This window comes from Heteronotia binoei, chromosome 4, assembly GCF_032191835.1.
Source record: "Heteronotia binoei isolate CCM8104 ecotype False Entrance Well chromosome 4, APGP_CSIRO_Hbin_v1, whole genome shotgun sequence".
Lineage (NCBI taxonomy): Eukaryota > Metazoa > Chordata > Lepidosauria > Squamata > Gekkonidae > Heteronotia > Heteronotia binoei.
The window spans coordinates 34,303,610-34,374,943 of NC_083226.1; the positions used below are offsets into that span (position 1 = coordinate 34,303,610).

Sequence of the window (71,334 nt, forward strand, 5' to 3'; positions counted from 1 at the left end):
GCTGTAGCATCTAATTCTAACCATGTTTACTCAGAAACAATTCAAGTTGCTTTTGTATTTCCTGTTCTCAGGGCTGCTTTCTCCCAAGTAAACTTGTGTAGAACTGCAATCCCAATTCAGTAAATACTTAGTCAGAAGCACATGGAATTCAACAAGGCTTGCTCTCTGCTAAGAATGCTTCTGTCTCCAACCTTAACTGCATCCCTCACTTTCACACATGATGGCTGTTAACAGCACACTTGGAGCCCAGTCCTGGACATAATTGCTCTATTCAGAATAGAAATGTCAGCCTCCAGGTGGGATCTGAGGATCCCCCAGAATTACAGCTCCTCTCCAGACTACAGAAATCAGTTCTCTTGAAGCAAATGGATGCTCTGGAGGGTGGACTCCATGGCATTTTACCTCACTGAAGTCCCTCTCATCCCCAGGCTCCATCCCCAAATCTCCAGTTTACCAACCTGGAACTGGCAACCCTACTACTCATCCCCCATAGGTGGCCGGGGGGGGGGGGGGCGTCTGGCAACTCTAACTTAGAAGCCCCACCAGCAGGGTTGCCAGCTCTGGGTTTAGAAACACCTGAAGAATTTGGGAGTGGTCTGAGGGGGGCATATTTTGGAGAGGGAAGAGACTTCAATGTGGTACAATGCCATAAAGTCCACCTTCCAAAGTGGCTGTTTTCTCCAAAGGAACTGATCTGTCACCTGGAGATCAATTGTAATCCCAGGAGATCTCCAGTCACCACCTGGGGGTTGGCACCTCTAGGACAGATGGATTTTTCATCTTTCAGAAGACTTCTGCATCTGTTTAGAGAAGAGGTTAAGGCCTGGCTTGCTCCCAGTATCAACACTGAATTGTAAGGAGAGGCTGATAACAAAGATTTCAGGTTTTCACGGCTGGTAACATCATTGGCCCACTCAATGCACAGCAGCCAAGAAGGTCAGAGCGCCTGCTCCGGCTGCAACGCCACTGAGGATGTTCTCCGCAGCTGAGAACGAAACGTCTGGAAGGAAAACTTTCTCCAGTAGAACACGGCACTTGAGCCCGAAAGATTCTACAAACCCTAAAGAGGCTGATAACGTTGAAGAAAATAGGAATACTCCTGAGGAAGACTTTTGACTAAATGAACCTATGTCCGGGAGCTTATTGGATGGATTTTTCTTTGCAATATTGTGAAGTTGTACTTCTTTATAATGTGTACCAAAGGTTTATATGGCTCTTTTAAAAGTTTTACTAATTGTTGTTAGCCAGTATATCAGATGGTTTGGTTTTTTCATAAGCAGGTCTGGGTCTGACTCTTGTAACTGTTCATAAGATTGTTGCCTTTATTGGGTGCAGATGGGATCCAGTGGGATTTTTTTCAATTTTTTCAAACACTGTTGTGATACTTACACAGGATTGCTATCTCCAGATTGGAAAATTCTCAGAGATTTGGCGAGAGAGCCTCAATAGGCAATAATGCCATAGAGTCCACCTTCCAAAGCAGCTATTTTCTCCAGGGGAACTGTTGTCTCTAGATGAGGTGTAATTCTAGAAGAACGCCAGATCCCAACTGGAGACGGGAAACTCCCAGTTTTAAGTAAAAAAAACCCCTACCATCCCCACCCCATATACATTCTTCCTCCAGGACTATGTTTAACCAGAAGCAAAGAGAAATTCATGCTGCTTCCTCTTTAACCAAGGAGGCTGGATCGAGACCAGATAATTGGCCAGGTGGGAGGGGCACAGGGTAGAAGTGTCACAGTAAACGAAACAGCTGCGGGTACTCTACAGGCCACCTCATTTGTCTTGATCACTCTGTGTGATAACTATTGACAGGGCTTTTTTAAAAGCAGGAATACACAGGAACACAGTTCCGGCTGGCTTGGCGTCAGGGGCTGTGGTCTAATATGCGAATGAATTCCTGCTGGCTTTTTCTACAAAAAAAAAGCCCTTTGTGAAACAATGGCGATGTCAGGGGCTGTAGTTTAATATGCAAATGAGTTCCTGCTGGCTTTTTCTACAAAAAAGTCGATTATTAATACATTTTACATTCTATCTGAAACCTGTTTATTAACACCCTGCAATAAAATTCCAATAGGATAGCCATGTTGCAAGAAAAAAATAATAAAAATAAAACCTGAACAAAGAAACCTCACAACAACTTAAAAGTTTTAATTGGGGGGGGGGGTTAAGATATTTATATCCCACTCTTAAATATTACTTTTTTATTCCCAAGAATAGGGGAGGGGGGTTGAATTGGTGTTTATGCCACAGTTCCAAATGAATAGCCGCGTTAGCCTGCAGCAGCAAAATAAAACAACCGTGCAAGGGCCCTTAGGAGACGAACCACATTTTCTGGAGCATTCACGGTCCCATCGGCTTCTGCCCACGAGACAGCTGGCTGAGTCCCGCTGCAACATCATCGCCAGCCGCAGGGCGGCCGTAGCCAGCCTGGATCACCGCGAGGGGAGGGGGCGCGCGCACACACACGAGGAAGGTGGTGTTCTAGGGCGGTAGGCGTGGCTTCCTGACGTATACTTACGGTCTCCTCGGGCCGCCGCCGCGGCTTAGTGGCTAGTGCGGCGTCTCCCAAGCGTTAACCGTTAGGCGGACGGAGTAGGCGCGGTGCTCCGTCCTGCCCGTTGTTGCCTCCTCCGGGGGCGCGCGCGCACGCTCGTTGTCTCGCCCTCTTTCTCTCTTTTTGTCCTTACCTGTCTCGGGCCGGTCTCGTCATGGAAGCGCAGAAAGTAAGTCAGGTGGGGGGGGGGCGGTGAAGGGAACGGAGGGGCTGGCGTGTGCCCCTTTGTGGGACCTCTTTTCTCTCGGGCGGAGGAATAAAAGAGGGGAAAGGTGAGCGTCTGAGAGAGGAGCCGGGCCTTTCCCTTGCAGGAGGAGAAAGCGAAAGGCGTCTCCGAGTGCATGGCTGAAGAAGACGGTCGCTGTGTGAAGCAGTGTCTCCTATTTGCGGCCCTCTTTTTTGGGGATGTGTGTGCCTGTTACTCATTCCAGAATTGTTGTTTTAGCTGGGAACCTCCCTGTGGAGCACCGAGAGAGCCCTACAAAGCTTCTGGGGGGGGGTGCATCTTCCGCAGCTTCATTGTGGCCTTTAAGCTGCTGGTGTGGTGTTTGAGGGGCGGGGCTGCTGTATAACACAGGAATCTGTTTTATACTAAGTCAGACCTGTGGCCATTGTTCAATACCCAGTCAGACCACTGGTTTCCTTGCAGGCAGATGTGGCCGGCCAGCATCCCAAGGAGAGCTCTTTTTAATTAATATCACCTGCTCCCAGTGTTCCTCTAGGCTGAGTTAGTGAGCTAGCTCACAAATTTTTAACCTCTAGCTCACACATTTTTGTCTTGGGTCTGGAAGGATGACCCCAAAGCACAATAATTTATGCAGTAGCTCACAACTTTAATGCCAGTAGCTCACAAAATAGATTTTTTGCTCACAAGACTCTGCAGCTTAGAGGGAACATTGCCTGCTACCAATCCTCCTAAGTTGTGGAGTCTTGTGAACAAAAATTGTACTTCGTGAACCACTGGCATTAAAATTATGAGCTATTGCATAAATTAGTCCGTTCTGGGACCATTTTTCCTGAGCCAGATTGTGTCAGCTAAAGGCTAAAAAAGGTGTGAGCTAGCTCACAATAACTCACCGTAGAGAGAGCACTGCCTGCTACCTGGCCTTTTTCAACCTGAGACCTGCTACCTACAAAGCAAATGTTTAGCTACGGCCCCTCCCTTTGGGAGCACATGAAGTTGCCTTGTGCCAAGTCAGGCTATTGGTTTCTCAGGACAGTTTTGTGTGCTCTCGCTATCAGTTGCTTTCTAGGGCTTTAGAGAGAGGTCTTTCACATCACCTGCTCCCTGGTCCCTTTTATGGGACATGCCAGGAGCAGAACTTGGGACCTTCTGTGGACAAGCAGATGTTGTGCTGTTGAGCTACAGCCTCCAGTCTTCTCTGACTGGCAACTGGGTTGCCAGACCTCTGGTAGAGTTTTTTCTCATCTCTGAGTGGCTGAACCATGGGATCTTTTGCGTGCAAAGCAGATGGTCTGCTGTTGAGCCATTGTCTCTTATTGTATTATGTCCTAAGCAAATTGTGACTAGTGTGCTGCCCCAAACCATGATTTGAAACCAAGGTTTGAAAGGTGTTTGCAAACCATGGTTTTGAGGCAATGCTAACTATAGTTTACATAGTTGGATGTCACAGAAAACAAAGGAAAGGAAAATGAGCACATGAATTTATACTTAGTCATGCCCTTGTCTCCTCTGGTGATGGCTTTCTAGTGTCTCAGCAAGATATATTTCACATTACCTGTTATCTGATCTTTTCACTGAAGATAGTAGGTGATTGAACCTAGGGCTTTCTGCATGCACAGCAGATGCTCTGCCACTGAACCCTCCCCCCCCCCCCCCCCAGGAATCTGCTCTTTTCTGGTGTTTCCTTCTTTGGTTTGTTGGCTCTATAGTTTGTGCCTCCTTTTCCTTGACTCACAACAGTAGTTGTGTTGTCACTTTCAGACCTAGGACTAGGGTTGCCATCTCCAGTTTGGAAAATTCTTGGAGATTTGTGGGCAGACCCTGGGGAGTTGGGAGAGGAGAGAGAACTCAATGGGGCTGTGATGTTATACAGTTCACCCTCTGAAATTGCCAGTTTCTCCAGGGGAACTGATCTTTTTAGAAGAAGAGGAGGAGATTAGTTATATAGCCTGCCCTTCACTACCCAAAAGAGTCTCAGAGCAGCTTACAATCTTTCCTTTCTCCTTCCCACAAGAGACACCCTGTGAGGTAGAGAGCAGGCCTGTAGCCACGGGGGTTGGGGGGCATGGCCCCTTCACCCCCCCCCCCCCTTGGACCTTTATGGCCCCTCCTTTCCCCGGCCCCTGCACTCTCCGCAACCACTTTTCTGTCTGTGGCTCTGGTGGCCCCGCCCCCTCCCTCCTTTCCACTCAGCCACTGGGTGAAACTGTAAAGACCAGGCTCCTGGGGCTCTTGCAAGGTGGCCCCCGCTGATCACGTGATCAGCTGGAAAAGCCGTGCTGAAGCTGCCAGTTCCTACGACCACTTTCCGGTGTGATCAGCAAGTTCAGTGCTGGCTGCCCCAGCGCTGAACTTGCTGATCAGGCCAGGAAGCCAGTGTAGATACCATCGGCTTCAAAGCGACTTTTCCAGCTGATCATGTGATCGGTGGGGGGGGTGCCTTGCAAGAGCCCCAGGAGCCTGCTCTTTACAGTTTCGTCTAGTGGCTGAGTAGGAGGGGGCGGGGCCACCAGAGCTGCGGGGAGAAAAGTGGCGGCGGAGAAATTTTTTCCTGCAGGCCCGCCTAACTGGAATTTTCTGGCTACGGCCTGGTAGAGAAAGAGCTCTAACAGAAACTGCTCTGAGAACTTGTGACTGACTCAAGGTCACATCAGCCAGTGCATGTAGAGGAGTGAGGAATCAAACCCGGTTCACCCAAATAAGAGTCCATGCACTTAACCACTCCATCATACTGGCTTTTAGTTTGCAGAACAGCTGTAATTCTGGGAGAACTTCAGCCCCCACCCCAGGATGTTGGCAACCCTACCTGGGACTTGCCTTGACTCCAGTGAAAAGGGATAGGAAGTTTAAATGTATATTAAATCTCACTTTCACATACTCAGCATAGCTGTTTTTGAATAAAGGCCTTTAGTAGTTGGAGAGATGGAGTGGGGACTTCTGGAGTGAAGGGAAAGGCTTGAGCTGGTGATAATATCTATTATCTTTCCTTGGTGATAATAGTTTGCGTAGAGTTGAATTATTTTTGTTATGTTTTTAGCTAATCTGAGCATTCATCAAAGGGTGGGATGCAAAAAATTCCTTATAATTTGAAATGTCTTTTCTATTGTATGGTTTTAAAGTATTGCGTTGTGAAAGACCTTGTTTGGATTTCATTGCTTGCATGGTTTGAGGTTTTATTGTGGTATGAGAACCATTGCTCCTGTGTACACCAGCAAGTTCATGTTTTGCAGTAATAAGCAAAACAAGCTATGATATTTTTAACCTGTAAAACGAAAACAAAATTGATTCAGGTTCTGAGAGTCTAAATTTTAGCTGTCTCCAAGTGAAGTGAAAAGATATGTGTGGTGAGGGAGAGAATAGGAATCATTACACACATTGGCAACTTCTTAAGGACATTTATTAGTTGATACTGCCTCCTGCCATACTGCTATTCAACCAGCTAAGATCTTTCTCCCTGCTGTCTGTGTGCTCACCTTCAAAGGTTAGGCAGGTGACAATCAGGACTAATATCTCGTATCTCGCCTCCCCTACTCTCTTAGACTTTGGGCCAAAACATGTTTCTACTCAGAGTTTTAATTAAAGGGTTGACGTTTCACCATGATTTCTATATTCTGCTCATAGCCTGAACTGTTTTGAGACTTCTTTTAAGCTGCTCTGTGTTTTATTTTTTTATGTCCTTGCTGGATTTTTAATGTTGGGTTTTCTTAAATTGTTGAGTTCTATAGCATTTTATGGTTGTTGGGGTTTTTTTAGTTTTAGTTTGAAAGCATGCACCCTCAAGCAAATTCTCTGGAGAGGCAGCATAGAATTTTTCTGAATAAATCTCTCCAGAATAGCTCCTGCAGTGGACTGTTCACTTGAAGCATTTAATAATGCACATACACACAACTATGTAACTTTGGTTTATTTCTTAATCAAGTGTGTGCTTTCAGAAGAGTAAATGAGAAGTTAATTCTGCCTGCTGCACATCAGTAACTACTACAGTTTATTAGTGGCTACCAGAAGCATTAATTGTAAACATTCTCTTGCAGGAACTACTATTAAAGGCTATTGCACAAGTGGTGTTTGTCTGTGTAAATGGTGATATTTCCTTTCTATCAATAGTACATCACATTTCCATACAAAAAATGATAAGAAAACATACTTCACCTCTTAAATAAAATGTGCTTTGTAGTGTTATCTTGTTAGAAGGAGAGAGCGTTGCTTGGTTATACAGAAAGATCAAACTTGTAATTTTGTGTTGATTCAAGAAAATAACAGCTGAAACTTCAGGATGAATACTGGTAATCTACTAATCCATTTGTATTTGTCAAAGTGTAATTTACAAATGAATAGATTACCTTACTATTCTGTCTCATACTGCAGCTTTTGCTGATGTTTCACTTTCTAGTAAGGCTTAAATGGCATCTCAGAGACTGTGTAGAAAGATAACTAATACACATGGCACTGTTATGTAGACGCTGTGAGTTGAATTGTACAGTGAGAGACTTAGAGGCCTGCTTCTGCAAAATGCTGTTAGTTGGTGCTTGCATATGAAAATAGTAGCTAGATAAAGTAGGACAGCACGTTAGGCTGTAGAAGAGACGTATCAATAATTAAGTGCATGGTGAATTGAGCGGGTTTAAGTGTCTGCATCTAAAAGGGGAAATATGTTACCATCAGTCAATGGAAGAGATATTGTTCAGGAATTGTACAGAGAAAAGTGTAATCTCTTACTCAATTCAGATAGCAATTTAAAAAGGTAAAGGTAGTTCCCCTGTGCAAGCACCGAGTCCTCACCAACCTATGGTGTGATGTCACATCACAACATTTTTTGGCAGACTTTTGACAGGGTGGTCTTCTCTATTTCTAATCTCCATTATACATCTGAAGTTCTTAGTGGCACCTAAACATCTGAATTGTGTACAAGGTGTCTGATCACAGGGCTACAGGTTGTAATCAACCTTGAGGCCCAGTGAAAAAGATGGACCATAAATGAAGTAAATAAAATAAATGCATTTAGGCTGTGTTCAGAACATCAGATAAACACATGGAGGTTAGAAGTGGAGAAACAGGCATTCAATCCTCCCACCATTCATTTGCTGGGCTTTTGAGAGGTGTTATTAAATGCTGGTATTATGTAAGAAATCAAATATATAAGAAAGTGTTTCTGAAAACAAAATAGCCAGCTTTTAATAAACATTGCATATAATCATGGATTTCATCAGATTAAGACTACAGTTTTAAAAGCACATGTAGGAACTGATTATCCCAAGGTATCAAGGATCTAGGTAGATTCTGGTAATTTTTACAGCAGTTACAAAAGACCATTATTGGCACACCATTCTCCTTCCCTTCCCTCAAACAATGTCTTTTATAGGTTCCAGCTTGTGCATCCCAAAGTAGGTGAGGATACACTGTTTTAATGTTAATTAAGTTGAGCAAGGAGGTTTGTGTTTATTAAGAAGTCATATGTAGCCGGAACTGGCTTAAGAAAACTCAGATGTACGTAATCCATTTTCATACCTTTATATTTTCTACACATATTTGAGACAAGTTATGACATTCAAGTTCAGTGTGGCATAAAATTTGCATTTGTAGTCTGATAAATCTACATTTGAATATGTGATGCATTTTGACTTGTATGTGAAGTTCAGCTCTATTCTAATACTTTTGTTTATGGTGAGATAGTTGGTAAGGAAAATAACATAGGGTAGTTTGTTTATTTTGGGAGTGGCTGTAATAAGGAACTGTCTTGGCACTTTTCTAATAGAAACCTTTGCTCTCAAATTAGTATGTGTTCTCTATAAATGGATATAAAATAATTTTTATGTGGTAAGAATAAATGAAAACTAGTAAATTCAAGAAAGAAGAGATTTGAGAGTTATACTGACAGTTATACCTGTAGGCTTTTCTCTAGTCTAGGCTATCAGATGCGCACTGCTCATCTGTAGTCTGGTGGTAAAAAACAGCTTGTCAACTCAGCTCTGGACTTTTTAAAAAAGCTATAACGCTGGTCATATAGAATATAGAGCCTGAAAGTGTGAAGTGGTTTTGATCACAGTGAATTTAGCATGAACATTCTCCATGAAGTTTAAGAATGCAATATTGGGCGGCGGGGGGTGGGTGGGGACTTCAGAGGTGATACATTTTACTTACACATACATGGATGGTTGCTATAAAATGTAACTGGTCACTGACACAATCTTAGCCTGAGTTTTTGATCAGTGAAATTTGGTAAGAGTATAGAAACCTAGAGTTCAGGAATCTGGCATTGCTGGGTTTACAAATAATCAGCACAATTCTAATTTGTGGGATTCTTAGGATATGCATACCTGTAAAATGGGACTAATGGCAGACCAGTGTAGGGTTATGCCAGTAGCTCAGAAACTGGATACATGCAGGGAAACTCCAAATACTTGTCTCAGTTCAGAATTATGAGGGCATAGGAAGGTGGTCTAGAGATAAGCAGTATGCTTAGCCCTTGAAGCCTATAATAGGTTGGTTTCCCAAATCTAATAAATACTTGTTTTTGTCTAGGTTTCCCCCTGACGCCCATGTCCTTTTCAGGGCTGATACCTGCGAATATTGTTCCTCATTAAGCATGACCCAGCCAGCTAGATTGGGAATGGAAGGTAGCGGTGATACAGTATGTGTAAACCTACAGGATTTCTTGTCTTCAGCTTTTTTACTTTCATGTAAAAGCCACAGCATTGATATTTGTTTTAAAATATTTGCTTGACACACAAAGGCAATTGAAAATTTAGGTAGATGCATATCTTCCAGTTGTGATACTACTGCACATTTTCCATGAAGATGGATTCAGGCAGGTAGTCACGTTGATCTGAAACAATAGAACAATGTTTGAGTCCTGTGGCACCTTTAAGACAAACAAAGTTTAATGCTGGTTATAAGTTTTTAAACTGTGCTTTAATCCATACTTGTTTAACTTACAAGAGAAAATCTTGCTGTCTCCCATACTCCCTCCAATTCTGGTTGTAAAGGTCAGTCAAATCTCAGACAGCTTTTGGATTTGCTCAAGGGAAGAAGGAAAAGGAAAAGATGCATTTGTGAACTTGTTTAGAATTGGAGCCAGTGAATAGAATATTTTCCTAAAATATTGCCATTGTCTCTATAATAGATTTTCTTACATATCATAGGTATTTTATTTGTGACACCAGTCCTCCTGTGTTTTCACTCCAGACTCTTTTGTCAGTTCACACTTTATCAAGTCAAGTCAAGTTAGCCTTTATTGGCATAAAAGTTCACACTTTATGATATTGCTCAGAATCTAGAAAGCCCTTCTTGCACATCCAGGGAGAGGTTCCTCTTATTTCTACCAGTTTCTCATAACAGCTGCTGTTCCCTGGGCAATATTCCATACTATCTGGGAGGGTGTTCTGACCTGTAGAAGCAGTTTTCATAGAGGCATAGAAGGCTACTGTAAAAGTGGGGAGATCGTATTTTGAGTGCAAATCTTTCTGCAGCATTCTGAATCACTTCTGGACAACAAAAGAAAGTCCATCTTGATTTTGATATAAATCCCCATTTCACCTAAGCTTGGTCATTAAGCCACAAAATGACATTCAGTATATTGCAGTCCTGTAGCTGATAAAATACAAACTCTTACCAGCTTGATTATCTGCATGCATCTATGTAGCTATGTAGGAAGGGAATTGAAAACAAATCAGCCAGTATCATAATGCCCCTGTATAAATCGATGGTGCGGTCTCATTTGGAGTACTGTGTGCAGTTCTGGTCGCCACACCTCAAAAAGGATATTATTGGAGAAAGTCCAGAAAAGGGCAACTAGAATGATTAAAGGGCTGGAACACTTTCCCTATGAAGAAAGGTTGAAAACGCTTGGGGCTCTTTAGCTTGGAGAAACGTCGACTGCGGGGTGGCATGATAGAGGTTTACAAGATAATGCATGGGATGGAGAAAGTAGAGAAAGAAGTACTTTTCTCCCTTTCTCACAATACAAGAACTCGTGGGCATTCGATGAAATTGCTGAGCAGACAGGTTAAAACAGATAAAAGGAAGTACTTCTTCACCCAAAGGGTGATTAACATGTGGAATTCACTGCCACAGGAGGTGGTGGCGGCCACAAGCATAGCCACCTTCAAGAGGGGGTTAGATAAAAATATGGAGCAGAGGTCCATCAGTGGCTATTAGCCACAGTGTGTGTGTGTGTGTGTGTGTGTATATATATATATATAATTTTTTTTGGCCACTGTGTGACACAGAGTGTTGGACTGGATGGGCCATTGGCCTGATCTAACATGGCTTCTCTTATGTTCTTGTGTTCTTAATAGTTGATCAGTCAAGTGGTTTGTAATAAAGGAATTGATTGTCTAAGAATTACTGACTGAAATCCACATGTTGTATTTAAATAACCAAAAACTTCATTAATTTTCCTGATTCTAGGAAGCTCTGCAGAGGATTATTTCCACCCTGGCACACAAAAATGATGAAATCCAAAATTTCATTGAAACACTAAATCACACATTGAAAGGTGTCCAGGTACGTAGTAAAGCTTGCCAAAATTGATGTGTACATTGCAAGGAGCTTGTCTAAACTTGTTCCACTTCCTTTATTTTTTAAGTAATAAGGTTTGCATATAAAAGGTGTGAGTTTTGTTTAACATTAAGAAGGGCAGGTGGGTGAAAAGATGAGCGCTCCCCCAGCAGTTGATCTTTTCGAGTACTTCAGAAGTCGGGTATGTCAGTTGAGTAGTGAGTGGCTCAATTCCCATCATTCATGAATACCTTCCGTTCTAAATACAGACTCCATACTCTGTTTCATTCATATATCAGCCCTACTCATGCATAATGTGCCTTAAATTGTTATGAAGTGTCGTTATGACTTTGAACCATGTTATCGTTCCTCTAGAATAACTGATTTGCCATTGGTGAGACAGGATGCTGGGTTAGATGGACCACTTCTCTGATCCAGCAAGACTCTTTCCACATTCTTAACATTCATGCAATCATAGAAACCAGAGCTGTAGCCAGGATTTCAGAGGAATAGCTTCAGTTTTCTGTGCAGTATTGCCTAGCTACTGTTTCACCCTAAAGCTCCTAATCTGGCTATAAAACTTTTCAGTTGCCCAGGCTTTTGGTGACACTGTCTGTAAACTGGCAGTTTCTGTCATGAGATACAGGGAGTACAGCAGAGAATTCTTCTGTTTTGAATGAAGTTTCTCATTTGGAGAGAGCGGGCTGCTAATCCCAAATTGGTGTTCTCATGCTTTTAGGGAAGTGACTATGCTAGACTCGAATTTGGCAGCTTGGATCCAGGTATCTGCTCAATGGTTCTTTGTATCAAAACCTGTCTCACAGAATGGTTGTGAGAAAGAAGTACAATGTCTAGAGGTTCTTGGAGGAATGCTAGGGTAGAAATCCAAATGTGAGACAAATTAAAATGTGTTTTGTCTTTTAGGCATTCTCTGTGTGCTAACTTCGTATGTCTATATTATCTTGTTATAACTAATTTCTGCAATTATGTGGGAGAGTGATGTCAAAACCAGTAATCTTGTTATCCTGCTTCGCTGACAATTACTGTTTTATGAACTTTTTTTGGTAATTTTTTTTCTTGTGCATGTCTGCACCTGGAAGTCATGTTGACCTCTGGTGACTGACTGCTACTGGGGGCCTGGAGGATATTCAGGAAGGTGGTTGAATAAGCTTCCCCCTGCCTCCTGCCTGGATATTTCAAGGACAGTCTCCCATCCAGTACTAACCACAGTCAACACTGCTTAGCTTCTGAGATCTGACGAGATCATGGTTGCCTGGGCTATCCAGGTCAGAGTGTTTTGATGGCCTTTATATTTGACTAGTTCTAACTGAAGCAGCAAAGTATTTTATTTCTATCTGAAGAAGTTCTAACTGAAGCAGCAAAGTATTATATTTGACTAGTTCTAACTGAAGCAGCAAAGTAAATCATATTTATAATTTCTTAATCTGTGGTGACCTATGATAAATGTCTTATAATATTCCAATTATGTTTAGTGAACTCAGTGTGATACAGAGTTGAAATCATGCCCGTTTGATGGTTATAGTTAAGTTGGGATTGTTGGTGAGCAAATCAATACATAAAATTAACTCACGCAACTAAAATTCTGTTCACAGGCTAATGCTTCTAGTGTAATCTGTGAACTGGATGAGGAGTTTGATGGATTGTATTCAATACTAGATGAGATGAAGGAGAGCATGACTACCAGTATCAAACAAGCGGAAGCTCATAAAACTCAAGAACTTCAGGTGATTAGGCATATGGCAATTCAGTAATAATACACTAGAGTTCTTGTAGAATAAGAAAATCTGGAATGGATTAAATAACTATGAATTCCTATGCAGTGTAAAATTGTTAAAATATCTGGATTTCTGCAAGTTTAAACAAGTATGGCATTTTTTTTGCCTATGCATTATTTGTTGTATTTCTGGAACTTTTATGTTTGGAATGGCAGTGATCTAGCATCCACTGCGTAAATAGCAAAAGTAAAATATTTCTGAACTGTACAATAGTGTATGTGTATCAGATCTCTGGAAGAAACCTATCTAAAATATTCATTCAAAATACCTCCAGTGACTCTACAATATAGTGTATCAAAATTTAAGAAATGAAAACTTTAAATGTTATAGCACGGTATCTGCTAAATGTTTTCATTTTAAAATGCATGTCTGGCTGTCTTGAATTTATCCAGTTTAACAGTGACAATTGTGCTACCTCTGAAAAGAAGCAGTTTTATACACTTGAAAAGTTCTCAGAGTATCTGATTACTTCTGAAAGGACCTTCTTATCCAGATTGCCTGATGCATTCCTGAGAATGATTTGAATATTGACATGCTAATTAGTATAAGACCTTCAGTTTTGTTCTGGAATTCCTATAGCACTCAGAGTAAATGAAAAATACTTGAAGGGTCTTCTGATATGCCTTTCCTGGTAAGCTCTTGGGGCTGCTGTTTCTTCAGTACTAATGTTAAGTGCTTGGAGTACAAACTGAAAACATTGACATTTGGATTTAACCAGAAGCACTTTACAGAGGCGAGGTTTGTGAGCTTCCTGTGGGCTACAGTAATTTGTAACTCTTTAGTGACTAGGCTACAGTGATCAAGACTCTAAGCATTTCTTCCTTTGTAAATGGATGGGATGCTTTGTTGCAAATTAAAGATAAATGTCAGTACACTGAGATTATTTGTTAGTTTTTGATACTTTAATACATAAAATAATGTATTAAAGTATCAAAAACTAACTGAACTATTTATACCTATATAGTAATTAAAAGCACTTACTCTGCAGCCTTGTTGTCTATCAAGCATTAGCTTGGTAGTTAGGTAATAAGTTTCTAAGGCTTGGACAATTCATATTCCATGTATGGAAGGGAATAACACTACCCTGACTTCAGCGCACTGCATTTTCGATTGAGGAAACACCTGTACTCAAATCTGATGTGTTATGTTTAAATGCCTTGATTTCAACCATAGGCATGATTGCTTTGAACACAAGCTGCATGTATGTAACTGTGCATAGGTTGGTAGTTATCTTACATGTAATGAAGGGGCAGAGATACTGAGACTGACAAATATTTGTGGCCAGGAACTTTCAACTGGCACAGATGAGCATGGTTTTTGCTGCCTGGAATGAAAACATGGGATCTCTTTGATATACTAGAACTTCTCTGAGTAGGTTGCCAGAACCCAAGACCTAGATTAGCTAAGACTTTTACACACCTGAGAGGTAGCCCTGAAAATGAACCATTCCTTCTTTTGTGTGTGTGAGAGAGACTGTGGGGGAGTGGGAGTCGGACCATGCAAAGTTCAGCATCTTCTCTATGCAAACACCCATCTGAATCACCCAAAAGGGAGTGAAAATCAGATGTTCAGGTATTGTAAGTTCCAGGTTAGGTTATAATTTTTTTGGTTTTATTTTTATATTAATCAGAACCGTTGTCCTCTAGCCTGTGTTTTTCCTCTAGATTATGCCAGTAGATTAAAACCTGCTTTTAAGGAAGCAGCTGCCTTATTTCCTACCTGTGTTCCTCTATGTGGCTAGTATTACCAAAGCAGTCCTGGTTTGATTTTTCTTCCTGGCACCAAACAAGTGGAGGAGTCAAAACATCAGGAAGGAGGTGGTGGTAGCCTACCATGAGGAAAGCTCTAATTCCACATAAGAGGGTGTTGGGAAACAGCAAGGGATCCCTACTAGGGAGAGTGGGTTTCCCTCAACCAAAACAGCTCCCCCCATTGCTTGCCAGAGGGTCATTTGCCTGAGCCAGGAGTGTGGGTGGCCTTTCAGGACTGGCGCAGAAGAATTAATATTCCATATCTCCTCTTTCACAGATAATTTAATTTATTGTGGTGAATTCAGACTGGTTTTGCCTATTTGTTAGCTAGCTTTGGCTTGAGTTCCCTAGACCAAAAACACCTAGCATTTTGTAAAGAAAAAAAAGCTGTGCAGTCTCCTAATAGAGGCCATAAAACTACATGAATGATGTATAGAAGAGAGACTTCAGCTTCTTATTTAAAACAATGCGGCTCTAATGCAAGAGCTAGTTAGAAGTTCAAGGAGGCATCCTCTTTCCTAATGCTGCCATCTTGTTCTTAAATGACCATGGACATAGGGTTGCCAAGCACCAGCTGCCGGTGGGGGACTTTTTTTCATGTGTGATGTCCATATAGGGCTACCAAGTTCCTGCCAGGGGTGGGAGATCACCTGGTTTGGCTGGGCACAGCACACAGGGACACTAGTAAATCACGGAAAACTCTATGGTTTCATGCGGGGACTCTAGCAGTTTGGGGGGAAATATGGTACCATAGAGTTTCCCCCAAAATTAGTAGAGCATCCCAGCACAAAACCATAGATCCCCCCCCCCCCCCAAAAAATTGCTAGAGCGTCCCGGCGCGATTTGTTGCTTCTTTGGGGCCCGCCAAACCGGGAGATTTCCTGCCCCCAGCAGGAACTTGGCAGTCCTATGTGGACATGGTGCCCTTTCGAACTGAAAATTCTGTAACCAGTAGTGGGAATATGAAGCTAACAGTAATGCAAGTAGTTTAATTAGGGCTAGGTGTGTGTTTGCCATGCTCATAGTTCTTCTCTGAGCATGTGGAACTGGGAGTGAGACATGAAATTTGACATTGCCAACAATTTGAAGCCTTGCATTCGCCTTCAGGCTTGTCAGCTTCTAATTCTTTGTAGTTTGGAGGACTAGAGAAGGATTGTTGATCAGGCTTACTGCTTTGCTATCTTCGTTTGCAGCTGGAAAAAAAAGGTAAATACATGCTAAAATATGTTCTCTAGTAGGTAACAAATTATATGGGCTGGTGTGTTGAATGTTGTTCTTTTCTTCTAGAATCAACTTAGTCAATGTAGTAAAGCCCTTGAGAACTCTGAAGAATTGCTAGAATTTGCTACACGGTCACTGGACATAAAGGAGACCGAAGACTTTTCAAAGGTATAAAACACTATCTAATGTGAACTGAGTATTGCCCAGATATTTAGTAACAGCATGTTGCATCTGTGTGAAAATGTATGGTAAGGCATTGTAGGAGGACAACTTGTAGAATCTATTAATCTCAGTATTTGCAGACACTACATTCTCAGGGTTTCAAACATTTGAACTGACAGTGCTTCTAAGAGAGTAGAACCATTTAAATGACTAGTAAATACTGTAAGAAATTTTGGATTTAATAAATTTCAGAAACAAAACAAGATAGGATGAGTCTGGGCCTTGATTGTGCATAGTGCAGGCTAGGTTTAAGAAGGCATAAATAAAGTTAAGACCATCTGTAATTGCTCAGTTACAACACTGAGTTAGTTTCAGTAGGTAGCCATTAAGACCTATCTCGGAGCTAGATTTGAATCCAGTAGCACCAGCAAGGTTTTCAAGGTATGAGCTTTTGGGAGGCAAAGTTGCCTTCATCAAATACCTTTCAAGTTAGTATTTGCCAGTGCTTATACCTCCAGTGCTGTATGGAAACCTGGAAGTGTTCCTACAGGAGGCATGTGAATATCTTGTACTTGGAGCAATAAAATCATTAGTATTATTTCAGGGCCCATAATATGTAGGATAATTAATCTACTGCTGAATGGGGAAGTCTGAGATTACTGTCATAACTTATTCTGAATCGATTTTAAATTGGCAATGCACAGTTCTGTTACATGAATTTCTCATGATTTGTTTTGGCAGCACTTTGTTTCCCCAAGTTGTTTGTTATTATTATAATTTTTTTTATTTTCTCCAAAAACCAAATACACAAAGGAAATATCAACAAAACAAAACCCCAAACCAAACAACATAACAACACAAATTAGGATGGAGAATGCAGCTTCCAAACATAACTATTCAATAATGTGCAACCGTATATCTTTTTCATAATTATTTTTAACCCCTCTTCATTCAACATACTAACCTTTTAACTGGCTTCATTCTCTAAAGAAATGTACATACCATTATTTACATTTATGTATCCAATCATAGGGTGGTGACCCATTCCACAGTTTATATTAATTCTATTCTGTTCACAGTATATTTGGCTCGCCCTTCCTTCCTTCCTTCCTTCCTTCCTTCCTTCCTTCCTTCCTTCCTTCCTTCCTTCCTTCCTTCCTTCCTTCCTTCCTTCCTTCCTTCCTTCCTTCCTTCCTTCCTTCCTTCCTGCTAAAATTAATTTTGACCTTCTCTTCCTCACCAGCCATGGAGTTTCTCTTAAGACCTTAATCTTTTGTTCAGTAATTTTTAATGATTGATCTGCTAAGACTTTCCAACTTGCCTCCTTACCCATTTTTCAGTTAGAGGTGCTATGAACTTCCCTCTGAGAAGAATACTTTCTATTGTGGGCTGAATTACCCTCATATGAATCCTCTGTTTCTTCCACTATATCCAAGGGCTCCATTTCCATTACTACTGCCAATGCATCACTTGGTTTCCCCAAGTTGTTTGTACCACCAGAGCTAAACCAGTTCAAAACTCTGTTTCTTGTACTTGTTTGCTAAGCTTAACTTACTTTGTTGGAAAGGAAGCTGAGTGTTTCAATCAGTGATGGAGGTGGCTTTAAAACGAATGGAGGTATGCTCCAAGATAGGTCTTAATGCTTGCTTGTGGTTGTGGAATTTGTTTTGATCTATGTGCTATGAGTACTCTGAAGTTAAACTAAGGTTTGTTATTCTGGAGTTTAATTGAGCTTCCATTGGGGGTCATTCCTGTGAAGTTTATCCAGAAGCAAACCTTGCTGAGATGCCTGTACCTAGTTCTTTGACTCCAGCAGATTGCTGCCAGATTATTCTCTTGCCATCCAGTCTCCCAGTTAGATTGTTACTATTTTACTACTCCCTGAACCTACCAATGAATCTTGACACACATTCTATTTATTGCCCTATTCTAATATGCTTGCCAAATGGTCACAGATCAAAATAGTTTGGCTCTGCAAAACGTAGTGACTTGTGCATCAGTTTGAAAACTTGCTGTCTCATCAGTCTCTATTTTGATGGGTGTTCTGCTGTGCACAACCCAAATTACACTTGCTAGCTAATGAGGCTTATTTGGCTTTTATAATGAGGACTCTTTCTAGTGATGACCATGTGCTTCCTTCTTTAGAAAAATATCTGAAAATGGCTCTGTTCAAACCGAGGCGCAGAGCAGTATCTTGATGACTGCTGTTTTCACGTTCAGAATAAATATCTACCAAAAATGTGGATTATGTTCTCTTTTAACTGAGTGCTGCCCTATAGCCCAGAATTGTTTCTCTTAAAATGTTTGGTTAGTAAATTTACCAAGAGAAGTGTAGTGCTACAATTAATAGCTGCTGAGTGAACAGAATTCACATATTAACGTGGGAGATTACTTTTGCTTTGAGCTGAATTCATTATTTATTCAGTATTCTTTGATCTCTTCCCTATTAATATGCAGTGGACAGCATTAAATCTAGGGGACGGGGGTAGAATCCAGAAATGATTTGTCATTGTCTGGTAAACTGTTCTTTTTTTTGTAAAGGCATGGACAGTTTTGTTGGGAAGATAAGGAAAGTGACCTGAGTTTATCCTTGGGAGACCAGAAATCAAGTTGCTTTTCTTCTGTGGAGTTTGTGGGTGACTTTGGGACAAGCTACTGTTGGCAACCTCAAGCAAACAGAATTAGAACATGTTGCTTACATTGAAGCTGCTTTCTTTCTAGTCTTTGTTGTGTGTATTGTGGGGCCAAACTAAATGCATTGGTGGAATTCTGTATGTGGAACACACAAACCTGTTTGTCTTCTAAATGGTCAGTGTACAGGACCATAGGGAAGGTGGTTTAAGTGTCTCCCGTATTGTTTGCCTGATTTGAATAGGCCTGCAGAACTGCTGTTTGGAAGTAAACATATAGAACCTAAATCAGGACCTTTGTGCATGTCCTGTTATGGCAAATAGCAGCCCTTCAGCACTTTTCAGGTCAGGAAAATGGTGCTAGTGGAGGCTTAGCAAACCTCTTTCTCTCTGCTCTGCTGTCCTGAGCACAGCGTATTTAAAAGAAAGATGCCTGGGAGCTCACAACGCAACTCATTGCCTTTTCTGGCTTTAAATTAAATGCTGGTTGAATTGCTCCATGCTAAAAATTTTCCCATTAGTAGGAATGCTGTTTGCATTCAAAATGCAGTTAGAAGAGCTCACACATAAGCAGGTTTTTTTTCAGCAGATACTTATTTTATCTACAGGCTTCCCCCCCCCCCCCCCTTTTACCTGGGTAAGGAATTTACCTAGAAAGCCAAGTCCCAGTTACCAGACCTTGATAAGATTTTCCCTTCCCACCCTTACTGTGCCTCCCAAAGGGTATCAAAACATTTAATTGCTGTCACCAGCAATGTTCCCTCTAAGCTGAGGAGTCTTGTGAGCAACAATTCTACTTTGTGAGCTACTGGCATTAAAGGTGTGAGCTATTGCATAAATTAGTTTGCTCTGAGGCCATTGTTCCTGAGCTAAGACAAAAATGTGTGAGCTGGAGGCTAAAAAAACTTGTGAGTTACCTCACACTAACTCAGCTAAGAGGGAACACTGGCCACCAGCAAGAGTGGACAAAAATAATAGGTTGCAGTCCCAGCAATTAAAACTTATATTTAATTTGCTTTAAAATATTGTTGTTTTAAAATTTCTCAGTCCTTCTGTCTTGCTTTGGTGGTAGCTCAGAGTAATCCCTGGCAGGTAAGATTATATTGATAAAGGGGATTTTGGAACCTTCCCTTAGTTTCTTGGTTAGCATAGGTCATGTTAGACATGTATAGATGCCCAGGCAACCACAAAACCACGTTCATAGAACAATAAAACACTAACTTCTACTCAATGTCTAACATCTCTGATTACAAAAGAGAATTTTGAACAAGCAAAGGTATATTCATAGCATTTTGAGTAAAGTGGGGGTAGAAAGGAGTAAATGCATTCATGTTACCCTTAAGGCTAATTTGCCTTTAATATGGGGGGGAAAGGTAGGCAAATATTTACTGGTGATCCTACAGTTTTCATCTACTCTTCTTTTCCATCTGGCTTCTTCTCCCCATCCTGTTAATGCCAACAAAAAGATTTCATTTTCTGTTTAGATACCATTCATCTGCTTAATATTGCACTCCAAGTTGGGGAGACCTTTTTGTGTCACTCTCCTAGCCATAAAGACCAAGGTTCTGTAGCTGCTTTCTCTTACTTGAGGCAGTTTTAAGCTAACTTCCATAGTGTGCAAATCATACACTTTCCCCCTAAACTGAACTTTATCTAGATTATCTGTGGGATGAGGTAATTTCACCACTGCTGTTATAGAAAAATCAACGCACTTAGGAATATTGCAGTTTTGGTGATGGGATTTTGTGAAACTTTTGGTCAAGTTAAAAAAAATCATATTCATGTTGAACATATTGTATACTGCAATTTTTGTTCATCTTTTGTGTTTTAAACATTCATTATGACCTGTGGTCTGGGCAGATTCTGTCTGTCCTACTTCTGGATTGTGAGTATGCTCAGCAAAGTATAAGGTAATTCTGGGTTGTTCATTATCTTGTAGCTTAACAAGCATTCTATTCTATCTAGATCTAAGTGAAAGATGTCTTTTTTGCATCTGTAAGTGGTACTTTAATTAGGGACTTTTGAGAGGGAAATGCTCTAAAAATTGAGCAAAAATGTTATTAAGCCAATGGCAAACCCTGTCACAAATATGTTCACTAATTAAATTGTCATAAGGGTTTGTAGAATCTTTCGGGATCAAGTGCCGTGTTCTACTGGAGAAAGTTTTCCTTCCAGACGTTTCGTTCTCAGCTGCGGAGAACATCCTCAGTGGCATTGCAGCCGGAGCAGGCGCTCAGACCTTCTTGGCTGCTGTGCATTGTGCTCAATGCACAGCAGCCAAGAAGGTCTGAGCGCCTGCTCCAGCTGCAACGCCACTGAGGATGTTCTCCGCAGCTGAGAACGAAACGTCTGGAAGGAAAACTTTCTCCAGTAGAACACGGCACTTGATCCCGAAAGATTCTACAAACCCTAATGATGTTACCAGCCGTGAAAACCTGAAATCTTTGATAAATTGTCATATTTAGTACAAGAATAAACTAGGATATTCCTGAGTTGGGCTGATTTCCCTTTACATTAGAAGTGTAGATTTTCAGTGCAGAGGTTTGAGGAGAAGCCATGTGGAACTGATTGGGGTGGGCTTGCAGAAATATAATGCTTTATTGCTTACGTCTGCATTTCTGTCACTTTGTATTAACACAGGCTTGTGGGCCAAATCTTCAATGACAAAACTCTGGTTTGGTTTTGAATAGAGTTGGATGTCTGTGAGATTCATACTCTTAACTTTCTTGCATGTTACTGCAGATGAAACTTGCATGAAACCATTAACTACCTTCTTTTTCTTCTCCCTGAATGTTTCAAGGCTGCCAGACAGATCAAAGATAGGTACAGTACAACTTCTTGCTTCTAACTATTCCTATTTTTTTTCTTAAAATAAGTTGAGGATTGTTAGTTTTAAGGAGTCACTGCTCAGATTGTTCCTACTCAGAATTCATGCAATTGACAGAAGACTGAGTTTTGCATGGTGACCAGGCACAACACTCTCTTTGGCTTTACCCTTCTTCCTTCCTAGTTCATTGGCTTTCATTTTTACGCAGTAACAAAGAAGGGTGGTTGTAGCTTAAATAGTAGTGGGATTAGAAAGATGTCCAACAATAGGGCTAGGAATAATTCTTATCGAAGTAGAAGAAGAGATTGGATTTATACCCCACCCTTCACTACATGAAGGGAGTCTCAGAGCAATTTACAATCTCATTTCCCTTCCTCTCAACGGACACCCTGGAAGGTGAGTGGAGCTGAGAGAGCTCTGACAAAAAGTGCTCTTGAGCGGAACAGCTCTGTGAGAACTTGAGACTGACTCAAGGTCACATCAGCAGGTGCTTGTAGAGGAGTGGGAAATCAAACCTGGTTCTCCCAGGTAAGAGTTCTTTCACTTAACCACTATGCCAAACTGGTACAGATGCTAAAATTTTAGGGGAAGTATATACAATGCACATAAAACACTTTGCTTGTTAGAAAAATCTGAAAATGGTACATTGTAAGTCTCTTCCTGTGAAAGGTATCCCAGAATATTAGAGGTGCTTAAGCTTTGTTATTGTTTATACAGGCCAAGACATTCCTGTTAGTAGGAAGGACTGAAAATGGAATATTTTGGCATCTTATACTCAGCATGCCCCTCAGAGTCAGTACAAAGTGAGCCAAACTGCACATGAGCAAAAACCTAGTATTCTGAACATTCCCCAAAGTGAAATTATTTGGTGGGGGTTTCATTATTAGTTGGGAACATGTCTCAATACTTAGAGAATGTAGTCTTTTCTGGTTTATATAAAGCAGTACTACCCTGCCCAGCTTGCAGACTTTTGTGCCCACTTGTATATTCAGAAGGACGCAGCCATAAATGGCTGGAATTTTATAAGTAAGATCAGGTACTGGTTAACAGGGTGATGCTGGTAGACCATCTATAGTGGCAAGTGATCTCCACTGGTCTGTAGTGTTTAGAATAAGACATACAATTCTACCATTCTGTTCTGATTTCAATGACTCCATTTAGAGACTTGCAGTGTGACTGCTGAGCTATGCACAGATGCCTTTACAAGGTACAAACCCAGCAGAGATCACATTCTACTAGAAAGCTGGTTAGTCTCTGCAGGAATGTCTCTGACTGTGCTCCAGCCTTAAGATGCTGGCTGGAGAGAACTAGGAAAAGAACTGTAGCGAACAGCCTCAGCACAGGATGGCTGAGAAGCCTTTGAGGAGAAGCTTTCAGCCTGAGCCCTGGAAAGGTTAGTGCTAGCATTGGACTTCTCAGCAGCAGTTGTTTTGAAGTATGGCTTGTATGAGAAGGTGGAGTCTACAAGTTCCCATCTAGCTTATTCTGAAGTTGCTTGCTTTCCTCCATCCTTCTTTCTCTGCAACTTTAAATTTGGTACAGAATGAGTGTTGACTTGGGGCCAGTGAGGCTCAACCAACACTCATCTTTTGTAGCAAAGCAAAAACAACAACAAAAAAGAAACAATTTATTTGGTATTGTAAAGCTTAGCAGCTACTTCTCCTGACTTCTTCTTGCTTCAATTAAAAAAAAAGTTTCGATTGATTTATGACCAACAAAAGGAAGTACAAATATTGCCAGCACCTGAATCATCTTGGCTTTAATGAGCCTGAATATGAAGCAAGTGAAGGATGGAAGTTCAGGTGTATAACTTGTACTCCAAGTGCTATGGTTAAATTATTTACCCAAGACTAAGGGTATGTATCTTCTACTACAGTGCAGTAGGAAACTGTACTTACTTGGAATAATGCAGTAGCAATTTTAAATAATTATTTTAAATCTTTGAGAGATCATCTTGTGTACCCAGAAAAGGTACCTGTTCTGCTACTACTACTTCATTCCTTAATGACGATGTAAAAATGTTTGTACTACAATGCTTGGTTTCTCATGTTCTCTGAAATGGATCTATTATAAAACAGGAGCTTATTAATAACTTCTGCACATTGTCCTTGTTGGCTAGCACATTAGGAAGAAAGATCACTGTTGTCTTTCCTATCCAGTTAAATCCCCTTCATGTCTGTATCATGGATGGAAACACTGAAGGCTGTGATAAGCTGCAAGAATTTTTCAACAGCTTTACTACATTTGCTTTCGATTGACTTCTACTACACAGTGACTACTGGTGCATTACCGGTAGAAATGTCCACCTTAGCATCTGGGTCCTGAGGTGATGATTAATGAAACTAATTTGAGCATGAGTACCTTTTCTGGGTACCCAAGATGGTCTCTCAGAGATTGAAAATGATGATTTAAAATTGCTACTGCATTATTCCATGTTACAGATCATTGAGTATTAGATGAATGTTACGTGTTTACAGGTAGGCCAGTGGCTTCTTTTTGGTAAATTACGTGTTTTGCCTTCTGCTCTTTAGAGTTACAATGGCTCCAGCATTCCGTCTCTCTTTGAAACCCAAAGTGAGTGACAACATGACACACTTGATGGTGGACTTCTCTCAGGAAAGGCAAATGCTCCAGGCTCTAAAGTTCTTGCCAGGTAAACTTATTCTGTGGAGCAGTTCAACAGTATTATGTATAGAGCTAGCAATTTAGCCGAAGCACACAATAATGAGGGTGGAGTGATGCCAAATGTTTTTATTCAGAGGCTTTTATTACCAAGTCTCAAGTCCCCCTGTTAAATTGCATGGGCCCATTTTAGTTAGTGTATCAGGTCTTTGAAGAACCTTCATGCTGCTGCCTTCCACAGTCAGTTTCCAAATGACACTTTGGTGGCCTGTGTTTGCTCCTGCATGGATGAATCTAAGAATTTGTATTTGAGAAGCAAATCCGAAGTGTCAGGAGATCAGATTTGATTCACATCTCATGGATGACAAATGCTTGGAATATCTTGGTATGGAGTTATTTTGAAAGCTGCTAAAATTTTAGATCAGTTCTGACTGATCACTGGAAATAAGTTTGGCTTTTAACAACCCTGATAAAAGTCAAATGAGTTGTCTCTAGATTTTTCTCTACTTCTGGTTATTCCAGCTAGATTTGACCCTTGTAAACAAATGATTTGTGACATCCTCAAACAGACATCCCATGTAGAGTTACTGGCTTGTACTTGACATCCCTTCATTGTTGTTGCTTTTCCCTATTCCAGTAATGCTGGGATTAGTCATTTGCTCTCCGCTTGTGACACCAAGTCTGAATTTGATTGTGGCTGCTTCTTTCTGAGACTTCCTAATTAAAAATAAAAAGCCATTGTGATGTCCTTTGAAGTGATATATAACTAATCAGATTCTCCTAGGACTTAATTTTACGAGGAATGAAAATGGGAAATCCTGTTACAATGTTAGAGGTAGTCATTATAAGTATTGTGTTTCTGTATATGTAAGAATGAAAGTGTGCTGTACTTAGGGGCAGAGATGTCTTGGAAAAACCTGTGCCATTTTTTGAGACTACTTCAGAGTCACTTCCCTGCTTAGACTCCTTCCCTAGGAGGATAGGACTTTACTAAGAATAGAATGTTTCTTCTAGCCCTGGTGCCAGTTCTCCAGCAGACCTATATTGTCCAGCCTCCCTCCGAGCCTTGGGACTGGACATGGGAAAATGGAGGGAGAGGTAGGAACCATTCACTGTCAAGGAGGCAGAGCCTTGAGTGAGCATGTATAAGATCCTACACAGAGAGGGAAGGTGTTCAGTCCCTGAAGCTGGGTGGCAGTGAGGCTGTTTTTGGAGGGAGCTCATCCCAAAGTGTGGTGAGCTAAACCTGAAGGGCATCAGGTAGTAATGAAGTAGTAGGTATCTCATTATGTTTTCCAGCCAGCTTCTTCTCCATGTGACTTTTGTCCTATATGGTTATAGTATAACCTGTATAAATTCTGTTTCATTTTTATAAACATACTCTTTCTTAACTGTTAAGTTATTTGTCTTTTTAAAAAAAATTAGGCTTTTTTGTTATTTTTGCCTGGTTCCTTTGTGCCTCATACTTGGTTATAGAGCTGGACATGCCCTAACTGAAAAAGGAGTGGCCTGGAGGAGGTTGGGGAGAGTAGTTTGGGCTCTCCCCAGTGCCAGAGTCTTGGCAGCCACTTAAGGCTCTTGCCTGCTGCAGGGCTGAGGAGCAAAGGAGCATATGAAGATAGACACCTCTTTAGAAAGGATTCCCTATCCAGTGCAATGCCCTGTCCCTTCATGAGACATGTAGTTTGCCCAGAAAAGACTCATTGGGTAAAGGACTTGTTTTAGAACAACATAACATGCACACATATGAAGTATCCAAACAAGGCAGAGTGACTGATATTTAACATTTACTTTGGCTTTAATCCAGGAAGGCCTGATACATAAGAACCAACACAAAATAATTTTCTTCTGGTAATCCCTAGATGGATATACATTAGCTGTTCTAACAATTCCCTAGCAGTCTAAAGCTATCTGTTAAACCCTCAGCGTTTGACTTGGTTAACTGTCCTCCTAGCCCAACTGAAATTCTCTACTTGCCCCCTTCCCCGCCCCAGTAGAACTGCATTCTTACTGGGTCATGCAACTATGAATAAATTAACACTTCTGGCACCAAGGTGATGCTTCTGGCTTCCTGCATTCTGTGGTCCAGATAGATATAGTCTTTGTCTTGCTGTGTATCACCATGACTAACCTCAGAGAGGTGTACTTGGTGAAGAGACTTTCAGGGGCTGCCTGCCAGAAGCTTCTCCTGCCACCTCCCCCCCCCCTCCAAAATGCATGTTTATGCAGCCTGAGGAAGAATTCTGAAAAACTCAAAAAGTCTGTTTTGCAGATGGAGGTACCTGGTCCTACTGAAATGCATTGCATAGCTTTTGGTTATTGAATTTCTCTGTTACTGCTCTTATGCATGCTGAGGATATTGCATCTTGAATTGATTTTAGCATTAAAATGTGTTGAATCTGAATGGAAATAAGATGGAAGTGGATTGCCTAGTGTGGAGGTTTCCTGGTGTGCATCAACTTTGTTAGAATACAAATAAAGCCTGTTAGTAGATGCAGGCTAATTGGTTTTGTTTGAAGTTCAACATACATTGTTGCAAATACAGTTCTGGATAGTGCTAATGTCAAAATATAGTATATTGGTTGGATCTGGAGTGCCAGGACCAAATTCCCCCTCATCCTGGAAACTCGCTGAGATCTGGTCCTTTGGAAACCTCTGTCTCTCACCCTATCCTCCTGTCTAACAACAGTGATAAGGAGAAATTCAAACTCCATAAAAACTACACAGAGGAACAGTTATTTACCAAAAGTCTCTTTTAATTAATCCCTGATTTTGATTGTTGTATGGATAAGAGCAACCTTAAAATGCTTAGGAAGGAACTAAATTTAGCTTTCAAAAGTGAATGGTGCTAACTATATTAATGATTTTATCTGTCTTGTATATTGTATATCAGTTTGCTGTTATTCAAGTGTCTATAGAACACTCAGGCCTCTATCTGCTCTTTATGACCAAGAACTTGATGTTGACAGTCTTTACTTCCTATTTCCTAGTTAGGAGAGGGGAGGATTTCCCATATTACTCTGCTGACCTTTGGTACCAACAGAGATTGGAGCAATTTATGTCAGGCTTTGGAACTGGCAGAAGTAGCATATGACACATCAAGCTGCCTTTCTTAAATTATCTACAACTTGCAGAAGACTTGGTGACAGCGGTCACAGTTGACTGCTATTATGCTGGGGTAGTAAGATTTCCCCCCCCCCCTGCAAAGTTCCATCACCTTACCCCACCAAGTCCATAACTGCCAGTTTGCTTGCTGCTAATTAAAAGAGGTCAGTCTGGGTATTTTCAGAACAGAAGCAAATTGTAAGCACTCCACAGTTGAAAGCTGATGATAAAATTTCATAGGTCAGAACTGGTGTGTTCGTTAGCATTGTGAATCTGCTGTCCTGTACCCATTAAAAAGCAAGTATTGCTAAAACTAGTGCAATTTCATTCTGAGATAATTTGTTGAACAGAGTATAAAAAACCTGATGGTTAGCAGTATACCTTAAATTTTTTTCTAAAACTCAGTTTGTAAAAAAGCCTGGCTTTTGTATTCAAGTCTGCATTTATCTTAGGTAAGATTAAAATAATCGAAACTAATGTCTGAGTGATTGTCTGAGTTATCAGTGCCCTTAAGTTGCTGTTTTTTGGGTCATTCTCTCAACAGTTCCTAGAGCTCCAGAAATAGTTCTAGCAGACTGTCTTGTAGCTGACAACTCTGTAACAATATCATGGCAAATGCTGGAAGAAGACAACAAAATAGATCACTATGTACTAGAATACAGAAAAACCAATTTTGATGGACTTCCTAGAGTAAAAGATGAGAGGTGCTGGGAATCTATAGACTACATTAAGGGCACAGAATACACATTATCAGGTATGTTTGAGGATTGGGGGTTCCTCTTCAGAATGACTTGAGCTATGAAATGCCATTGCAAAATCATATATAATATTTAAATGCCCTATTGACTTGTATGACTTTTCAAAAATGCTTTTAATGAGCAGCTAAGACAACCAAGAATAAACATTTTCTTTTTGAAGTCAAAGTTGCTATAACAAAGGAAATAAAGAGGGCTGCAGACTAGTGAGTATGTAGAAAAATATTAATGGTAAATTCTTTTTTAAGAAAGTCTTCCCTCTAGCCCAGTGGTCTGGTCTGATGAGAACTCTGAGCATGGTTATTGTTCTAGGTATGTTAAGAGCAGTTGAGTTCTTTAAAATGAAGGGAAGGTAAATATGGAAATGTATGTGTTCAAGCCTCAAAAAGTTTATGGCATCCTGGAAAAGATGAACAATTCCTTTTCTTCCTCCCCCTTCAAATAGTTTATCCTCCTCCTCCAGTTCCTCATGTTGTCACCACTTGGTCTGCATAACTCTAGACAATCTGTTTTGTGTATCTGATGAAGGGATCTTTGGCTTTTGAAAAACATATATCCCCCAAAAATCTTGCTTGTTTCTGAAGTGCTACTGGAACCTAGCTTATGTTAGCCTTATCTGTCTGATGGCTTCTCCCTCTTCCAGGTCTGAGGTTTGATTCAAAGTACATGAATTTCCGTGTCAGAGCTTGCAACAAGGCTGTGGCAGGAGACTATTCTGATCCAGTGACTTTAGAGACCAAAGGTAAAACTGCATTATAGATAACCCCTATGTTATAGTGGCTAAAGTGCTGGTGGCAGGAAAAGTATCTTTTGAATATTGTTCCTCCATTTTGCAGGACCTAACAGTCAACTTTTCTCAAGAAGACAATGTATTTAATAAGTGACAGTGGAATTCCTAAGGAGGGGTTCATTCTTGTGACCATCTTGTGTTAAAACCCCCAGATTTTTGCCATATTGCATCAGATGTGAGAATACTAAAGAATAATAATTTAATCTGGCAGGTCCATGCACAGATTAAGTCTAGAATCATTTGTGAAGCTTTTGGGTTATGTGTGAGGGGATCTAAAAATGAAGCACTAGGAAGCTATCCCAGTGGCAGCTTCTATTTTAATAAGCTTGGCTTGATGGCAGTTGATCTTGCTGCCGATGTACATTTGTAGCTACGTGTATCACAACATGATACTCATCCAAGATTAGAACTTCTGCAGTGCATTTTTAGGGGGCTGCTGTGCTCTGTTTTGCATCTGATGTCTTTTGCTTTGCTGTGGAAAATGTGTTGGTCTAGCATTAGCTGAGTATTGTTAAAAGGGTGCTGCGTATCTTGGATATAACTCGTAGGCTGTTCATCCAAAGGCAATCTTGTCTCAGTATCTTATTTAAGTAATACCTAATCACATTTGAATCACATTATTTTGTGTCCAGTAACTAAGGATTCCTGTGGGGCTGGATGTTTGCTTTTACAGTTTCCCAGGGCACCTTTACTCAAACATCTTGTTGACCTTTCCTAGAGAAATTCCAAAACTTGTACACTGAAATGCTTTAAAAACCTCAGTATGTGAATAGTCTGTTTAATGTGACAGCTATTGTTTAGCTTCCAAAGCTATTCTGCCTAGTTGGCAGTGGATGGATTAAATTTAGACAAAAACACATTCCACTGAGCATCAGTGACTCAGTTCTGATTGGCTGTATGGAACACTTCTGACCTCTGAAAGTGTGGGTGCTTACATCAGCCTCTGTGGCAATGGAAATTAGAAAATGTATTGAACACATCTCTTTTATTAAATTTAATATTGAGAAAGTTCGATAGGCAAAACAGAGTTCTTCCTTTTTAATGTTTGGCTTTCCCGATAAACAGTTGCATGCTAGAATGTTATTTCTTGTAATCTGGATCGTCTTCTGCTCTGATTACTGAACACATTGGCATGCTTATTTTGCTCAGTTTTGAGAGGAAACATGTATGCCATAGGTCTCTAATTCATAGCTTGAGAAACCTGTGATTACCAGGATACTTTAGAGCTCTGAGGGCAGATCGGTAGGTCTAATTTTTAAAAATGCACACACAAACTCAGATTTTATAAAATGTTTGAGTTAAAATAAAAAAAACGTATCATAGCAGGTTCTATATTAGAGTTATGCCTAAAGTAGCCATTGTGTTAAAGGAAAGGGCATGGATAAGCATTTGATCCACATGTTGTCTTTGATCAGCACTTGTTTTCAATCTGGACGGTTCATCATCTCATATAAACTTAAAAGTTGAAGATTCCTACGTTGAATGGGATTCTACTGGAGGTAAAGGCCAAGAAAACAAAATAAAAGGAAAAGAGAACAAAGGCAGGTAGGAAAAACTGATGTTTTACTTAGTACTGGCTTGTACTTCTGCCTTTTTTATGCCTGAGAAGCAAATAATGGATTTTATGGGAAGTTAACAAATTTTTTAAAATGTACTGCCTTAAACTTGATAAATCCATCAGCTTCTTGGTAATAAATGCTGCTACTAGCATTTTGTGGCAGCCTTTGAAGTAAATAAGTGGGGACTATTAGGAAATATTACATAACCTAGTCATAGAATTCTAGTTTACCTAGTTGGTGATGTTAAAAATTGGCCCTGGTTTACTGAATAGTAGTATTGGTAACTTTTCATAGGATTACAAAAGCTTACCCCTTATGTGCTTCAGTCACATTCCTTGTGCATAAGAGACACTCCTTGAAAGCATTTCCTATAAACTACTGGAGGAAGGATGTACCTGAATGGAGATCTTTTTCAAGGATTCATTGAACATGTCTTTGTAAGATTAATTCTTGATTGTGAGGAATAATTCCCTTAAGTTTCTACCTCTGAAAAGTTGGATTTTTCTGAGTGTGTTAAAAAAACATGAAATTGGTAGCAGTCAGGTACTTTAAATATGCTTTTGAACCCATAACGCTTCTGAATTGTAGTGTCTGGGTTTCAAAGAAAAAGCCAAAGGACTTAAATGTTAGAATTCAGGCTGTGAGCTTCCGCAAGGGCAGATTACAAAATTAGGTCAAAAGGGTACAAAACTCACGGAGATATAATTGTTCTGGGTTCTCATTTCCACTCCGCCATTCCACAATGGTGGCTGTGCGCCAGTAACTCTTTGTCTCAGGTTAACCTACCTGCAGGATGGTGTTTGGGCAGAAACGGTGGACTTGAGAGACTCACTATGCCAAGGTTCTTTGGAAGAAGGACAGGATAAAAATGAAGTATTGGGCACCCTTGTCATCCTATACCCTAGGGATCTCATGGTCTGGTGTAAGGGGGAGGGAGGACAGGTGTATTTCCTTCCTCCATTGTATTGCCTTCCCTTCATTCAAGTCAATAAAGGAAATAAAACTGTGCTGATGTGGAGGAGGGTTTACAGTCCTGTTCATATTTTACACAGCAAGTATGTTCTTCATAGACTTCTTTTTAAAGAGCTCTGGGAAGCTCCAGATGAATTTTCCACCAGTTGAGGTTGGTCCTCTAAAAGGTACTTGATCTCTAAGCAAAGCAAATGGTGCACCTGCCTGCGGTGCGCTGTCTTGCATTCCTGGCACTACATATTTTTCCTAAGAGAAACTAAACTCTTCCTGGTTTTCATTGTTGAAGTATCTTGATAGTGTTAATTTTTTGAAAGTCCTTTGCAGGGCAAGGCTCCAAGCCTGGCAGCAGTGTAGAGTCCTGATCTATGAAGTAGTGGGGCATGGATAATCCACACATCCCAAGTGTACAAAAGAAATTGGTCACAACTTGAATGAAAAGCATCTTTTAAAATCAAGATTTGTTTGATAAATGCTACAAGCGCCAGAGATTGCTTACTGTGTGCAGCACTTTCCAATTTGATTTTATTTGTGAGCAAGTGTTTTTTGAGACCGTATATGACATGCAGCAGCTAAGTATCAGCAAGGAAATAGTTTTCAAGTGGCTTACAAAATTGGTGCTTTTTAGATAAATGTTTCTCAGTCACTTTTAACTGCTTATTTTTGTCTGACAGTGGCCAGATTACCCTCCTGAAGAACAATACAAGGTGATCATATGCCTCTTCCTAGCCCTAGGGTTTAGCCTTCACCTTTACTACTCTTCAATAGTTTTCTTGCAGTTCTCTCTAGACTTAGCACATGCCAATTCTACTGCCTTTACCAGTGAAACAGTGTTCCAGATGTTCTGCTCTGTGTACATTCTTCTGTTTGCCATCATGTACATGAATGAGCTGCCTTTCTGCAAATGTTTGCAAGGCAGTATAAAGCTTTAAACAGATGCCAAACTTAAAGTCCTTAACATTAAAATATCATACTATATAGATAGTTGTCACTAAACTTACGACAACAAAACGTCTAGCACTTTAAAGGCACATATCTGTTGAAGCATTTTAGTTTTTGTATGCTAAATCCCAATTTTTCAGATGCACAGGACATTATGATGGGATTATGTGCCCAATTTGTTGATATCTGGTTTGTATTAGAAAGCTTTTAAGTTTCCTTAAAACTTTCTTACTGAGAGTTTTTCCTCACCAAGTTGATTTCTTGGCCATTCACATGAATCAGGCACACTTTCAAAATGAATATGTATTATCTAAAGAATTTAGTCTTGTGTGATGTTTCAATATGCAAACACCCCACAAAGAGGCTTAACAAATGAAATGAGAAGTGTATATGATAATGCTAACAGTGTAATACAATACAAAGAACATGTAGTTGATCAAATAGCTTTGAGAGTGCATTATCGTGCATGCTGGTAAAGGTTGTTGAATACAAAAGCCTGTCTTGGTGGAGGGACCTTGGCACACTTACTTGGAAACTAGCATGTTGGCATTTTGGTTAATAACATCTGAATCTTGAAAGTTTTGTATTATGTGCTTTTTTTGTTAATCAGATGCAGTGTGTTTTTAATACCCATGCTACTTGTCTGTAAAGTAGCAGCAAACCTTCTTAAATCTTTGTTCGCGAAGCCAAGCCGAGAGAGAGAGAGAGCAGCAAACCTACTATAGCTTTTAGGGCAAAAGGCAGTTGGTTTCAGAACAATGGCACTTGGAGCAGGATCAAATGCCATTGTGTATGCATTTCTTTCCCCCTGAATTAATGCTTTAATTTCTTGGCTTTGCTGTCTTTTTTTTCATGCTTTCACTTATTTCTTTTTTTCTTTTGGTAAGTAACTAAAGTTACATTTTACTTGAACAAAACACCTTCCAAAGCTGTGTAGTCAAATATTTTCAAGATCTATAACAGGATTTCACAAGGGAGACTATTTCATTTCCTCTTGCATTCCCCCCTGCACCTTTTCTTCTCCTTCCCACTAACCAACCTATTTTTATCAAGTGCCACCTCCAGTTCTTTAGCTTTTCCTCCATCCCTCTATTGGCAGCCGCTCCCTTTTTCTCCTACACATCTGTGTCTGTTCTCCCCTACTTTTCAGCTTCTCCTTTTCTCTTTGTTGTTTCCTTGCTTCCTTCCTACCCTCTTTTCCATCTTTTACCTTTTTCGCACTCTCCATCCAACTTTGATTGATGGAAATCAAGATTTAGAAGGCTCTGCAGTATTGTTACGGTTGCCCAGCAACCTCTAAAATGGCCACTGAGATTGTTGAATGTAGTCTCATGTGATCTTGGTAGGCATTCATATATTAAAGCCCCAGACATTGTTTACATTTTGTTTTGTTTTTTTAAACCATCCTGTGTATTTTTCCTGAGAGCTTCTTTTAAGGTTTGTTGGGAAATTCCCCTTGTCTGGCCCCAGTGTGTAGACTTTTGTGCCATAGTTAGGGCCTGGTTCAGAATTATGTATGGTTCTGAAAACAGCAGTAAAACTATGACTTAAAACTGCTGTATGTAAATAAGTCAGATACCCTTTTTCCTGCCAGAGGTACTAAATCACTTACTGCAATCTAATCCACAGTACTCAGATTTTCCACCAGAAAACTCTTTTTGAGTGTCCTTACTATGGTTATTATAATGCCAAAAGCTGTAATATTACACTAGAAAGGTAGGGAGGGTTGCTGATGCATTGTTGGGATTGGGGAGATGCCTTACTGATGGGGCCAGATCATATTTCATGTTTTCTTTTGAATGTTTATTAAATGTTTGTAAAAGTACACAGTTTTTCAGAATTACACTCCATTCCTGCCCTGCCATATTCTTCACAGTATTCAGTAATTATCTAGTTTGTTTGTTTAAATGCCTCTTCTGTTCTTGTCTCCATGTAGTTTATCTGTTATCTTGGTACCTTCCTTTGTGTGTGTGGAATGTTTAGAAACTTTAGTATAGCAAAATAAGCAAAGCCCCCTTAACAGCATGTGAACCATGCATGATCATAATTGCTTGTGTGCAACTTAATTTTTTATTTTTAAATCAGTGCCCTGACTAACTTTTTCTCAGTAATACTGTGCTGTTGTGGTTACCACTTGAAATATTGTACAGCAGTGCAAATATTTTAATTTCTTGTCATTTTACAGAAGTGGAACACCATCTCCAAAACGGTCATCTGTTAGTTCACGCTCTCCATTGATAAGAGGCAGCAGAGATCGGTTTACTGGGGAATCATATACAGTCCTGGGTAAGATTTCCTAGGTATGGCTTTTGTAATCCGGCAGCTGTAAGCAGTGAGATAGGGATTTTCAGTCGTGCACACAATCTGTCATTTGTGCTCAACCATGTATCTCTTTGCCGTGATCTGCAAGCTAGCCTGAACTCATCAGATCTCAGAAAGTGAGTTGGCCCTGGTTAGTACTTGGATGGGAGACAACCAAGGAAGTCAAGGAAAGCTAAGTCAAAGCAGGCACTGGCAAAACCAGCTCTGAACATCTCTTGCCTTGAAAACCCTACAGGATCATCATAGGTCTGTTGCAACTTGACAGCACTTTCTTCCACCACCACATGTTTCTCTTCTTGTTTAGCCTTCATCTCAAAGCAACCAAACTTATTTGGGGTTAAGAAAAACTTCTGTGTTTTGTTACAGGAGACACTGCTATTGAAAGTGGACAGCACTACTGGGAAGTGAAAGCCCAAAAAGACTGTAAATCCTATAGCGTGGGAGTGTCATATAAAAATTTGGGGAAATTTGACCAGCTGGGCAAAACTAATACAAGCTGGTGTGTGCACATCAATAACTGGCTTCAGACTACCTTTGCAGCCAAACACAATAATAAAGCAAAGGTACTAGATGTTGTGGTTCCAGACAGGATAGGAGTCTACTGTGACTTTGATGGAGGTAACTTTTAGTCTATAAAAACATTTATTGAGAGAATGGATATAATGTACTGCAGTGAACATATTTCGGAAATGTTGCAATGGATTAACAGAGAAAGGGGAGAACATTGTACAAAGGGAAAATGGATTTGGGTACTTGTTTCTTGTAGTGCTGCAGTGTCTTTAAGTTTTGATCAGAGTTAAACCTGAATGTCTGAGAGAGCTGTCTCCCCCACCCCTGAAATATTAATCCTTTGAGTAGCTGTTCTTGGTGCTCTTAACATCAGCTATACATTCCATAATTCCTCCAATAGGATTTGCTGGAAAATAGCTGCCAAGAAGTATACAAGGATAATAGTCCCAGCATGATAACAGAAACAAAGTAAAGCTATTAGATGTACTAAGCTGTAACTTGGGATAGATTAGCGTACTGCTGTGAAGTTTTTAAAGCTTGATGTCCTAACACTTTTAATCATTTCAAATATAGATCCTAGAGATTAGGGAAACCTGGTTTGATTGAATTAGACTGCCAGAACAATGGCTAGTGATGCAGACCTGCCTGGTGCTAAGTAGGTTGTACTCCACTGTCCTTGTATCTGGCCATTGAGAACAGTATAGAGAGTGACTAGAAATGTGCCTTTTGTATTTGAAACTGGGACCTTTCAGTGAAATTGACTGAAAGTTTTAGGGTATTACTATATGTATTCATAATACCTATTCAGGTTATGGAATTAATTGGTGCAAGGTGGATAGGTCATCACTGTTGATCAGTCATGATCAACATTAATCTCCATATTCAGTGGAAGCATAGCTCTGTTTACCAGATGCTGAGGTCATATCAGGATGTCTGTCTCAATTGTCTTGTTTGTAAGCTCTGGCCATATGGTCGGCTATTGTTGGAGGTAGGGGGGAGGACTCAGCTGACCTGTTGTCTATTCCAACAAAATCTTCAAAGCTAATTTAGGAATTAGTCCCATATATTTCAGGCAGTGTTTTTGCTTTTCTGTTATTGGACTGCAGTGTTTCATATTGTTCTTGCTGCCTGCTTACAGCTACAGAAGTGGCTGTCATTAAATATTCCATTGCAGGGCTTGAATTTCTGAGTTCATAATAAATACAAACAGTACAGAATGTGTAATCTTAAAAATGCAAAAATCTGTAAAGAAATTTTAAGTGTTAACTTTCCTTTCTCTCTCTAGGTCAGCTTTCATTCTATAATGCAAGCTCAAAGCAACTGTTATATACCTTCAAAACAAAATTTACCCAACCGCTATTACCAGGCTTCATGGTCAGTACCTACTTTTTACCTTTTCCCACTTCTAGCTTCACAGGCTATTTCTGTATTGTTGAATTATGCAATTAATTAAAATCATTATCAGAATATAGAAATGATTACCAACCTCATGTCATAGTTATTTTGGGATACAGTTCACTCGGGCTTTGTCAGTGGAGCAGTTTTATAAGAGGGCAGGGAAACCACTGAGGTTGGGAATGGGCAAAGACCCACTTTCGTTTTTAAAAACCGTTGTTAAGTAACTTAGATTGTACAACTTCAATTGCCTGAGGTGCAGGACTTGAGGATGTACACGTCAACTTGGTTACTTTCAGCCATACGAACTCTGGTTTGTGAAACCCTGGCTTTGACTGCTGCTTGCCCAGTAGGCAGAGCATCCTTTGTGGTCAGGTGACTCAAGTGACTATTGAAGCTGACTTTTTGAAGGAGCTCAAAGCAAGTCCTTTGTATCGCTCCTGGATATTTTTTGTGAAGTTTAATTTTTTGTCGTAATCTTGATGAAGTTAATATTTTAAGAAGGCTTGGTGTATGCCATTTTATATTAATAGTGCTTAAAAGTTAACTTGAAACTGATGAGGCCAAATGCTTGCACATTTTATCCATCACTTTCCCAGTGAAAATAACAGTAAAAAACTGGTTCAGTTCTTACCTTTCAAAGTGATGGAGCACGTTTCTTTTGTTTCATACTCTGAAGGCACACACTGACTCAAAACAAGTATTCAGGGATGCAGAATTTAGACGCTGATTCTCCGGTATGCTAGCATTATCTGTCCCATTAGTGTACACAGGAAGAGAGAAATTTCTCTAACATTTCAGACATAGCATTTTTTTAAATAGGCAGAAAGTTCAAGCTAAATTGCTTGTTTGCACTCCAATCAAATATTTACTAGTTTGAAGTTTCTTTTTACGTCTGGCCACCTTCACTGCAAACTAAAATCAGTTTTGTTATTTTATTTCTACCCCTAAGAATCAGTATTCTGTGAAAAGAGTTGCGGAAGTTCAGCAATTCTCAGCATCCCTATGAAATTAACATTTTTCAAGTTTCCCTAAAAGAGGTGTATAATAATTGAATTCAGTCACAGTCCTAAGTTGCTCGCTGCATACAGCAAATATACAGAATCATCAGACGTAATGCACGTTGCATTTGCTTTTGAATAGTGATCTCTGATCTGGCACCCACAGGGCTGACTGACTTTGTAGTAGGACAATGCTTGACCTGCAGCTTGCCAACATTTTCTGCTTGGCCCCAGCTCTCCATGGTAGCCATCTTTGTGATTGCACCCATTCCCTATTCTTAAAATTCTAGAAGTGCCCACAGGCTCAACAAGTTTGGGGACTCCTGCTTATATCTGGATTTCTTCCATTGTTTTTGTTCCATTACATTGTTTTGTGGAAATGCATGCCCCCTTAGGATTTAAGCAAAAAAAAAAAATGGCATGTATGAATAGACATCTTTCAAATGTTGGCCTTAATTTTCTAGGTCTGGTGTGGTGGTCTCACAGTGACAACAGGACAGCAGGTGCCGACGGCTGTGAAAACGCTACAGAAGAGTGAGAATGGATTGAGTGGTTCATCTAGTAGCCTAACCAATGTTGCCCAATGATGTTCCTGCTATAGGTTAACTAATGTTCTGCTGCAAGTGATATTAAGAAGAGCTTGCAAGCAATGGTTTCATGTGTTCCTGTTGCTTCTAAAGCCTGAGCACTAATTCTTGCAGAATACTTGGGACTAAATGGAATATTGGCAGGAGCATACTGTGAATCTGCAGTGTGATAGGAAATAGACTGATCTTTTTTCTTTTTTTTAAAGAGGGGTATTGAGGTTGTGGCTACAAGTATGTGACTATTTCTATTAGACTGAACTTGATTACTTGTCTTGTGGCTGCTTCATCCTTTCAGTATGATAAGGATTAAGTATGATCTTAATCTAAAATCTCATTGCTTTCCTTCTCTCATGAATTTCTAGCGCTTGACAAAAAGTAGATGAACTGGGGATTCTACAGAGAAGCTTTAAAATGAGAACCTTTTGGAGCCAATTTGAATCTACAAATCTTGACACAATGGGAAAAGATACATATACTTAGATTTGATCACTGTTCTTTCACTCAAAGTAGAGAATATACCATCAGGTATCATGGCTCACTTTAACAAGGTTTACCTAGTCTGTGTAGATAATGCATTCTTACACAAGCCATGCAGTATACTCTGTGGAGTGGGTTATCACCTGATTATAAAAGATTATAGTATTGCTGACCAGTTTAGCATAGGAAAGTTTTGAAGTATTGCTGCTTCCCCCAACCCCATCCTCCATAACTTCTAGGGTGTTCTGTAATTAGAGGGTAAAGTAACTTCTGTGCCCTATCTCTCTTGTGTGTGTGTGGGGGGGGGGGGGGAATAAAAGTCCCTGTAGAGTTCATGAATGGACAGAGATCATGATGAATTTAAGATTGTACCCTTATTTGGCATAAACTTATACTTTAAATCCATTGGCATTTCTGTAGGGTATGTCCTGAAAATTGTGCCTAATTGAATTGGAGTCATAATTAGCTCCTAACTGCATGAAATACTTTAATTTGAGAACTTAATGTGTTATGTATTGAATCATATAAGCCCTCTGTGATCTTGGCTAGATAAAAAGTGGATTGTACATTGCCTTCTTAAATGTCTCCATAACTCCTCCTTTCTTCTTATGGTATCAGAAAAGATTATTAAGGCCATGCACTGAAACTTAAGGTAGTTTGTTAATGTGCTTCCAGCCTCCCTATTGTTTTAGTTTGGCTCCTAGTCACTTCTTCAACATGTGGGACTTATTGTTTGATTTTTAACATTTATTTTTTCTGTGGATTTGTTGGCTGACTTGAGAACGTTACAAAAGTGTACAAAGCCGACTGATTTTGTACCTCTCATCTATTTTTGAGAAATTTACATTTTCCCTTCATAGAAAAGTTACACTACAATTTGGATGTCTTATAAAAATATGTACAGTTCAGCAGAATTTCCTGTATGAGTTTTAATTTCAAGATTTTCCTCTTGCAAAAGGTTTCCTCAGCAGTATGTAAGACTAAATTTTCTTACATCAAAAGAATTCAAGCTATTAGCCCCTTTCAAAACCAAGTTTAAATATGGATTCTACCAGGGAACCAAAAATTTCCCATCTCATACTGCAAGGTTCCTACACTTTAGTGATGCCACTCTATTTGTGGCACAACCTCTTTGCACCCTTGTTGGGGAAAATGAGGATGTTCTGAGTGACTGATTGGCTTCATGCCCATTGAATTAAATGCCAACTACCATGTGAGAGGGAAGCAGATTGTAGAACTTATGAAATGTCTTACTGATATGTTGAATATTGTAAACAATTAATCTGTATCCAGATATTCCTAAAACTGGAATGTTTAGGTATAAAGTACTAGCTTTCTTTTGCACATCACCGCTATAGACGGTTAATATGCGCGCTGCTGGCAACAACAACATTGCTGCCTAACGAAAGAGTCTGTAAGCAACTGAATGCTGTTTTCAAAGCTGAATAGACAGCCATACTTCTGAATTGATTACATATGCAAGGTGCTTCCAATTATGCAGACTTTTTTGGTGACTTTTTCTACAACTCATCTGATTTGCAGCTGTTACTCCAGACACAGTTGATCTGGAAGTATAAATTAAGAGAAGTAGAGAGATAGGGTTTTTATCATCATAGGAAGGATCATTACTGTGAAGTTGCCTGAGGTCCAGGTGCTTAGTTCTCTTGCTGCTTAACAGGGTAGTTCCATACCAGAGGAATTGCCTTAAGCACTTTAGCTCTTTTTTCCCTTATACTTTGGAGCTAACAATCCTCCATCTGTTAGATCTGTGGCAAGCATGCAGATAAGATACTTAGTGCAATTGAACAACATGATCACTCAATTGGAATGCTTTTTGGTGGCTCTTCAAGTGGAGACATGTTTATGTAGTCTAACAAACAGGATGTAGTGTTTTCCCAGTGTGTACATAATTTTGTTGGCTTGCCCACTGTAAAATTTAAAGTATTTTTGTATTTGAAGCTAATGAAGACTTCTGTTTGTATATTTGCGGGGGGGGGGGGGGGTTAAATGTTTGTGTTTAGTTCATGGAAATCATGGTTTTCACTCGATGTAACACAATTATGTAGCTAAGAAAACTCAGTTCCCTTTTATGGAATACAGTAGCAAATTGAATATTCAATTGTACTTAAATACAAAACTTTATATGACCTTCCTGAAAGCTGTAAGAAGCCGAAAGAACAGCTGAAAAACCAGACCATACAATGGAAGGGATCTCAAGGCTTGGTTTTTTAATGCTTACAGAGGCTAAAAATCCAGATTATTCCCAAATCAGTATTATCAAGCCATTCTGTTTTCTGATGGTTGCAGAAATGGCCATTAAATATTGGCTTATCTTCTGTATGTGTTCCATTTACTAGGAATGGGTTCTGTTTTGGGGGTATAAACTAGCCATGGCCTGCCTTTGAGTCAAGCCGATAACCTGGTTAACATTTGGGAATAATTATGTTACCTGGTGTGGTATTTCAGCTGGACTTCTTGGTGTGATGGTCACACTTAACTGATGTAGTTTCACACTTTTTCCTTGACATCAAAATGAAATGTTTTGAAAGCTTACTAATTGGAATAGGAAACCTAAACCTCTGTTCCTAAGTACTGTACAATGGGCTTTTTCTACATCTCTTCATCATAAGCCACCTCTTCAATTTTCACCACTAGGGAAGTTCCAGTTTTTTTAATTATCAGCATCAGTAAGGATTTGTGCATGTGCCTTTAAAGCAAACCACTCCATATCATTCCTTTACTCATGGCATAGACGTTGAGAGACTAGAATGCATGGTAATACATTCTCACACCAATCTTAAACAAGGAAATCGCACATTGACAGTACCTCAGGTATTCAGTAACTGGTTGTTCATCCATTATCCTTCTGATTATCCTAAGACAACATTCTTGCCTGCCATAGCAACATTGTACCACTGGGGTGCCTTAGAGCCCATGGAGTGTTTTTATTTGCTGTGTCTCTAATTCAAACATGTCTCTCAGAGGTTTTGTACTAAATAAACATTTGAAAAACTACCCTATTTACTGTCTGACTTATTTGGAATCATATACACTTGGCTGGTGGATAAGCAGAAGTTTTTTTAATGTGTTTAATTTACTTCATTTATGTCCCATCTTTTTGCCTAATGGGGTCCCAAATTACTTTGCAACATTCTCCTCTCCATTTTATCCTCATATAAACCCTGTGAGATAGGTTAGCATGAGAGAGGCTGAGGAGATAGGCCCATGGTAACCTAGCAAACTTTTGTGGCAGAGTAGGGGAATTAAAAACCTGGGTCTCCCGGATCCTGTGCCATTTAACTGACACCTCAAGCAGAAAGAATAATAAAGTTGACCCAGCCCCCTGCTCTAAAACACACTATCCTATGCCGGGGTGGCCAAACTGTGGCTCTGGAGCCACATGCAGCTCTTTTACATATATTATGCTGCTACTGGAGGTCAAGGAGAAACTTAATGCAGGATTACTCTCTCAAGGAAGCATGCTTAGCACTGGGATCTCAGTCAACCTCTGAGCACTGATTCATAGGTAGGTGACTATTTTTGCCATGTGTGAAGTGAAGAAAGAGGGGGAAATAGGCAGGCTTGCAAGCTCTTCTCCACTGCAGAGGTTGCCTGGAGAACTAGAGTGGGGAAAGAGCGCAGGAGCTGAGAGCCACTGGAAGGAGGGACAAAGAGGGCGGCGCAGGGTTCCTCCTCGGTTTCATAACTCTTGTAGGAGCTGTATTTACTAACCTTGGTATCAAGGCAAAGAGAGATGCACAATGATGCAAACGGTGGTCAGTGATTGGTTTTTATGGTACATGTGTGTTTACTTCTCCCACTGATGCCAACAAATAATTCCCTGACCTTTTCCTATGCTGGTTTTATGGGAACTGTTATTCCCATTCCTAGCATGGTTGTGTTGTAAAGTGCATACATATGTATTTTATCTTTCTGTGCAAAGAAAGTATTAAGAGTTTTAATAAAAATGTGTACTCTATTCTGTGTGGCTCTTACATGAAGTTTGGCTGCCCCATCCTACAGCTCTTCAATTTCATTCACTTTTTTTTTGTAGCATCTTTTTTGGCAAGTTAAAGTTGTTACAACGGACCTAGACAATTACCTAAGTGTCCTTACAGAGGCCTAAATCTGGCTACTCATTTCTTTATGTTGTCTCTTGGTCATAATGGTGAGGACAACTGTTTGCCACTATTTTCTGGGTGATGCCACTTTCTATATCAGGGGTCCTCAAACTACGGCCCGCGGGCCAGATGCGGCCCGCTGAGGACGTTTATGTGGCCCGCAGGGTTATGGCAAAATCAGACCGGAAGTGACATTCAACCTAAACTCGCGTTAGCAACGCACACTTCCGGCACTGGGCTGAGGCGGCGGAGACAGAGTGTGAGGTGATACCGAGGTGAGGTGAGTTCCCAGGCCGGGGTGTGTGGTGTGGGGAAGGGAGAGAGATGCAGAAGACAGAGAACTGACGGCCCACGGCCTTGTACAGTAACGGCAGTCCGGCCCTCCAACAGTCTGAGGGACAGTGAACTGGCCCCCTATTTAAAAAGTTTGAGGATCCCTGTTCTATATGAAACAGCCAGTTTCATGTAGTGGTCAAGTGCACAGATTCTTACCTGGGAGAACTGGGTTTGATTCTGCACTCCTCCACATGCACCTGCTGATGTGACCTTGGGTCAGCCACAAGTTCTCTCAAAGGTGTTCTGCTCAAGAGCAGTTCTGGGAGAGCTCACTCAGCTCCACCCACTTCACAGGGTGTTGTGGGGAGGGGGAGGGAAAGGAGATTGTAAGCCGCTCTGAGACTCCTTCTGGTAGTGAAGGGCGGAGTATAAAACCAAATTTTTCTTTATAGTAGTTCCTGGGTTTGATCACTTCTTAAAAGATCATGGATAACCCATGCTAACAAATACCTTTTCTTAAAATATCATGGTTAGCCTATGCTAACAAATACCTTTTCTCTAACCCTGTGAAAGTAGCTTAGGCTATGAGTGACTGGTCTGAGGTAATCCAGCAGGAGTGGCAGAGAGAATTCAAACTTGCATATCCCAGATCCTATGCTGGCACTCTTATCCTTGCACTGGCGATGCATTGTTGTAGTCTGTATTTCTTGATTGCAAGGTGTAAGAGGAAAAAATGTACTCAATGACTGGCTAGTAATGCCAAAGTACAGTGCCTAACAGGAGACTTAAATCCATTGAAGACTCCATCCCCTGTTTAGGAAGGTACTGTAATGTTAAATTGTATTGGGCTAGGTGGGTACACATCAATCAACACACAGCAGTGGTTCTTAGATCCAACTCGTGTACAAAAATTGTTGAATCCTCAGTTACGCAGGTGCCACAGACCAGACTCTCGTCCTTCATCCTTAAAACTACAAGGGAAATGGATGGTTAGGGGGACACTATCAGTAGGCTTTTTTAAAAGAATCATGCTTTTAAATAGTAATTAAAAATCACTAATAGAGGGTGGAGAGATGCCTATACCACAAAGCCAGATTTTGGTGCATTTGTCCAACAAAGTCTGGCTGCACTGTTTTCCTGTTTCCGCATTCTTACTGGAGTTCTCTGGTCCATCAATCTCTTGCTTGTCCATCAAATACGGCCTGAATTTGAACACGTAAAGCTGCTTTTCTATTGAATTTGTCTATCAAATTTGGTACAACCTACTCTGACGGATTTAGGATCTCAGTTGAAATGGAATTAAACTTTTTTTTAAACAAGAAGGAGCAGGAACTGAATCTGAGACTAGATCCAGGTGGGTAGCCGTGTTGAAGCAATAAAATAAAGTTACAGTCCAGTGGCACCTTTAAGACAAAGTTTTATTCAAGGTATGAGTTTTCGTGTGCAGGCACACTTCTTCAGATCTTAAAAAGCTTCAGATCTGAAGAAGTGTGCACGCACACGAAAGATCATATTGAATAAAATGTTGGTATTAAAGGTGCCACTGGCCTCTTTATTCTGTGAACCTGATGCGTTCAAGTCACATGCTCCACCTGCTTCTTACCCCACTCACGCAAGGCTCTTCTTTGCTCAACACCCTCCCCCTATACCAACACTTCCGGCTCCCGGCGCGTCGATACCCAATGCAGAGAAGCCAGCGGAGAAGAGAGAATGCAAAAGCGTCTTTCCTGCTCTGTACGACGTTTGTCGCCCCGCAAGAATTCGGCATTCAAATGGAAACCGGAAGTTTGAATTCTTTGCTCTTCATCCTTTATCTCTATTCCTCTTTTCTGTTCTTGCGCCGTCCCGCAGCCGTTGCTGCAATAAAGGTCTCGCTTTACGGCTCCTACTGCTGGAAAAAAAACCCCTGTCCTCTGGCTTTGTGAGAACCGGCAGGTAAGTGGTTCAAAGGCGTCGTAGAAGGGTGAAAGGGAGGGGAGAAGGTAGTGGTAGAGCGGTTATTGCAGTTACCGTTCTCTCCTTAAAGAATAGACCTTTATAAAGTGCTACCAGACGTGATGTCTTCTTTGCAAAGCAACACTCGGAAAATTTTATTTCACACCCACACCTTTTCTTGTTTAATCTCAAAAGTGCAAAACCTGTATGGTAAAGCGCATAGAGTGGATTGGTGGAAAGGCAGTATTCAAGTATTTTTTTTAATTTATATTCTGCTTTTATTCCTAAAACTCTTATCCACATCGTTCTTCTCTCCCTTATACTACCAACAGCAACCTTCTGAGGTAGGTTAGGCTGAAAGTTTGTGACAAGCCCGAGGGGAGCTTCCATGGCAGACCAGGGATTCATAAGAACATAAGAAGAGTCCTGCTGGATCGGACCAGTGGTACTTGTCCAGCATCCTGTTTCACACAGTGACCAACCCCTTCCTTCCCATTATCAGATCTTCCCCTGATGTTGCCTCCTGGCACTGGAATTCAGTTCCTCTGAACGTGGAGGTTCCTTTTACTCACCATGGCTTGTAGCTACTGATAGATCTATCCTCCATTGTTGTCCCAGTTCTAGTATAGTACTCTGGCCACTACAACACACCGGCTCTCAATGTATAACACAAGGAAAGCAGGCCCAAGCAAGGACTCTGCCCAGAGGAGCTTACATTATACTTTTTTTACCAAGGGAAGGAAAGGAAAAGGTGATGCAAAATACACTTGCTTTTACATTATTCTGTTTGAGGACTAGTAGTGTGTGTGTGGGTGTGTGTGAGGGCTTCATAAAAGAGGAAACATAGCACAGTTATAAAAGTGTTTTGTGTTTAAGGTTGGACAAAAACATTTTTCTGATTGAGGCTTGGTTGATGAGTACCTTGCAGGCAGATGTCAAGAGTTCTGCTTCTTCTCTGTTCTGGACTCTGTTGTGGGAAAATGTTCACCTGTTAGGATAGATGCACATTTTATTCCCCTTGTGTTGATTATTTTCCAGTGTTGATTTTCTCTTGTAAATATCATGCAGTATAAGGCAGCTTCATATATGTTCATATATCAGGCTTACAACATTTTGCAGAGAGCAATGAGAGCGGGGAAATGTTGGTCAGTAAATGTATCCACTGTTAAAGCCAAATTGTTTAAATTGTGATTTTTTCCCCCCTCCTGGCCCAGCTGACAGTCTGGTTACTCATATTGAAATGAATGGGAACTGTTCACAACCACTGCTGTTCGGTGAATTGGCAAGCTTTTGACTTTTTCTTTTAAGATAATTTGAAATTAATCAAAATAAGAGGCAATGCCAAAGATATCATGACAGGAATGTCTCTGCTGATCTCAGTTTGTGTACAGATAAATATTCATCATGTTTGTTTTCATGTGGTACCTTGTACATGTAAATGGGTACATGCAGTTTCTGGCATGCACCCATTAAACATCTATTAATTTCCAATAAAATCAATAGACTTTGAAAATCTTTAGCTTAGACTGGATCTTTCTGCCAGCTGGTAAGTCTTCAGGCATGTACTAAAGTTAGCCCTTTGCAATCAGGTGTAGATAAAACAATGTACATTAGGATTAACCAGACCTGCATTTTTTTTTTAGTTTGTGACGTGAATGCATAACTATTATGCTGTAGCTTCCACAAATGCTAAAAATAGTACTACTTATGAAAAGCTTTAAACCACTGCTGGGACTTATTTTAACTCAACTTGTTACCTTTTCCAGCATTTCTTGCTGAAACAAAGACCTAGCAGGCACGTTGAAAAGATGAAAAGGATACAGCTGCTTTTAAATGACCTTCAAGTGAGCCCTGAAGACTAATGCAGAGAATTAACAAGAACGTAGTTTTGGGTCTTCTGACTTTGACAAGTTCTGTCTTCCTCCTGTTTCAGTTGTACTACTATAAGTACTACTTGTCTCCAAAGGTAAGAGCAGTTGTGTTTAAAAACAAAACCTCCTAAATTTTAGCATAACCAAAGCTTAAAATTATTAAAATGTGTTACTGCTTAAAGTGACTGATGTTATTTATTCATGCAACTCTATGCATATTTACTTGGGAAGTAAATCCCACTGAAACTGATGGGGTTTGTTTTGCGTAAATATCACTGTGGTCAGGTTGTAAGGTTCAAAACATTCCCATTTATAGACTGCTTGTCTGCAAACCTTTCAGTGAATCCTGCAGGGATGCAGCATCTAGTCAATTAATTACTGTTGTTAAAATTGTACTATTTGGCAATTTAAAAGTGTAAATTTATACAATATATAAATGTCTTGGTTTTCTGTAAGAAAAATTGCAAATATATCCATTATTTGAGATAGAGTTGTAAGCTACTGCATCTATGCTACCGTAGTTCAAAAAGAGAGAAAACAGTTTAAGGTAGTGAATAAAATAAAAGTGCATATTTGGACAGAAATGCTGTCATACAAGTCACAATAGGCCGGATTACCTGTGTATTTGCAGGTCAAATTAAACTACAAGATTGAAAACATTCGTCCATCTCATAATATATTATCCTTAAGCACCCTACAGTATATTAGTCATTCATCACATATAAACAAAGAACATTCTTGAAAACTTGTATACATCTGATGTATAGATAGGTAGTATCACTGTATAATGCCGTAGCCTGTAATGTTTCCATGAACTGGGTGACAGGCCTCGTTTTCTTTGGTAAATTTTGGCCGCTGTATACATGGCTGAGCAGTTTCAGAGCAATTCTGCACTTCTGGTGATTATGTAATATTTATATGGCATTGATAAAGCACTTTTTGATGTGAGTTAAAACCTCTTTACGAATTTTGATGTGTTTATATCTTTGTCATTTTACCAGTGGGGAAGGATGGATAGCAGAATATTTTGATCAAATATGACTGATAGAGCAATATTATTAGCAATACTGGCAATGTTTTAGGACATCTGGGTTAATCCTTTTTGGGCTCCTAATACAGTTAATAGGACAGCCCAAACTTTAAGTCTGTAGTTTTGGAATGCTACTGTTTTCTCTCTTGAGTTTCATAAGTTCGGGTTTTCAATTAGACTATTAAAGGTTTTCCTTCAAGAAGGCCAGATCAGTTTAAATTGGAATTCCCCCTCCTTCTTCTCCTCCAGCAGTTTTTCCATCCAGGTGTTGACTTAGGTCTGATCTACACATGCAACAAGATCAGGTGGTAGAGCTCTGACAAAGCATCCTTTCCTTCCCGATATCTGATACTATCCCTTTGAAGAAGAGTGTTATTCTTAGGGACAAGACTCCGCCCCCCCCTCTCTCTCTCTCTCACACACACACACACAGAAGCTGCTGCTGTGTGTAAAACTCATGCACTCTGCTACATAATAGAGATTCCTAGCTATACCAGACCAGTGAATCTGACAGAGTCCACCACTGGCTTTTGAGGTGGTTGCAGTCTGTTCTTAACTCCTCATTCCCTTGCTGTGTGTAAGCCAGGCCTTGGCTGAGACCAGTTCATCTTTAACAGTATAATGTCGCTATCTGCTAGGGCTTGTATTTATAATGTTCATGTTTTATTTTTAAGTAATTTAAACTAACAGGGTGTGCAGCTTCTCAGTAAATAGTGGACACAGAGAGGGACATTTGCTTGCTGATTTTGTGGGAGCGGTTCAATGGAAAAAGGGTATTGGGAGTGGGAGTAAATAGAATGTATTAGAAATTCTGCTGCAAAAATAGACAGCATGTTATATAAAAGGGCAACATCATGAAAAATGTCATTGGAGCATTACTTTTCATAACTCTTACCTTGCTGGTTGTCAAGTTGGAGCTTAATTTACAATGCTGGTCTTCTCTTTTGCTGTTTCCAGAATGGAGCTGTTTTTCCCAAGATTAAAGGAAGTAAGATGGGACAAGATAGCAGCCAATGGGTAAGGTCTTTTCCTCAAATTTTCTTTGAAATTTTTTTTTGGTTGTAAATGTGTCTTAACATCCTGCATGACTCCAGGCTGAAGAGGAGGGTTCCATCCGCAGGCTTGGGGAAGAAGTTTTGCTCATGCAGTGGGATGTTTGGATCCAAGCCAAAAAGTCTATTTGATGGACCATTTGGTGCTGTGAGAGTTCAGGCAACTCAGACAGGTCAGAGGTGTGAGATGTACTTAAAAAGTGAGGGCAGTAGGTGGGATGTCTCTTCCAGTTTGCTCTTCTTTGCCACTCTTTGCTTACTGTGCAGGAGTGTGTGTGCAGTCCAGGTTCCAAAGAAGCTGATACAGCTCTGTTAAACTAACTGTTGAACCTTCCTCTGGAGAAAAATTCCTCGAACTAGAGAAAGGCTCCACGCTTCTCTTAGCACAATTGAAAGACATATTCCTGGTTCCATGCATCTGAGAAAGTTTGAGCTTGGGCTGCTCATATAGATGCTCCCCCTTCCACATGCCAAATGAGTTTTAAAACAGAAGCTAGCACATATTGGGCAGGGTTTCGAAGTCCCTTTTTGGAGCCAAACCATAATCAGTATTACAGCAGTCTGATGATTGTTATGAGCTCAGGCTATGAGACGAGCCTTGTCAGATCTTGGAAGCTAAGCAGGGTCAGCCTTGGCTGGTATTTGGGAGGGTGACCTCCAAGGAATATCAGGGTCATGACACAGAGGCAGGCAATGGCAAGCCACCTCTGAAATGTCTCTTGCCTTAGAAATATTTAGCTCACCATCTAGTGGTGCATAATGCTGAAAGAGCTAAAACCTCTGGTTGCCAGACAATCTTAGAATCTCCTGGCTGTTCTACAGCCAATGCCATATTATAGTTTATTTATTGATGAGGTTTTGATATGACTTTTAATGAAGCCTAAACTTCTGTTTTTCTCTTCTTTCTTTTTTGTGTCTGTCTGCCTGCCTGCCTGTCTTATTTGGTTTGATCAGCACGTGGTCAGGAAATTCCTTGGGCTGGTATCCAGCCACCATATACCTGTGCATCTTATCGATCCATTCCTTCTAAGACTAATTGCTACTGACTTGGAGCAAATCAGGGCTTCCCCCGAGGGCAGCCACTCAGAATGCAGATACTTCTGTGCTCCTCGTGACTTCACTGCATTTGCACTACAGGACAAAACCTGGAAGCTGGAGGTAAAGCTGTCTGACCCCCAATGCAATGCCAGAGTTACTTGAGTCAACCCTCTTGTGACAGCATTAGTCCTCTTGGAAAACCCTGAGTAGCTGGGATTCAGAGATGGCATATCTTCTCTCTGGTCCTTATGTTTCATAGCTGACATGAAAGAAAGAAAGAAACAAAAAAGCCAGAGAGCAGAAAAAGTTATGCATAAATATAAAATTAGATTTGCGAGTGAAATCCTTGTGTTTGTGATGCCACGTTGAGTCTGTAAATGCATTAGGACCAGAAAGAAGATTGTGAGAATTATTGCATACATATGATATGGAAGAATGAGGAATAATTGGAATCTTTTAAATATGATGAGTGCTTTAACAGGGAGTGTGCAAAGAGGGAGGAATCCAAGAAGGAATCACTAGGTAAGGGTCTTTGGAAACTTGCATGACTTGGTTTGTACAGAAGGTTGAAAACCTACATGGAGAAGGCAAAAAGCAGGGTTTTCCCTCTCTGCACTAAGGAGCATAAAGTAGGGGCTTTCCTGGTTTAGTGGGTGGTCCGAACAGGTTTTGGACAGGAACAAAATCACACTGAGCCACTTAGTCTCCTATTTGGTAATGCCAACTTCAGTTCCCCATCACAAGCTTTTTTGCATTTTTTTCCTTTACTTGTATAAATGAAGAACTGGTTTGTAATGGTCTGTTTTAGTTTGGAGTGCTGTTGATGGTGCTGGAAAGAGGTATGATTCCTGCAACAGGTTTTTGTTTTCATTTCTAAGTAGGGTCACGTAGGGGGCTTTTAGTCTTCGCATCAAGCCAGTATTTTGAGAAAGTAATGTATGCATGAAGGGCTCTCATCTGAAAGAGTGAGGGCTGTTCTGTATCCCACTTTTCTCCCTAATGGGGGACCCAAGACAGCTTACCATATCATTCTCTGCTCCATTTTGTCCTCAGCAAGGTAAGTTAGACAGGGAGAGAGTAACAGGCCCATGGTCACCCCAGTAAGCTTCTGTGGCAGAGTGGGGATTAGAACCCAGGTCTCCCAGATTCTAGTCTTTTGGAAGCTTGCTGGGAGGCCTGGGATCAGTTGCACTTTCTCAGCCTGACCTGTGTCCAGGGTGGTAGTGATTAGAATAATGTGGAAGAGAGGAAAACAATGCTTTGAGTCACTTTGTCCCCACTGGGAGAAAAGCACAGTTTCAAAAAACCCCGTAAGCAAACAAGTCGTGAATGGAGGTCTCTCCCTTATGGCCTTCAATTAAAACAATTTTCCAAAGGGCCTTGAGGTGGTGGTGGTAAATGAACCATTTCTGCAAACATGAGTGTAATCTGACATTATATTTTCATTTTTTAAATAAATGATATTTTTCTTATTTTCTGTTTTGCTGCTTTTAATGGTATCATGGTTTTAATGCTAAATTAAAATGGTATGTGGGAGGTATTTTAACACTTGTTCTTTTTGCTATTCTCTCTTTCTAATTTTGTTGTTTTGATATTAATTTGAATTGTTTTCTAAATGTCTTTGGAATCATCCACGGATGTTTTTTAAAAGTAGCATGGTGGGATGTATGTAACCCTTACAAACTGGCACAGAAAGAGTTCCTCCAGGATAGAAAGCTGGAAAGCCACTGTTTTAAGTTGCTCAGTGCCCTGGCCTGGATAGCAGATCTCATCAGCAGGATTGGAGTGCCCACTAGATAAATTAGGTGATTGCCTAGGGTGCTAGTGGTCCAGAGGCACAGAATTGGGTGCCTCTCTGCCCCCCCCACCGGGGTGCAAAAGCAGGGAAAGCATCTCTCTTCCCCCCTCACCTCTCGCCATGGGCCCATGGAATGAAGTCCATTCTATTCTGGGGTCCCATAGGATGCAATGGAGAGATTGGGACGCCACTGCAGCGTGACCCCAGAGAATGGGTTTAAAGTTTAAAATCCCTTCTGTAGCATTGCACCGCAGCGGCAGCCCAGTTTAGCCATTCTATCCTATGGGCCCATAGGAAAGAATGGGGAGACCGGTCCACATCGACCTGAGAGAAGGGGAGAGGCACCAGTAGTTAGTCTTGCCTAGGATGCCAAACAGTCTAAGTCCGGCCTTGCTCATCAGATCAGCTAAGCAGATTTGGGCCTGGCTAGACCACCTAGGAAGTCCAGCGTTGCTGCACAGAGGCAGGCAATGGCAAACCTCTTTTGGAACATCTCTTGCCTTGAAAGCCCTATGGGGTTGCCACAAGCTGGCTGCGACTTGACAGCAAAAAAAAGTTACACAATGTCAGTTCTAGCTGTCAGTGCTTTGTAATGTCCTGCATCTCTGTGTTCATTTCTGCAAGAGTGGCGTTCTCAGGTCCTTCTGTTTTCAGACTGGCTTGTTCCGAGCGGCAGAGAGAGTGGGATTCCAGTGGCTAAAGGTTCAGAGCAAAGACCCACGCCTAGAAGGAATGGAGGATCTCTCAGGGACTGAGATTCCCTTGCACTATATCTTCAGACTGGCCAATCATGTCATCCATGTGGTAGTCTTTTATGAAAGAAATGGCAACTATCTATGGCATGGTCACCTGCGGTTGAAACGACACATGGACCGGAAGTTTGTGCCTTTCCGAAAGTTGCAGTTTGGCCGCTACCCCGGAGCCTATGAGAAGTAAGAAAAATGGCTGAGCGGCATTCTTTGTTTTAAATTAGATTGATTATTGTAGTTTTCGTACAGAGTATGGTTGTCAGGCATTCCTTATTCCTTTACTGTGATATAGCAGAAAATCCAATAATTGTGTTGTTTCCTCAGTGGTGCAAGGGTTTTTTGGGGGGAGTTACATTTATTTCATATGAGAGAAGCCACATTTCTGCTTTCTTTTCCTTGCATGTCATGTGAAGTTATCCAACGAAATCAGTTCAGGAGAGACAAATGGGAAGCATTTGACTCAATCTGCAGTTGGAATTTCCTACCACAAGATCCTAGTGATGGACAATCACTTAGCTGGTTTTGGAAAAATAATTTACCATTAATAATTGCGGGGTGACATGATAGAGGTTTACAAGATTATGCATGGGATGGAGAGGGTAGTGAGAGAAGTACTTTTCTCCCTTTCTCACAATACAAGAACTCGTAGGCATTCAATGAAATTGCTGAGCAGTCAGGTTAAAACAGATAAAAGGAAGTACTACTTCACCCAGAGGGTGATTAACGTGTGGAATTCACTGCCACAGGAGGTGGTGGTGGCTACAAGCATAGCCAGCTTCAAGAGGGGATTGGATAAAAATATGGAGCAGAGGTCCATCAGTGGCTATTGGCCACAGTGTGTGTGTGTGTATTGGCCACTGTGTGACGCAGAGTGTTGGACTGGATGGGCTATTGGCCTGATCCAACATGGCTTCTCTTATGTTCTTAACCAAATTGATTGAGAATAGGTCTTTTAACAGCCCTTAGCCCTGGTAACTAAAAGAAATATCCATGTACAGAAGGAAGTAAACAATTTGTCCCTCGCTCAAGAGACTGTCTCTCATGTATGAGCTTTCGTGCTATTCGCAATCCTCTGGTCAGTTCCTGCTGGCTCTATCCCTTAGCAATGCAGTTTATCTTAGGACTTGCCCAAAAGGAACCCTGTGACGCAGAGTGGTAAGCTGCAGTATAGTAGTGCAAGCTGTGCTCATGACCTGAGTTTGATCCTGGTGAAAGCTGGGTTCAAGTAGCCGGCTCAAGGTTGACTCATCCTTCCATCCTTCCAAGGTCGATAAAATGAGTACCCAGCTTACTGGGGGAAAAGTGTAAATGACTGGGGAGGGCAATAGTAAACCACCCCATTAAAAGCCTGCTATGAAAACATTGTGAAAACAACGTCACTCCATGGGTCGGTAACAACTCGGTGCTTGAATAGGGGACTTCCTTTACTTTTAAGCCTTTTATGTTACTCAGGGCTTTTTTTGTAGCAGGACCTCCTTTGCATATTAGGCCACACACCCCTGATGTAGCCAATCCTCCTGGAGCTTCCAGGGCTCTTAATACAGGGCCTACTGTAAGCTCTTAGAGGATTGGCTACATCAGGGGTGTGTGACCCAATATGCAAAGGAGTTCCTGCTACAAAAAAAGCCCTGATCTGGTTAACAGTCCAGATTCCAAAAGTACTACAACAAAATTCAAGTTCTGTAGCAGCTTGAACACCAACAACATTTCCCAAGGTATAAGTTTTATGACAAAGTGAGCTTTGAGTAACGAAAACTTACATCCTGGAAAATTTGGTTGGTCTCTACGGTACTAATGGACACAAAGTTCTGTTCTGCTTCGGCTTTGTGAATCAGCCCAAGAAGGGGATGAGAGAGCTGACCCCAGCAGTTTTTAGTAAAAGACTTCAGGCAAAGGCAACCTAGAAATATTGCCAATTCATAAATAAGCAGGGTTCTATTTGATGATTAAATGGAACTAGAGAAAAAGTACAATCCCCAAGTGGTGAAGTCTCTTGGGTACATCTTTCAGCTTTGAAGGTGGAATACTGCCCTCTGTTGCCTCTATGCTGAACCTACATCTGATGTGTCCAGGGAAGAGACCTGCTGTATCCAGTCAGGGGAATAGTCACCACCATGCTCAACCAGTTTACAGTTCCCTGTCTTTTTTGTCCTCTTGTGTTCTACTTTTCCTCCCACCAGCTTGCAACTAAAATATTCAAAACAGCAGTGTACAGGGAACAGCTTTAAAACAGTGTGAGAACTGTTAAATGCCTTAAAATTGCTTGCGTGCCATGGCTGATAGAATTGGGGGTTTTCTTTATGGTACGGATTGGTCGAGCAGATGAGTGAAAGCCGGGAGGTTGTGTTAACTGCTTGTGCAGTGCTGCAATGACTTTATTTGTGTTGTTGTTGGGGTGGGGGGGTCACCTTTAAAAGGTAAATAAACTGCTTTTAGTGTTGTTTCCTTAGCTTGGTAATTTCCCCCTCTTTCACAACAGGCTAGAACTACAAAGTCTCTCTCTTGATGGGTTAACAGTCCAGATTCCAAAAGAGCCGTCTCGTTTCCTCAAAGAGTGGTCCCACTCTAGGTTTATTGAATGTAGGTACAGAGAAGCTCGGTCTTTCTTTCAGGTTAGTGGTGACTGAGAAAGATTCCTTCCAAGGTAGTATTTCTTCCTTTTAATGTTCTTTGTAAGCTGCCCTGAGCTATTGGAAGAGCAGGGTAGACATTTTTAAATAAATGAGCATGTAAAACTAATTCCAGGGGTGGTGTCTCTCTCCCTTCCCTTTCCCCTGGTTGTCCACGTTTAACAAACTTCAGGAATGTGTAAGGAAGAATGACTTTAATATATGGAGCTTATTCAAAACTAGGTAATGCAAGCTTTCATAGTCTACCCAGCCCAGTATGGTAGTCTAGCCACTAAGCTCTGATAAAAACTTACATCTTTCCCACCTGCTTTGATTTGCAAGGAGGGCAAGGCTATCAGGGCAGGCAGACTCTAGAAGACAGGGCTGCTTTGAGCTTTGGCTCATCGCCCCGTTGCACAATCCCAACTGAGTGAACTTTTGTTCCACAAGGTGTACTAGCTATCCAAGCCATGAAGAGCCTAGCCTAAGCGGATCTACACTCCTACAAACCCATTGACTTCAAAGTCGACTTAGACAGGGCAACTCTGCTTAGGGCCAGTGTTCCCTCTAAGCTAGTTAGCTAGCTCACAGATTTTTAGTCTCCAGTTCACACATTTTTGTCTTCGCTCAGGACGGATGACCCCCAGACCACAATAATTTATGCATTAGCTCACAACTTTAATGCCAGTGGAATTTTTGTTCACAAGGTTCTGCAGTTTAGAGGGAACATTGCTTAGGACTGCATTTGCTTAAAAGCAGACCTTAATTTAAATATTCACTGGAATGTATCGCCTGTCTCCCCATTCAGATAGCTCTGGGATTCCAGTGGCTGAAGGTTTAGAGCAAAGACTCAACATGCAGTATTTTAAAGCTGCTTAGGGAAGCCAGGCTCCAGAGAGCTACTTGGAAGCTATCAGACCCACTTGCTTTGGGAAGAAGCTGTTCTGTTTGCCATGGGGCATATAAGGTAGTTGTTTAAGAAGTGCACATGCACCCAATTCCCTCAGACTGTCAGAAGGATTTGCGTAGTTCTTTGGAGAGTGACTGTAATGATGGTGAAGTTTAATTCCCATAGGAATAGTTTTGACCCTAATGCATTGCCTTTCCCCTCCTCTCTACCCCTTTTCAGATCACTAGTAGACTTAACCTTGCATTCCTCGAAACCAGCTCTTAAATCATAGTTGCCACTTAGTTTTAACGCTAGGTGGCGCCAGAGGTTGCAAATGCAAGGTGTAATGACTGTAATGTATCTGCTGGTGCACAAATGCAAAAATTATGATCTTGCAAACTCGATTAGGCAGATAGAAAAGGCTAACTTTGTTGATTTTTTAATTGTTCTTGCTTTGAAGGCTAGCAAAAAACTGAGAGAAGTTTTGCAACAGTAAAAGGAAAACAATACTAGGTGGTTCTTGTGGAAATCTTACCTATACCATTTCAAAATGGGATTTGGGACCACAGTTTGTTAGCTGATCTGTATCCTAGCTTATTTCTCTTACGTGTACAAGGGCAGCAGTGGTTTCTATATTCACTCTTTGTTTGGGAATATTGGGAAAACCAGCAATTTAAAAGTCACTTCCTATATAGGTTGTTCAGGTGGAGGGGCAAAGACTGTATGGTTCCACCTCCCTTTCTACCACTTAACCACAATCAAGAGATGGGGCCCATTGGTGTGAACCTACCTATAACAAGTTAAAGCACAGCATCATGGATTAAATCAACCTCTTCAACGACTGCTAAGATTTTCTCTAGCAGCTCGAATTGCCCCATCTCGTCAAAGCTTTGCATTTAAGCAAGGTTGGCTGTAGGTTGGATGGGAGACTTCCAAGGAAGACCTAGGGTTGCTATGTAGACGAAGACAATGGCGAACCACCACTGCATTACCTTTGCCTTGAAAACCCCATGACGTTTGGTTGTGACTTGACAGTATTTAATTAATTTTAAAGTCCCTCTGTGGAACAATGTAACTGGGAAGAAAAAAGAAAAGGAGAATAACCGTAGAAATCCAAGGTGTTGGGGAAGTATGCTTTATTTTTGGGGAAGCCCTTTTGTTTGGGATATGTACATCAGTGGGGTTTTTTCCTCCTTTTTCAGCTGTATCCTGATGACATGTCTCTCGATGCAGTGGAGTTCAGGAAAAAAGCCAAGGCGTTACTGCATCTTGCTGCTGTGACGTTAAACAGCTTGGGAATGAGATTCTGGCTGAGCAGCGGAACATGCCTGGGTCAGGAATTTGCCATTGTGTTTCAAACTGGAAACAGCCTCTTTGGCTCCAATCTTAGCTCCTGAGGTTAACACATGAGGAAACCAAATTAGCAAGCGAGATCTTAATTAGCGTGTCTAGGGAGTACAAAATATATAATCAATAATCTTGATCCAGGACTGAGGATTCATGAAAATGAAAAATGATCCTTACTTAGGGATAAGGTTCTGAGAACTGTGCAACTAATTCTGTGAGCTCAAAGGGGCACAGAGGCTTTAATTTTATGCTGTTTCAAGCAGACGCCCTTTCCCACACCTGGTCTCATGCTATAAAGCAAATGTCTTTTGGAAGAGTGCAGGATTTTCACAAGCACCTTGTAATATGGCACATGCAGATCAACAGTTCAAAGAAATAGAATCAAAAATTCCACGTGGCTCACGCAGGTCACTTGAGTGAATCAGAGTTTTTCCTTGGAAAGAGGGTCACAAACTTTATGTACAGATATGACCGAGAAATTGCTATTAATTGATTGTGCAGAGTTCCCAAGGATAGTATAACAAATAGCTATTCTAGTCCAATCTGCTGGAAAAGTGATTCTCCAGTAGAGTATTCATTCCTCTATGGTAATCCTAGTCATAAAGCACTGGGAAAGCACACTGACTCTGCATAGAATGATGGCGTTATAGATGCTTCGTTGTTATATTGGTGAAATTTAGAATATGAGACTTCAGCCTAAGAAAATTTTTGATGATATGGTGGCTCTGGATTAGAGTACTTTTATTTATAGAGCTGCGTGTACCCCTTACTTTGTGAGATCTTAGCCTTTTTGGTTTGCCTAGACAACCGCAAACAGTAGCACCTAGGCAACCCAACATGGCTGCAGAGATCATGTCAGTGAGTCTTGCAAGATTTCCAGTTGTGTCTTTTATTCGTAACCAGAAGGAGGTGAGGTGAGTGGTGGAGGGGAACAAATGATTGTGTGGGCAGGACAAGCAGAAGATGGTGGCAAAAAGTAATAGGGTAATGGGGACAGTGGAGCCAAAATGGAGGGGAAAGGGGGGTGCTGGGAGGAGAAAATTTCCATTCCCTCATGAGTTCTCACAGATCCTTCAATCATATCATCTATACAAGTTAGGGTCAAGTTGTAGGTATTTGTAAAAATACAGGAGCTAGAGTCAAGTTATGTGTGCTTATACAAAATACCAGCTAACTCTATTATAGAAATCTCAGGACTCATTTTTCAGAAGAAGGGAAAAGCTACCACTATTCACAAATAAGATGGTTTACATATGGTTGTGTTTTACCTGAATATTCTCTACAAATCTGAGAGATCTTTTTTCTTCTCTTTCTTTAGGTTGGTACAGGCAGTGCAATATTATTCCTTACAGCAAGGATGTGGATTTGGGGATTTTGGTTAAAGACTATAAACCGGATATTATTTCAGCATTTCAGAAGGCAGGATTACCACTGAAGCACAAGTTTGGCAAGGTTGGTAGTTCAGATGCCAGGGCTTCGGGAGGAGGTGCCTGCAATCCAGGTGTAGTGCTAAAGATCACATACAGCTTTCAGGTAAAGGTGAAAGCTGATTGCCAAGAGTTACCAAGAAATGAAATCTAGGGTGAGGTTATGCAGATGGGGGTAGGCTTGCTTCTGAGAACTTTTCCTTTTTGGTGACTGGAGTCACCAGGAATGAATTTAGCCCCCATCTCAGTGGCATGTCTTCTTCTTTTCTGCATAAAGTGAATGGCCATCATTCACTTCTGTTGCAGAAATCTAAAGTGTTGCAGCTTGGAGAGGGTCTTTCTTTCGCAGTCCCCAGTCATAGAGCTCCTACATGGATCCTTTCACATGTGCATACCCATCTGGGATGGTGGGCAGTTTGCTATTACAATAAAAGCTTTTTTATTATCTGACACTTTTGGAGGTTGATATTAATCAAACATGCTAGATCAGGGGTGGCCAAACTGCAGCTTCGGAGCCATATGTGGCCAGTTTGGTGTATGAGAGCCAGTTTGGTGTAGTGGTTAAGTGTGCGGACTCTTATCTGGGAGAACCGGGTTTGATTCCCCACTCCTCCACTTGCACCTGCTGAGATGGCCTTGGGTCAGCCATAGCTCTGGCAGAAGTTGTCCTTGAAAGGGCAGCTGCTGGGAGAGCCCTCTCCAGCCCCACCCACCTCACAGGGTGTCTGTTGTGGGGGAGGAAGGTAAAGGAGATTGTGAGCCACTCTGAGACTCTTCGGAGTGGAGGGCGGGATATAAATCCAATATCTTCTTCATCTTCTTCTTTCACACACATTGTGTGCCTTTAGAAACCCCCACCACCCCATCGGCCAGCTTGGAGAAGGCATTTATCTCTCTAAATCATTTCACCTGTGGCTTGGAGAATACATTTAAATTTAAAGTTGCTTTCTTTCCACCTTTCCTCCCTCTCCATCTATTTGCTTCCCTCCCTCTCTCCCTTCCAGCTTTCAAACATCCGACATTCATGTCTTGTGGTTCTCAAACATCTGATGTTTATTCTGTGTGGCTCTTACATTAAGCAAGTTTGGCCACCCCTGTGCTAGATATTCAAGCTTGTTGCTCTCCCCTGCCTTTACCATTGGGAAGCCCCACCCCATTGGACCCAGTGGCAACAGCCTTCGCTCCTGGTGGGTCCTTTTCCATCTCTCCTCCACCTCCATCCGCATGAGCTATGGAGCTGTCCTGTGCAGCAGGCAAGCAAGTGGGCCCTCCAGCAGAGCTGGCACTTGGCCGCTTGAACGAGGCTCTGGGTTAGAGGAGGGGCACCCCGTCTGGGAGGATGACGTGAGCTGCCAGAGGCCCAGCAACAGCTTATGATGTAAACCCGGTCTGCTGGAAAGGTCGGAGTGGGACACTCATGCCCAAAGATGCAAGCCTATGATGTGGGAGGGGGAGTGCCTTGCCTTCAGGGTGATGCTGGTTAAGAGCATTCCGGATAATCAGGCGCCAGTTAACAAAGCTTCGCTGTATATAATACTGCATTCTGTTTAATGCGCTGGCGTGATCTTGTCTGACACAGTTCTTGTTGTGCATTGAATTATGAAGCTGTGGTGCTCTGAAGAAATTCAAAGGCACCAGCATTGACATATACCAAAGCTACAGAAAGAAATGCATCACGATTCTCCTCTCCTATAGGGAAAATGTGATGAAAATGAACTATCAGTGACCTCTGACTGCTTTCAGGCAGCAAAAGTTTATGAAACTGGGAGTAGTGAGTGTTGATTTGTGAGGCTTCAGAGAAGGCAGACTTTTTCCAAATATGAGGGACACATGCGAACACATGAACATATGAAGCTGCCTTATACTGAATCTGAGCCATGGTCCATCCAAGGCAGTATTGTCTAGTCGCACTGGTAAGCGGTTTTCCAAGGTCTCAGGCAGAGATCTTCCACATCATCTACTCTAGTAGATATGTATGTGGTTGATATGTAAATAGGAAACAGATTACTGGAAACTAGTGGTAGAAATTATGTCAGTGGAACCGAAGTGACAGAATTTCCGATAAGCCAGATATGTTGTTAAATTGTGTAGCTGACGTACCTAAAAATGTCCAAGCAGCAGCTTTTCATATGATTACCACAGCTGGATTGGTCTTTGCAAAGAACTGGAAGCAAAAAAATAGCGCTCAAATCCATGATTGGCCGATGAAAGCAAAAGAAACCTACACATTGGAGAACAGCAACAGCCTGCCTGCAAAACAAAGATACTTCCAGTTAGACCCATTATGGTTTAGAGTTGGCCAGAGAATGGGTCTTGCAGCAAAACATGAGAAATGGGATCTTTAATTTCACATGTTTTTGTGGTTTAGATAGACTTGTTGGCCTTGCACCTATTATGTATTTTCTTTTTATTGTATTGAATTATTTAAAAAAAAAAGAATTATTTTGCATCCCCACCTTGCATATCTACTCAGAACTGAGCTGCTCTTGAAATATTACACAGGAACAGCTTTTTCATCAGTTTATCCCACCACGCTAATGAAATGTTTCCGTGGAATGGTTGGTGGTACAGTTCCTTAAGGCAAATTTGTCACCTAGCCTGGGGGTTGGGGCCCATGCGTTTCCATGCAAGTGGACCCATGCAGTTGATCCTGCCTGTCTCATTGTGGTCCTTTAAACATTACATTGGTGCCATGGCAATGAACACATGGAAAGAGACTCTCATAATGCTAATGTAACATTTAAAGGGCGCCTGAGTTCAGAGGAGTTTACTTCCTGTTAAATATGTATGGGATTTCAGCCTTAGGCTGTGAAGCAAAGCAGCAGGGATTGAATGTGGATCTAGTTTCCTGTGTAATCTAATTGTTTTGTTGTTCGGGACATAGATGGGCAATATAGAGGACAGCCACAAATAAAGCACAGCAATGCTTGACGCTAACTTAGAAACCACAAGGCTGTTGTCTTTTTGAGAAAGGACCTCTGATCCATATTATTTTCAGAATGTGACATCAGAGATCTGTCACAAGGTGAATGTAACCTGAGTGGGAAAATCAGGTGGGAAGTATTATTATATCTTCAGAATTTGGGCTTTTATAGTTTTGATCAATCCTATCCAGAAACTTATTTTTTTTTAATGGCTGTACAGGATATAAATTCTGTCGTGGCAGCCTGTAAATCTCTTAATATTTTCACTGCTTGACTTTGCTACCTCTGTCGTCTTCTTGGTATCCTATGAGGTGCAATTTTTGTTTTTTTGGTCTCCCTGTCAGGTAGAAGACAGCTTGGAGCTTTCCTTTCAGGGAGAAGGTGACGTGAAGCTTGATATTTTTTTCTTCTATGAAGAGGATGACCACATGTGGAACGGAGGAACTCAGGCCAAATCAGGGAAAAAATTCAAGTATGACTTGTATTCGTTATCTGTGAAGGGAGGAAAATGAGTTTTGTGAATTGCAAAACGTGACATGATCTTAGCAAACAGCGTGGAGCTGTATGGGTAGCAACACATGGATTCCCAGTGTACTTATTATGTCAAACAGTTAAATCTTCTGAAGGTGATTCTCAAAACAGCAGTGCCCTGAAGCTCCATGGAAGCTTCTCATGCGTTCTCCAGGGTTTAAATATCAGTTGTGGCAGACAGATTTCCCTTAGACAGTTCCTCATCACTTCCAGTGAAGGAGGGTGGATGAATTCTAGTTCATGTCTCAGTCGGGCAACAGTGAGGCCTAGGAAACTCAGGGCCTAGTTAGGAGTGCTGTAGAACATGGCCCAGAATCCTTTGCAAGATGCTAGGGTTCTGTAGCAGACATTGGCAGAGGATGATGGGAAGGGTAGAAAGTTTGAAAATCGCTGCTGAATGTAGTAAAGTGACTGTAGGAAGAGCAAAAGCTCCACACATTCTGCCTGATCTGTAATGCCTGGAGCTAAGGGAAGTGGAGTAGAAGCAAATGGTTGTTTAAGCTAATGATGTATCCAGTTCCTGTAAGACCTGCAGATTATATGTTCTTCTAAAACCAGCAGTAGCCCTGACATCTAATCTGTTAAACAGGTGCTAAGTAAGTCTAATATCATGCTAGCTAAATAGAAATTATAAGGAGGGGCAGCTGAGAAGTTAGCAGAGGTTTTTTCCCCCAGGGTTCTTTCCTGAGCTTAATGGTTTACTTGAGATTTGGGTTTTTTTTCCACCTTAGTTGGTTAGTCACAAAGGACTTGTAATTGTACCTTGCAACAGGAGACAGTTTTGTATCATTGTAGAAGATTTTTTTTTAAAAAGTTTCTCATGGAAGGCGAAAAGACCTTTGCACCCTTTCTGGCCTGCTGTATGGATCTCTGTGCCATTTCTCTGCATGTTCTGTTTTAGTTGCAACGTCTGCCACAGGGGGCAGAGGCAAGAGAGGCAAAATAGCCCTGTGATGACAAGCTTGCTGGAACACAACAGCTGCTCTGTTTGCTGACTGGAGAAGAGGCGGGAGGGTCTTGTCGAATTGCTCATTTCCAGGCCAAATGGGAATCCTGTGTGATGTAAACAAGGGACGTGTGTCCTCCTTTCTGTCTGCTGTTGATCGCTCTTTCTGAACAAAAACTGTAATTGTGCAAGCTTCAGCACACCGATCTCACTTGCACCCCAAGGCTTCCTCTGAGGCAATTCAGGGTGCTCTGCACAGACTGTTTGATTTCCTCCTCAGAATAAGATTGTGAGGTTGACCGGGCAGGGAGAATATCTGGGCCAGTGAAACTTCAAAGCCAAGCTAAGCTTTGAACCCAGCCCAGCTCTGCTTCTGGCCCAGCATCGTCTCCACCATACCACAACAACTCCAAGGTTGTAATCCCCCCTTTTCCCCTTAAATTACAGAATTAATTAGAATCTGGTTTATGCAAATGATAGAAACAGTGGGAAAACTCCCAAGAAGGAAGTGGAAATTATCTTTGGTTCAATAACGTTGTGCTTGTACAGCCCCAGAAATGGATACTGGCATCAAAATTCCTGGGACATATTATCTTCTCTTGCTCTGGCCAGAGAAGAAGAGAAGTTTTGCATAATTTATACTAGTTGCAGAAATCAGGTAATTCTTGCTGCAGAATTATTAGTTTCAGGATATATGCAGCATTGTTCATTTGCTGTTCCTCCACACTGAATGTTAAAGATGTGACAATGTAGTTAATGGGAAGGGGTTTTTTTTAAAATGCACCTCTTTACCTTCTGCCCCTTTTGAACCACAGGTATCTGTTTCCCAAGTTCACACTATGTTGGACCGAGTTTGTAGAACTCAAGGTGCGTGTACCATGTGAAACTCTTCAGTACATTGAAGCTAACTACGGTAAAGAGTGGAAGATGCCAGTGAAGGAGTGGGACTGGAAGAACTCACCCCCGAACGTGCAGCCCAATGGGATCTGGCCCATTGATGAGTGGGAAGAAGTCATTCAACTCTACTGAACTGTTTGCAAGACCCCAGAATGTATTTGCAGGATCTGTCCACTGAGACTTTTGCCCACTGTCAAGAATGTTTTACTATTTAACTGAGACACTTTTTAGTTTTTCTCAACACCGCACAGATTGGTATACTGCTTCAAGACGCTAAGAAATCCCATATCAAGGAGTCAGTGGAGGGAGAAAGTAATGCTGATCTTCTGTTTTAAAACTGTGCCTCAGGAAACTTCCTGTAGGAAAAACAAAACAACCCAGTCTCCTAAAATGAAAATAAGAGTTAACTTGCCAGGGAGAAAGTGGGAGGAGATCTCTCACCTTGGAAGGTTTCTAATGCAGAGGAAGGCATGTAATTCTTGTAAGTTAGCATTGTTATGAAGAGACGTCTGTCAAGTTCTGTGCAGCGTTCATTAACTACATCTCTTTGATGTAAATCAGATTAGGGTTTATTAATGATAAGCATGTTCACAGCAAGGACTGGTCTTGCTAAAACTGACCTCCACCTATCAGACTATACCTTTATACCTTACTGTGACCATTAGTTACACAAGCATTTGGGCACACAAATTCTGGCAGACAATTACAGTAATTCAAAGAAAAACACACTCCCTCTTCCCTCCACAGTTCAGATAGGGTTTTTTTCAAAATCAAAAGTTGACAGACTCTGCACATACAGGTAACAGGTAGCCTTCACTGCAAAGAAAAGGAATGAAAAGAAAGGTTACTAGGGCAGAAAGATTATTTATAGAATGTTACAAAGAATGTGAGCATCCAGACCGAATGAAAGCAAAAGAATGAGAACACAAGATACATGAAAATGTTGTATGACAACATGGCAAAGTCCATCATGGGCTGGCAGGGGAAAGTGTGTTTGTTGTTTCCATGTGCACGCTTCTCAGTGCAGGGGTTTTGGATGGGAACACTTAGGCATGGTCAAATGATCAAGTTTGCAATTTGGCAGCTATTGCTGAAGTCAGTGCATGGAATGAAGAGAGCCACACAATGGTTATGTTTTTCCCTTCTGTGCAAAGCTTGGAGTGGAGGAACTTTTTCAAAAATTAGTGCCAAAACATGAGAAGTTGCAAGAATGACTTTCCTGATTTTTCAGCTCCCCTGCCTGCATTATGGTGCTATTTCCTAAATGGGCAGCTTTTGAAACAGGAAGTGCAGGCAATTATCTCTTTTCCCGAGCCACTATAACGTGATCCGAGTGTTGGACTAGGATGACCCAGGCTCAGATTTTCAGTCTGCCCTGGAAGCTCACTGGGTGACCTTGGGCCAGCCACATACTTTCAGCCAAACTTACATCACAGGGCTGTAGTTGGAAGGACAGTATGGAGGGAAGACCCATGCAGACTGCCCTGAGCTCTTCAGAGGAAGGATGAAATGAAAATGTGGCAGATTTTCCAGTATCTGCAGTGTCCATTGTCATGCCACACCACTTTCTTTTCCGCATGCCTTTGGGAAACCCAAGTTTAGTTTCACAGAGGAAGGCTGAAATGCAAGGGTTATGATACAGTAAGTTTGTGCTTCCTGCTCTGGTCCTGGAAATCTTTTTTGTTTTGTTTTAATATAGGTTAAAGTTCAGATTAACCATCTCGGTATGAAGCTGGGGGAATGGGTGCGAAAGGGCATAGGTGCTGCCTTAGTTCCTCCCTTAAATAACAAGTGTTCGATATTTACTAAATGGAAGATGGTTTTGGTGAGGAGGGAGCTGGTTACTTGCTCCCACCACTGCTATTTCTGTGTGATTCTTCCGTGGTAGTTCTAATTATTTCCTTTAAAAATGCCAGGTGGTTTGGTATCTAGCTGTCTTTCATGAATTTTTATGAGGGGAAATGAATGAGGAGAAAAAGGAGGAGAACTGATCTCCAGTGCAATCCTAAACAAAGTTGTACCCTTAAAAGTCCATTGACGTTGGCCTGACCTGGATAGCCCAGACAAGTCTGATCTCAGAAGCCAAGCAGGGGCAACTTTGGAAAGTACTTGGATGGGAGACCTCCTTGAAATACCAGAACTGGGAGGCAGGCACCTCTCTGAATATCCTCTAGTCACCCAGCAGGGGTAGTCACCAGAGGTCGCCATGACTTCCAGGTGTGCGCACACGCACACACCCACACCAAGAAAAACCTGAAATCCATTGAAGTCAGTGGGCTTATGAAAGTCCATCAGTGGCTATTAGCCACAGTGTATGTGTGTATATAAAATTTTTTGCCGCTGTGTGACACAGAGTGTTGGACTTGATGGGCCGTTGGCCTGATCCAACATGGCTTCTCTTATGTTCTTATGTAAAGTGAAACTCTGCTTAGGATGGCACCGCTGGTTCTCCAAAGTCTAAAACTGTGGCTGCAGAACTGACAAAGTTACCATTAAAATGTAGTTGGCTGTCTGCTTCCACAACATGTTCATTTACACCCTATTCAGCAGAAGGTTGCTGACCAGCTGATTGGTAGCCTCTCCCTACATACAGATGTCATCTGTGGCAATGAAGACTAGCAATCTGAAGAGCTAAAGCTGCATACTGAATTTTTATCTGTCTTACATTCCAACTTCCTCCTTGAGGAGGTGAGAATTTTCTGTTTGTGTTTAAAGTAAGCATTCATTTACTAGTCCCAAAATCGGCAAGGAGTGACTTTTTTTGTCTGATCTGTTGTCTTAACCTGATATATATTTTAAAACTCAGATGTGTGTTGTTGGGGGTTTTGTGTGTGTGTATATGAGCAGGAAGGATATCTTGGATTCTCTGTTTGATTTAGTCAGGTATGGAGCAGAGCAGCAGCCTAATACTTTAAACATGGGTGAAAACCAAGCTATGTGTTCATGATTAACCAAATTCCTTCCCATTTATACTACTGTAATGTTAAATGTGAACTGTGTGGTATTGCACTGGTTTTACCTCCCTGCTTCCTTTAGCTAGTTTGGTGTAGTGGTTAAGTGTGAGGACTCTTATCTGGGAGAACCGGGTTTGATTCCCCACTCCTCCACTTTCACCTGCTAGCATGGCCTTGGGTCAGCCATAGCTCTGGCAGAGGTTGTCCTTGAAAGGGCAGCTGCTGTGAGAGCCCTCTCCAGCCCCACCCACCTCACAGGGTGTCTGTTGTGGGGGAGGAAGGTAAAGGAGATTGTGAGCCGCTCTGAGACTCTTCGGAGTGGAGGGCGGGATATAAATCCAATATCTTCTTCTTCTTCTTCTAGCCCAGACCTGAGTGACGTGCAAATAACTATAGCTGTGCAGCCAGCTGCATACAGCAGCCCACCAAGTGCTCGATAAACTCCCTCTGTTTGCAGCTTGCTTGGGCTTGCAAATACCAAAGAGAGTGTGTTATGTATCTGAGTTTGCGGGTGTGGCCATGGGCTTTGTTCAGTCTTGGTGGGTCACAAGTTTTTGTTGTTCCAGTTGGTTGTAACTTTTTTGTTGGTGTAGTTATGCTCTTGGAGGTTAATCAAAAAGGAAGGTGGATTGGTTAGTTACTAACTGCATTGGAATCTAGATGGTCAAGCATTGGCTTTGCAGCTGAAGGAAGCACCCCTCCCATTGATGGACATAGTAAGACAACGATTGCATGAATGTGAATAAAACTCATACAAAGTGCAGAATATCCATCATGCAAATGTCAAAATGAAGCAGCTTAAATCCCTTCCTTCTGTCGATTAAATGAAGGTGTGGTCTGGATCTTGGATGGTCAGCTGCTTTAAAAGCTGAGAGAGACCCCGAAGGTTTCAGTGGTACATCTGTCAGGGTCTTATGTGCAGTGGCTTTTCCTAAGGGGATGTGGAGACTTGATTAGAGGGCATCAACAACTGAAATGGTGCTAGGTTGCTTCCTTGTCTCCATCTAGGCCACTATCTGGAAAATCAGTATGCTATAGTGATTAGACTGTTGAACTTGGGCTGGAGACAGCTGAGTTTGAATCTCTGTTCAGGTCATGAAGTTCACTGGGTGATCTTGGATCAGTCATCTCAGCCTAGCCTGCCTCACAGGGTTATTGTGACATGGGAAATAGTCTTATCCAGCTACACTTCCATGTATTATTTTGAAGAAAGGGTAGATATAAACAGGAGGAATGAACAAATAACCAGAGAGTAATATTTTGCTTTCAGCTGTTGCATTAAAATTAGTTTTAACATGGTTATTTTTTTTCTCTTCCTTTAATGTGGGAGGCTAGAGAACAATTTTGAAATTGGCTGAAATAAAACAGCAAGCAAAGTTCCTGAAAAACACATTTGTGCTTGGTGAAATGAAAGCTTGGCATGGTGTATCTATGTTTTCATGTAGTGAACTGTGGCCTGAAGTCTGTTAAAATAACTTGGAATTCTGTTACGCAAAGCACAATAGTGGGGTCACTCCATACGTGGCTAATGAATGTTAATATGGTATTTTCCAATGCATTAAAAAGTCCATATAGCTTTTCTTCTGTAGACTGAAAAAGGCTAACTATGAGAAAATGTCCCTCTAGATTTAAAAAAAAAATCAGTTATGATATGATATTGTGTTTAACAATTTTTTTTTTTTAAAGATGTGCAAAATCAATTGTGATTTTGTACCCTTGCAATGACACTTTACAGTGGGGCATTTTTCACTAGCCCCCCCACCCCCGCAACGACTACATCATGCTCCTATTCTTCCCGAGAGTCCCCAGAATCCTAGGGGCAGCATGGGTGGGGTGGGGGAGGCTGTGGACTGGAGCTGGAGGAGGAGGAAGCAGTGAAATTCTGTTTGAGCACAGGCTCTGCTTGCAGTTTGTTGGATTTAACCCAACAGGGCCCAATCCTTACAAGTTAGTTGTGCTCGTGCTCCCATTGAAATCAGTATGATCAGTTAACCTCCACTGTGTTTTCTGGATTGGCACATGAAGCTGCCTTATACCGAATCAGACCTTGGGTCCATCAGAGTCAGTGTTGTCTACTCAGACTGGCAGCAACTCTCTCCAGGGTCCCAGGCAGAGAGAGCTCTTTCATATTACCTGTTGCCTGGCTCTTTTTAAAGTGGAGATGCCAGGGATTGAACTTGGGACCTTCTGTATGCAAAGATGCTCTACCGCTGAGCCACAGCCCCTCCCCAGTTTTTATACATGCGTTACGTAGAGGGATTTTTTTTCCCCCTTAGAAAGTAATTGCTGCCTTGTTTGTTGGCCCTCCAGGGCAAGTGTTTGGCCAGGGTTTGTGGAACAGGAAGCTGGACTAGATGGACTGCTGGTCTGATCCAGCTGGTCTCTGGTCTTCTTACATAATCTGAAGGGTGTTGTGTGTGGTTTTTAAAAAAATAACAGTGTATGTCTATCATGGCACTTTTGTTTATAATAAAACTATTGAAAGCAACAGTAGTTGATTTATTCACAATACCGAAGGTACCAGAGCTTGTATATTTTGATGTCTGTAACCTGTGGCTCAGATACCTTACAAAGAGCAGAAAAGCTGCAAGAGAAACATAAGATACTTCGACTGCATGCATTCAGGGAACAACTTGCACCTTCTTCTCTGGGCTGCTGGAGCTTGTGCAACATGTCTTCCGTAACTTCCCCATGCACCCCAAAATCCCTTTGTGTAAGGTCAGGGAAGCTCACAAAGTATCACTCAGCCTTGGAACGTACTGAGGAATGGGGGTTATGTACATAGGCATCCTTTCACAAGCACCTTTCTAACTATGGCTTTTGCCATCAAATCACAGCTGACTTTGGCAACTCCATAGATGTTCAGAAGTGGTTTGCCATTGCTTCCTCTGCATCATGACCCTGTTATTCCTTGGAGGTCTCCATTAAATACTAGTCAGGGCTGACTCTGCTTAGCTTCCAAGACCTAACAAAATCTGGCTAGTCTGGGTTATACAAGAGTGTATTTGGGATGAAATTTAGGAAGAGCAAGAGAAAAAAAAAGACTTTATTAACAAAATCAATCTTCATTAGCTACAGTGGTAGGGGAAAAAAATGAGAGAAAGAGACACATTCACAGAATGTTGATTCTGTGAATTAGGCAGATTGTGAGAAGGACAGCGAGAAGGGTTACATCAATGTTTAGTTCCTGTGGCCCTTTCTTACATGCCCAGGGAAATGCTGATTGACAATTTGGGGTCAGTCAGTATTTTTCTCCAGGCCAGTTTGGCAAGAGATTCTGGAGGTTTTTGCTATATGCTGAGCATGAAGCAGCGGTCACTGTGTGTGTGTGTGTGTGTGTGTGTGTGTGTGGAAGGTATTTGTAAGTTCCTGTGTTGTACAGGGGGTTGGACTAGATGACCATGTAGGTCCCTTCCAACTCTATGATTTCAAAATGCATCACAGAGAAATCAAAAGGCAATGTAGGCAGTTCTACAAATGCAACACGGAGCAATTCCTAGATGTTGCCACGCACAGCTAGTTCCCATTTAGTATACCTGTGCATGTGTAAGGAAGCATGGGAGAGAGAGATGGGGAGGGAGAGGGTTGTGGAAAATGCCAAGGGGGAAGATAGGTTGACCAAGACGGAGAACAACAATTGAGCTAAGAGGAGAATGGAGGTAAAATGGGCAGGAAGGGGTGGGTAGAGCTGCGGAGTTAGGCTGGCAGCACAGAACCAGAAGATGAGGTATTGCTGGCTGGGAGAAGGGGGAACTCTGGAGAGGAGGAAAGATTTGTATGTTGCCTGATCCTCAGGTGTGTGTTATTATTAAATTTATATGCCATCTCTTACCACCAAGCGGTCTTCAGGCAGCTAACAGCAGCTAACATATGAATAGATCTCAATTAAAAACAAGACAAATAAAACTAAAAGGCAGCCCATATAAACAGACCTGACTAATGAAAAGCTAAATGGAAGAGTTCTGCTTTGCAGACTCTGCAGAACTTAAATCCCACAGGGCCATGTGCTGTTTGATAGCTGAAGCCACCTGGATTTATTTTTTATTTATTTTATTATTATTTATTTTATTGGATTTATATCCCACCCTCCTCGCCGAAGCAGGCTCAGGGCGGGATATAAATCCAAGGAATCCACCACAAAGAAGGTCCTCATCTTGGTAGATGTCAGGCAAATATCCCAGGGGCCAGGCTTCACAAGCAGGTTGAAGAACATAGGCTGAAGATTTTGAGAGGGGGGACATATTGGAAGAGGCAGTCCACCATGTATTAAGGTCCCAGACTG

General features: G+C 41.3%; 2 protein-coding genes across 4 annotated transcripts; both read left to right on the forward strand.

The window, feature by feature from the left end:
• The first annotated feature begins 2,427 nt into the window (after positions 1 to 2,427).
• Positions 2,428 to 41,673, forward strand: FSD1L (fibronectin type III and SPRY domain containing 1 like). 3 transcript variants are annotated; one of them, XM_060237101.1, is made up of 14 exons: positions 2,428 to 2,726; positions 11,148 to 11,243; positions 12,851 to 12,982; positions 16,072 to 16,173; positions 21,598 to 21,620; positions 24,156 to 24,277; positions 27,896 to 28,105; positions 28,750 to 28,848; positions 30,312 to 30,441; positions 32,099 to 32,131; positions 34,552 to 34,652; positions 35,055 to 35,306; positions 36,484 to 36,572; positions 38,059 to 41,673. In XM_060237101.1, the coding sequence occupies exons 1-14, from the start codon at positions 2,712 to 2,714 to the stop codon at positions 38,179 to 38,181; spliced, it is 1,527 nt and encodes a 508-aa protein (XP_060093084.1). In that variant the 5' UTR covers positions 2,428 to 2,711; the 3' UTR covers positions 38,182 to 41,673. The 3 variants fall into 3 exon arrangements, with proteins under 3 accessions (XP_060093084.1, XP_060093085.1, XP_060093086.1); XM_060237102.1 differs by lacking the exon at positions 32,099 to 32,131 and having other exon boundaries at positions 2,525 to 2,726; XM_060237103.1 differs by lacking the exon at positions 32,099 to 32,131 and having other exon boundaries at positions 2,544 to 2,726; positions 34,555 to 34,652.
• Positions 41,674 to 46,764: 5,091 nt separating this feature from the next.
• Positions 46,765 to 64,265, forward strand: FKTN (fukutin). The gene is made up of 9 exons (XM_060237104.1): positions 46,765 to 46,956; positions 48,849 to 48,908; positions 49,898 to 50,101; positions 52,434 to 52,711; positions 55,008 to 55,140; positions 57,229 to 57,358; positions 58,692 to 58,825; positions 62,069 to 62,196; positions 64,017 to 64,265. Exons 1-9 carry the CDS (start codon positions 46,852 to 46,854, stop codon positions 64,228 to 64,230), a joined length of 1,386 nt encoding a protein of 461 aa, XP_060093087.1. The 5' UTR covers positions 46,765 to 46,851; the 3' UTR covers positions 64,231 to 64,265.
• The last annotated feature ends 7,069 nt before the right edge of the window (positions 64,266 to 71,334 follow it).

What these genes read in the sequence shown, in the direction of transcription:
- FKTN (XM_060237104.1), top strand. Translation starts at nt 46,852, where the DNA reads ATGCAGAGAATTAACAAGAACGTAGTTTTGGGTCTTCTGACTTTGACA. An exon ending in GACAAGATAGCAGCCAATGG is followed by an intron (nt 48,909 to 49,897) that starts GTAAGGTCTTTT and finishes TGGTTTGATCAG; the next exon opens with CACGTGGTCAGGAAATTCCT. An exon ending in GAGCAGCGGAACATGCCTGG is followed by an intron (nt 57,359 to 58,691) that starts GTCAGGAATTTG and finishes CTCTTTCTTTAG; the next exon opens with GTTGGTACAGGCAGTGCAAT.
- FSD1L (XM_060237101.1), top strand. An exon ending in CTCCTGAAGAACAATACAAG is followed by an intron (nt 32,132 to 34,551) that starts GTGATCATATGC and finishes GTCATTTTACAG; the next exon opens with AAGTGGAACACCATCTCCAA. An exon ending in CGCTATTACCAGGCTTCATG is followed by an intron (nt 36,573 to 38,058) that starts GTCAGTACCTAC and finishes TTAATTTTCTAG; the next exon opens with GTCTGGTGTGGTGGTCTCAC.